Raw genomic sequence first — 70,812 nt, 5'->3', positions numbered from 1 at the left:
AGTCAGATCAGCAGATCCAGGAGCCAGCAGCAGCCAGGAGAAAACAGCGCTGGAGTGCGAGTCAGGGAAGCCAGAGGTCAGAGTCCAGGAAGTCAGATCAGCAGAGCCAGGAGCCAGCAGCAGCCAGGAGAAAACAGAGCTGGAGTGCGAGTCAGGGAAGCCAGAGGTCAGAGTCCAGGAAGTCAGATCAGCAGAGCCAGGAACCAGCAGCAGCCAGGAGAAAACAGCGCTGGAGTGCAAGTCAGGGAAGCCAGAGGTCAGAGTCCAGGAAGTCAGATAAGCAGAAGCAGGAGCCAGCAGCAGCCAGGAGAAAACATCACTGGAGTGCGAGTCAGGCAAGCCAGAGGTCAGAGTCCAGGAAGTCAGATCAGCAGAGCCAGGAGCCAGCAGCAGCCAGGAGAAAACAGAGCTGGAGTGCGAGTCAGGGAAGCCAGAGGTCAGAGTCCAGGAAGTCAGATCAGCAGAGCCAGGAGCCAGCAGCAGCCAGGAGAAAACAGCGCTGGAGTGCGAGTCAGGGAAGCCAGAGGTCAGAGTCCAGGAAGTCAGATCAGCAGAGCCAGGAACCAGAAGCAGCCAGGAGAAAACAGCGCTGGAGTGCGAGTCAGGGAAGCCAGAAGTCAGAGTCCAGGAAGTCAGATAAGCAGAAGCAGGAGCCAGCAGCAGCCAGGAGAAAACAGCACTGGAGTGCGAGTCAGGGAAGTCAGATCAGCAGAACCAGGAGCCAGCAGCAGCCAGGAGAAAACAGAGCTGGAGTGTGAGTCAGGGAAGCCAGAGGTCGGAGTCCAGGAAGTCAGATCAGCAGAACCAGGAGCCAGCAGTAGCCAGGAGAAAACAGAGCTGGAGTGCGAGTCAGGGAAGCCAGAGGTCGGAGTCCAGGAAGTCAGATAAGCAGAGCCAGGAGCCAACAGCAGCCAGGAGAAAACAGCGCTGGAGTGCGAGTCCGGCAAGCCAGAGGTCAGAGTCCAGGAAGTCAGATAAGCAGAGCCAGGAGCCAGCAGCAGCCAGGAGAAAACAAAGCTGGAGTGTGAGTCAGGCAAGCCAGAGGTCAGAGTCCAGGAAATCAGATCAGCATAGCCAGGAACCAGCAGCAGCCAGGAGAAAACAGCGCTGGAGTGCGAGTCAGGGAAGCCAGAGGTCAGAGTCCAGGAAGTCAGATAAGCAGAGCCAGGAGCCAGCAGCAGCCAGGAGAAAACAGTGCTGGAGTGCGAGTCAGGGAAGCCAGAGGTCAGAGTCCAGGAAGTCAGATCAGCAGATCCAGGAGCCAGCAGCAGCCAGGAGAAAACAGCGCTGGAGTGCGAGTCAGGGAAGCCAGAGGTCAGAGTCCAGGAAGTCAGATCAGCAGAGCCAGGAGCCAGCAGCAGCCAGGAGAAAACAGAGCTGGAGTGCGAGTTAGGGAAGCCAGAGGTCAGAGTCCAGGAAGTCAGATCAGCAGAGCCAGGAACCAGCAGCAGCCAGGAGAAAACAGCACTGGAGTGCAAGTCAGGGAAGCCAGAGGTCAGAGTCCAGGAAGTCAGATAAGCAGAAGCAGGAGCCTGCAGCAGCCAGGAGAAAACATCACTGGAGTGCGAGTCAGGCATGCCAGAGGTCAGAGTCCAGGAAGTCAGATCAGCAGAGCCAGGAGCCAGCAGCAGCCAGGAGAAAACAGAGCTGGAGTGCGAGTCAGGCAAGCCAGAGGTCGGAGTCCAGGAAGTCAGATCAGCAGAAGCAGGAGCCAGCAGCAGCCAGGAGAAAACAGCGCTGGAGTGCGAGTCAGGGAAGCCAGAGGTCAGAGTCGAGGAAGTCAGATCAGCAGAGCCAGGAACCAGCAGCAGCCAGGAGAAAACAGCGCTGGAGTGCGAGTCAGGGAAGCCAGAGGTCAGAGTCCAGGAAGTCAGATAAGCAGAAGCAGGAGCCAGCAGCAGCCAGGAGAAAACAGCACTGAAGTGCGAGTCAGGGAAGCCAGAGGTGGGAGTCAAGGAAGTCAGATCAGCAGAACCAGGAGCCAGCAGCAACCAGGAGAAAACAGAGCTGGAGTGCGAGTCAGGGAAGCCAGAGGTCGGAGTCCAGGAAGTCAGATCAGCAGAACCAGGAGCCAGCAGCAGCCAGGAGAAAACAGAGCTGGAGTGCGAGTCAGGGAAGCCAGAGGTCGGAGTCCAGGAAGTCAGATCAGCAGAAGCAGGAGCCAGCAGCAGCCAGGAGAAAACAGAGCTGGAGTGCGAGTCAGGGAAGCCAGAGGTCGGAGTCCAGGAAGTCAGATCAGCAGAGCCAGGAGCCAGCAGCAGCCAGGAGGAAACAGCGCTGGAGTGCAAGTCAGGGAAGCCAGAGGTCAGAGTCCAGGAAGTCAGATCAGCAGAGCCAGGAGCCAGCAGCAGCCAGGAGAAAACAGAGCTGGAGTGCGAGTCAGGCAAGCCAGAGGTCAGAGTCCAGGAAGTCAGATCAGCAGAGCCAGGAACCAGCAGCAGCCAGGAGAAAACAGCGCTGGAGTGCGAGTCAGGGAAGCCAGAGGTCAGAGTCCAGGAAGTCAGATCAGCAGAGCCAGGAGCCAGTAGCAGCCAGGAGAAAACAGCGCTGGAGTGCGAGTCAGGAAAGCCAGAGGTCAGAGTCCAGGAAGTCAGATCAGCAGATCCAGGAGCCAGCAGCAGCCAGGAGAAAACCGCGCAGGAGTGCGAGTCAGGGAAGCCAGAGGTCAGAGTCCAGGAAGTCAGATCAGCAGAGCCAGGAGCCAGCAGCAGCCAGGAGAAAACAGAGCTGGAGTGCGAGTCAGGGAAGCCAGAGGTCAGAGTCCAGGAAGTCAGATCAGCAGAGCCAGGAACCAGCAGCAGCCAGGAGAAAACAGCGCTGGAGTGCAAGTCAGGGAAGCCAGAGGTCAGAGTCCAGGAAGTCAGATAAGCAGAAGCAGGAGCCAGCAGCAGCCAGGAGAAAACATCACTGGAGTGCGAGTCAGGCAAGCCAGAGGTCAGAGTCCAGGAAGTCAGATCAGCAGAGCCAGGAGCCAGCAGCAGCCAGGAGAAAACAGAGCTGGAGTGCGAGTCAGGCAAGCCAGAGGTCAGAGTCCAGGAAGTCAGATCAGCATAGCCAGGAACCAGCAGCAGCCAGGAGAAAACAGTGCTGGAGTGCGAGTCAGGGAAGCCAGAGGTCAGAGTCCAGGAAGTCAGATAAGCAGAGCCAGGAGCCAGCAGCAGCCAGGAGAAAACAGCGCTGGAGTGCGAGTCAGGGAAGCCAGAGGTCAGAGTCCAGGAAGTCAGATCAGCAGAGCCAGGAGCCAGCAGCAGCCAGGAGAAAACAGCGCTGGAGTGCGAGTCAGGGAAGCCAGAGGTCAGAGTCCAGGAAGTCAGATCAGCAGAGCCAGGAACCAGAAGCAGCCAGGAGAAAACAGCGCTGGAGTGCGAGTCAGGGAAGCCAGAAGTCAGAGTCCAGGAAGTCAGATAAGCAGAAGCAGGAGCCAGCAGCAGCCAGGAGAAAACAGCACTGGAGTGCGAGTCAGGGAAGTCAGATCAGCAGAACCAGGAGCCAGCAGCAGCCAGGAGAAAACAGAGCTGGAGTGCGAGTCAGGGAAGCCAGAGGTCGGAGTCCAGGAAGTCAGATCAGCAGAACCAGGAGCCAGCAGTAGCCAGGAGAAAACAGAGCTGGAGTGCGAGTCAGGGAAGCCAGAGGTCGGAGTCCAGGAAGTCAGATAAGCAGAGCCAGGAGCCAACAGCAGCCAGGAGAAAACAGCGCTGGAGTGCGAGTCCGGCAAGCCAGAGGTCAGAGTCCAGGAAGTCAGATAAGCAGAGCCAGGAGCCAGCAGCAGCCAGGAGAAAACAAAGCTGGAGTGTGAGTCAGGCAAGCCAGAGGTCAGAGTCCAGGAAATCAGATCAGCATAGCCAGGAACCAGCAGCAGCCAGGAGAAAACAGCGCTGGAGTGCGAGTCAGGGAAGCCAGAGGTCAGAGTCCAGGAAGTCAGATAAGCAGAGCCAGGAGCCAGCAGCAGCCAGGAGAAAACAGTGCTGGAGTGCGAGTCAGGGAAGCCAGAGGTCAGAGTCCAGGAAGTCAGATCAGCAGATCCAGGAGCCAGCAGCAGCCAGGAGAAAACAGCGCTGGAGTGCGAGTCAGGGAAGCCAGAGGTCAGAGTCCAGGAAGTCAGATCAGCAGAGCCAGGAGCCAGCAGCAGCCAGGAGAAAACAGAGCTGGAGTGCGAGTTAGGGAAGCCAGAGGTCAGAGTCCAGGAAGTCAGATCAGCAGAGCCAGGAACCAGCAGCAGCCAGGAGAAAACAGCACTGGAGTGCAAGTCAGGGAAGCCAGAGGTCAGAGTCCAGGAAGTCAGATAAGCAGAAGCAGGAGCCTGCAGCAGCCAGGAGAAAACATCACTGGAGTGCGAGTCAGGCATGCCAGAGGTCAGAGTCCAGGAAGTCAGATCAGCAGAGCCAGGAGCCAGCAGCAGCCAGGAGAAAACAGAGCTGGAGTGCGAGTCAGGCAAGCCAGAGGTCGGAGTCCAGGAAGTCAGATCAGCAGAAGCAGGAGCCAGCAGCAGCCAGGAGAAAACAGCGCTGGAGTGCGAGTCAGGGAAGCCAGAGGTCAGAGTCGAGGAAGTCAGATCAGCAGAGCCAGGAACCAGCAGCAGCCAGGAGAAAACAGCGCTGGAGTGCGAGTCAGGGAAGCCAGAGGTCAGAGTCCAGGAAGTCAGATAAGCAGAAGCAGGAGCCAGCAGCAGCCAGGAGAAAACAGCACTGAAGTGCGAGTCAGGGAAGCCAGAGGTCAGAGTCCAGGAAGTCAGATAAGCAGAAGCAGGAGCCTGCAGCAGCCAGGAGAAAACATCACTGGAGTGCGAGTCAGGCATGCCAGAGGTCAGAGTCCAGGAAGTCAGATCAGCAGAGCCAGGAGCCAGCAGCAGCCAGGAGAAAACAGAGCTGGAGTGCGAGTCAGGCAAGCCAGAGGTCGGAGTCCAGGAAGTCAGATCAGCAGAAGCAGGAGCCAGCAGCAGCCAGGAGAAAACAGCGCTGGAGTGCGAGTCAGGGAAGCCAGAGGTCAGAGTCGAGGAAGTCAGATCAGCAGAGCCAGGAACCAGCAGCAGCCAGGAGAAAACAGCGCTGGAGTGCGAGTCAGGGAAGCCAGAGGTCAGAGTCCAGGAAGTCAGATAAGCAGAAGCAGGAGCCAGCAGCAGCCAGGAGAAAACAGCACTGAAGTGCGAGTCAGGGAAGCCAGAGGTGGGAGTCAAGGAAGTCAGATCAGCAGAACCAGGAGCCAGCAGCAACCAGGAGAAAACAGAGCTGGAGTGCGAGTCAGGGAAGCCAGAGGTCGGAGTCCAGGAAGTCAGATCAGCAGAACCAGGAGCCAGCAGCAGCCAGGAGAAAACAGAGCTGGAGTGCGAGTCAGGGAAGCCAGAGGTCGGAGTCCAGGAAGTCAGATCAGCAGAAGCAGGAGCCAGCAGCAGCCAGGAGAAAACAGAGCTGGAGTGCGAGTCAGGGAAGCCAGAGGTCGGAGTCCAGGAAGTCAGATCAGCAGAGCCAGGAGCCAGCAGCAGCCAGGAGGAAACAGCGCTGGAGTGCAAGTCAGGGAAGCCAGAGGTCAGAGTCCAGGAAGTCAGATCAGCAGAGCCAGGAGCCAGCAGCAGCCAGGAGAAAACAGAGCTGGAGTGCGAGTCAGGCAAGCCAGAGGTCAGAGTCCAGGAAGTCAGATCAGCAGAGCCAGGAACCAGCAGCAGCCAGGAGAAAACAGCGCTGGAGTGCGAGTCAGGGAAGCCAGAGGTCAGAGTCCAGGAAGTCAGATCAGCAGAGCCAGGAGCCAGTAGCAGCCAGGAGAAAACAGCGCTGGAGTGCGAGTCAGGAAAGCCAGAGGTCAGAGTCCAGGAAGTCAGATCAGCAGATCCAGGAGCCAGCAGCAGCCAGGAGAAAACCGCGCAGGAGTGCGAGTCAGGGAAGCCAGAGGTCAGAGTCCAGGAAGTCAGATCAGCAGAGCCAGGAGCCAGCAGCAGCCAGGAGAAAACAGAGCTGGAGTGCGAGTCAGGGAAGCCAGAGGTCAGAGTCCAGGAAGTCAGATCAGCAGAGCCAGGAACCAGCAGCAGCCAGGAGAAAACAGCGCTGGAGTGCAAGTCAGGGAAGCCAGAGGTCAGAGTCCAGGAAGTCAGATAAGCAGAAGCAGGAGCCAGCAGCAGCCAGGAGAAAACATCACTGGAGTGCGAGTCAGGCAAGCCAGAGGTCAGAGTCCAGGAAGTCAGATCAGCAGAGCCAGGAGCCAGCAGCAGCCAGGAGAAAACAGAGCTGGAGTGCGAGTCAGGCAAGCCAGAGGTCAGAGTCCAGGAAGTCAGATCAGCATAGCCAGGAACCAGCAGCAGCCAGGAGAAAACAGTGCTGGAGTGCGAGTCAGGGAAGCCAGAGGTCAGAGTCCAGGAAGTCAGATAAGCAGAGCCAGGAGCCAGCAGCAGCCAGGAGAAAACAGCGCTGGAGTGCGAGTCAGGGAAGCCAGAGGTCAGAGTCCAGGAAGTCAGATCAGCAGAGCCAGGAGCCAGCAGCAGCCAGGAGAAAACAGCGCTGGAGTGCGAGTCAGGGAAGCCAGAGGTCAGAGTCCAGGAAGTCAGATCAGCAGAGCCAGGAACCAGAAGCAGCCAGGAGAAAACAGCGCTGGAGTGCGAGTCAGGGAAGCCAGAAGTCAGAGTCCAGGAAGTCAGATAAGCAGAAGCAGGAGCCAGCAGCAGCCAGGAGAAAACAGCACTGGAGTGCGAGTCAGGGAAGTCAGATCAGCAGAACCAGGAGCCAGCAGCAGCCAGGAGAAAACAGAGCTGGAGTGCGAGTCAGGGAAGCCAGAGGTCGGAGTCCAGGAAGTCAGATCAGCAGAACCAGGAGCCAGCAGTAGCCAGGAGAAAACAGAGCTGGAGTGCGAGTCAGGGAAGCCAGAGGTCGGAGTCCAGGAAGTCAGATAAGCAGAGCCAGGAGCCAACAGCAGCCAGGAGAAAACAGCGCTGGAGTGCGAGTCCGGCAAGCCAGAGGTCAGAGTCCAGGAAGTCAGATAAGCAGAGCCAGGAGCCAGCAGCAGCCAGGAGAAAACAAAGCTGGAGTGTGAGTCAGGCAAGCCAGAGGTCAGAGTCCAGGAAATCAGATCAGCATAGCCAGGAACCAGCAGCAGCCAGGAGAAAACAGCGCTGGAGTGCGAGTCAGGGAAGCCAGAGGTCAGAGTCCAGGAAGTCAGATAAGCAGAGCCAGGAGCCAGCAGCAGCCAGGAGAAAACAGTGCTGGAGTGCGAGTCAGGGAAGCCAGAGGTCAGAGTCCAGGAAGTCAGATCAGCAGATCCAGGAGCCAGCAGCAGCCAGGAGAAAACAGCGCTGGAGTGCGAGTCAGGGAAGCCAGAGGTCAGAGTCCAGGAAGTCAGATCAGCAGAGCCAGGAGCCAGCAGCAGCCAGGAGAAAACAGAGCTGGAGTGCGAGTTAGGGAAGCCAGAGGTCAGAGTCCAGGAAGTCAGATCAGCAGAGCCAGGAACCAGCAGCAGCCAGGAGAAAACAGCACTGGAGTGCAAGTCAGGGAAGCCAGAGGTCAGAGTCCAGGAAGTCAGATAAGCAGAAGCAGGAGCCTGCAGCAGCCAGGAGAAAACATCACTGGAGTGCGAGTCAGGCATGCCAGAGGTCAGAGTCCAGGAAGTCAGATCAGCAGAGCCAGGAGCCAGCAGCAGCCAGGAGAAAACAGAGCTGGAGTGCGAGTCAGGCAAGCCAGAGGTCGGAGTCCAGGAAGTCAGATCAGCAGAAGCAGGAGCCAGCAGCAGCCAGGAGAAAACAGCGCTGGAGTGCGAGTCAGGGAAGCCAGAGGTCAGAGTCGAGGAAGTCAGATCAGCAGAGCCAGGAACCAGCAGCAGCCAGGAGAAAACAGCGCTGGAGTGCGAGTCAGGGAAGCCAGAGGTCAGAGTCCAGGAAGTCAGATAAGCAGAAGCAGGAGCCAGCAGCAGCCAGGAGAAAACAGCACTGAAGTGCGAGTCAGGGAAGCCAGAGGTGGGAGTCAAGGAAGTCAGATCAGCAGAACCAGGAGCCAGCAGCAACCAGGAGAAAACAGAGCTGGAGTGCGAGTCAGGGAAGCCAGAGGTCGGAGTCCAGGAAGTCAGATCAGCAGAACCAGGAGCCAGCAGCAGCCAGGAGAAAACAGAGCTGGAGTGCGAGTCAGGGAAGCCAGAGGTCGGAGTCCAGGAAGTCAGATCAGCAGAAGCAGGAGCCAGCAGCAGCCAGGAGAAAACAGAGCTGGAGTGCGAGTCAGGGAAGCCAGAGGTCGGAGTCCAGGAAGTCAGATCAGCAGAGCCAGGAGCCAGCAGCAGCCAGGAGGAAACAGCGCTGGAGTGCAAGTCAGGGAAGCCAGAGGTCAGAGTCCAGGAAGTCAGATCAGCAGAGCCAGGAGCCAGCAGCAGCCAGGAGAAAACAGAGCTGGAGTGCGAGTCAGGCAAGCCAGAGGTCAGAGTCCAGGAAGTCAGATCAGCAGAGCCAGGAACCAGCAGCAGCCAGGAGAAAACAGCGCTGGAGTGCGAGTCAGGGAAGCCAGAGGTCAGAGTCCAGGAAGTCAGATCAGCAGAGCCAGGAGCCAGTAGCAGCCAGGAGAAAACAGCGCTGGAGTGCGAGTCAGGAAAGCCAGAGGTCAGAGTCCAGGAAGTCAGATCAGCAGATCCAGGAGCCAGCAGCAGCCAGGAGAAAACCGCGCAGGAGTGCGAGTCAGGGAAGCCAGAGGTCAGAGTCCAGGAAGTCAGATCAGCAGAGCCAGGAGCCAGCAGCAGCCATGAGAAAACAGAGCTGGAGTGCGAGTTAGGGAAGCCAGAGGTCAGAGTCCAGGAAGTCAGATCAGCAGAGCCAGGAACCAGCAGCAGCCAGGAGAAAACAGCGCTGGAGTGCAAGTCAGGGAAGCCAGAGGTCAGAGTCCAGGAAGTCTGATAAGCAGAAGCAGGAGCCTGCAGCAGCCAGGAGAAAACATCACTGGAGTGCGAGTCAGGCATGCCAGAGGTCAGAGTCCAGGAAGTCAGATCAGCAGAGCCAGGAGCCAGCAGCAGCCAGGAGAAAACAGAGCTGGAGTGCGAGTCAGGCAAGCCAGAGGTCAGAGTCCAGGAAGTCAGATCAGCATAGCCAGGAACCAGCAGCAGCCAGGAGAAAACAGCGCTGGAGTGCGAGTCAGGGAAGCCAGAGGTCAGAGTCCAGGAAGTCAGATAAACAGAGCCAGGAGCCAGCAGCAGCCAGGAGAAAACAGCGCTGGAGTGCGAGTCAGGGAAGCCAGAGGTAAGAGTCCAGGAAGTCAGATCAGCAGAGCCAGGAGCCAGCAGCAGCCAGGAGAAAACAGTGCTGGAGTGCGAGTCAGGGAAGCCAGAGGTCAGAGTCCAGGAAGTCAGATCAGCAGAGCCAGGAACCAGCAGCAGCCAGGAGAAAACAGCGCTGGAGAGCGAGTCAGGGAAGCCAGAGGTCAGAGTCCAGGAAGTCAGATAAGCAGAAGCAGGAGCCAGCAGCAGCCAGGAGAAAACAGCACTGGAGTGCGAGTCAGGGAAGCCAGAGGTCAGAGTCAAGGAAGTCAGATCAGCAGAACCAGGAGCCAGCAGCAGCCAGGAGAAAACAGAGCTGAAGTGCGAGTCAGGGAAGCAAGAGGTGGGAGTCAAGGAAGTCAGATCAGCAGAACCAGGAGCCAGCAGCAACCAGGAGAAAACAGAGCTGGAGTGCGAGTCAGGGAAGCCAGAGGTCGGAGTCCAGGAAGTCAGATCAGCAGAACCAGGAGCCAGCAGCAGCCAGGAGAAAACAGAGCTGGAGTGCGAGTCAGGGAAGCCAGAGGTCGGAGTCCAGGAAGTCAGATCAGCAGAAGCAGGAGCCAGCAGCAGCCAGGAGAAAACAGAGCTGGAGTGCGAGTCAGGGAAGCCAGAGGTCGGAGTCCAGGAAGTCAGATCAGCAGAGCCAGGAGCCAGTAGCAGCCAGGAGGAAACAGCGCTGGTGTGCAAGTCAGGGAAGCCAGAGGTCAGAGTCCAGGAAGTCAGATCAGCAGAGCCAGGAGCCAGCAGCAGCCAGGAGAAAACAGAGCTGGAGTGCGAGTCAGGCAAGCCAGAGGTCAGAGTCCAGGAAGTCAGATCAGCAGAGCCAGGAACCAGCAGCAGCCAGGAGAAAACAGCGCTGGAGTGCGAGTCAGGGAAGCCAGAGGTCAGAGTCCAGGAAGTCAGATAAGCAGAGCCAGGAGCCAGTAGCAGCCAGGAGAAAACAGCGCTGGAGTGCGAGTCAGGAAAGCCAGAGGTCAGAGTCCAGGAAGTCAGATCAGCAGATCCAGGAGCCAGCAGCAGCCAGGAGAAAACAGCGCTGGAGTGCGAGTCAGGGAAGCCAGAGGTCAGAGTCCAGGAAGTCAGATCAGCAGAGCCAGGAGCCAGCAGCAGCCAGGAGAAAACAGCACTGGAGTGCGAGTCAGGGAAGCCAGAGGTCAGAGTCAAGGAAGTCAGATCAGCAGAACCAGGAGCCAGCAGCAGCCAGGAGAAAACAGAGCTGAAGTGCGAGTCAGGGAAGCCAGAGGTGGGAGTCTAGGAAGTCAGATCAGCAGAACCAGGAGCCAGCAGCAACCAGGAGAAAACAGAGCTGGAGTGCGAGTCAGGGAAGCCAGAGGTCGGAGTCCAGGAAGTCAGATCAGCAGAACCAGGAGCCAGCAGCAGCCAGGAGAAAACAGAGCTGGAGTGCGAGTCAGGGAAGCCAGAGGTCGGAGTCCAGGAAGTCAGATCAGCAGAAGCAGGAGCCAGCAGCAGCCAGGAGAAAACAGAGCTGGAGTGCGAGTCAGGGAAGCCAGAGGTTGGAGTCCAGGAAGTCAGATCAGCAGAGCCAGGAGCCAGCAGCAGCCAGGAGGAAACAGCGCTGGAGTGCAAGTCAGGGAAGCCAGAGGTCAGAGTCCAGGAAGTCAGATCAGCAGAGCCAGGAGCCAGAAGCAGCCAGGAGAAAACAGAGCTGGAGTGCGAGTCAGGCAAGCCAGAGGTCAGAGTCCAGGAAGTCAGATCAGCAGAGCCAGGAACCAGCAGCAGCCAGGAGAAAACAGCGCTGGAGTGCGAGTCAGGGAAGCCAGAGGTCAGAGTCCAGGAAGTCAGATCAGCAGAGCCAGGAGCCAGCAGCAGCCAGGAGAAAACAGCGCTGGAGTGCGAGTCAGGGAAGCCAGAGGTCAGAGTCCAGGAAGTCAGATCAGCAGAGCCAGGAACCAGCAGCAGCCAGGAGAAAACAGCGCTGGAGTGCGAGTCAGGGAGCCAGAGGTCAGAGTCCAGGAAGTCAGATAAGCAGAAGCAGGAGCCAGCAGCAGCCAGGAGAAAACAGCACTGGAGTGCGAGTCAGGGAAGCCAGAGGTCAGAGTCAAGGAAGTCAGATCAGCAGAACCAGGAGCCAGCAGCAGCCAGGAGAAAACAGAGCTGAAGTGCGAGTCAGGGAAGCCAGAGGTGGGAGTCAAGGAAGTCAGATCAGCAGAACCAGGAGCCAGCAGCAACCAGGAGAAAACAGAGCTGGAGTGCGAGTCAGGGAAGCCAGAGTTCGGAGTCCAGGAAGTCAGATCAGCAGAACCAGGAGCCAGCAGCAGCCAGGAGAAAACAGAGCTGGAGTGCGAGTCAGGGAAGCCAGAGGTCGGAGTCCAGGAAGTCAGATCAGCAGAAGCAGGAGCCAGCAGCAGCCAGGAGAAAACAGAGCTGGAGTGCGAGTCAGGGAAGCCAGAGGTCGGAGTCCAGGAAGTCAGATCAGCAGAGCCAGGAGCCAGCAGCAGCCAGGAGGAAACAGCGCTGGAGTGCAAGTCAGGGAAGCCAGAGGTCAGAGTCCAGGAAGTCAGATCAGCAGAGCCAGGAGCCAGCAGCAGCCAGGAGAAAACAGAGCTGGAGTGCGAGTCAGGCAAGCCAGAGGTCAGAGTCCAGGAAGTCAGATCAGCAGAGCCAGGAACCAGCAGCAGCCAGGAGAAAACAGAGCTGGAGTGCAAGTCAGGGAAGCCAGAGGTCAGAGTCAAGGAAGTCAGATAAGCAGAAGCAGGAGCCAGCAGCAGCCAGGAGAAAACAGCGCTGGAGTGCGAGTCAGGGAAGCCAGAGGTCAGAGTCCAGGAAGTCAGATAAGCAGAGCCAGGAGCCAGCAGCAGCCAGGAGAAAACAGAGCTGAAGTGCGAGTCAGGGAAGCCAGAGGTGGGAGTCAAGGAAGTCAGAACAGAAGAACCAGGAGCCAGCAGCAACCAGGAGAAAACAGAGCTGGAGTGCGAGTCAGGGAAGCCAGAGGTCAGAGTCCAGGAAGTCAGATCAGCAGAACCAGGAGCAAGCAGCAGCCAGGAGAAAACAGAGCTGGAGTGCGAGTCAGGGAAGCCAGAGGTCGGAGTCCAGGATGTCAGATAAGCAGAAGCAGGAGCCAGCAGCAGCCAGGAGAAAACAGCACTGGAGTGCGAGTCAGGGAAGCCAGAGGTCAGAGTCCAGGAAGTCAGATCAGCAGAGCCAGGAACCAGCAGCAGCCAGGAGAAAACAGCGCTGGAGTGCGAGTCAGGGAAGCCAGAGGTCAGAGTCCAGGAAGTCAGATCAGCAGAGCCAGGAACCAGCAGCAGCCAGGAGAAAACAGCGCTGGAGTGCGAGTCAGGGAAGCCAGAGGTCAGAGTCCAGGAAGTCAGATAAGCAGAGCCAGAAGCCAGCAGCAGCCAGGAGAAAACAGCGCTGGAGTGCGAGTCAGGGAAGCCAGAGGTCAGAGTCCAGGAAGTCAGATAAGCAGAGACAGGAGCCAGCAGCAGCCAGGAGAAAAAAGCACTGGAGTGCGAGAAAGGCAAGCCAGAGGTCAGAGTCCAGGAATTCAGATAAGCAGAGCCAGGAGCCAGCAGCAGCCAGGAGAAAACAGAGCTGGAGTGCGAGTCAGGCAAGCCAGAGGTCAGAGTCCAGGAAGTCAGATCAGCATAGCCAGGAACCAGCAGCAGCCAGGAGAAAACAGCGCTGGAGTGCGAGTCAGGGAAGCCAGAGGTCAGAGTCCAGGAAGTCAGATAAGCAGAGCCAGGAGCCAGCAGCAGCCAGGAAAAAACAGCGCTGGAGTGCGAGTCAGGAAAGCCAGAGGTCAGAGTCCAGGAAGTCAGATCAGCAGATCCAGGAGCCAGCAGCAGCCAGGAGAAAACAGCGCTGGAGTGCGAGTCAGGGAAGCCAGAGGTCAGAGTCCAGGAAGTCAGATCAGCAGAGCCAGGAGCCAGCAGCAGCCAGGAGAAAACAGAGCTGGAGTGCGAGTCAGGGAAGCCAGAGGTCAGAGTCCAGGAAGTCAGATCAGCAGAGCCAGGAACCAGCAGCAGCCAGGAGAAAACAGCGCTGGAGTGCAAGTCAGGGAAGCCAGAGGTCAGAGTCCAGGAAGTCAGATAAGCAGAAGCAGGAGCCAGCAGCAGCCAGGAGAAAACATCACTGGAGTGCGAGTCAGGCAAGCCAGAGGTCAGAGTCCAGGAAGTCAGATCAGCAGAGCCAGGAGCCAGCAGCAGCCAGGAGAAAACAGAGCTGGAGTGCGAGTCAGGCAAGCCAGAGGTCAGAGTCCAGGAAGTCAGATCAGCATAGCCAGGAACCAGCAGCAGCCAGGAGAAAACAGCGCTGGAGTGCGAGTCAGGCAAGCCAGAGGTCAGAGTCCAGGAAGTCAGATCAGCAGAGCCAGGAACCAGCAGCAGCCAGGAGAAAACAGAGCTGGAGTGCGAGTCAGGGAAGCCAGAGGTCAGAGTCAAGGAAGTCAGATAAGCAGAAGCAGGAGCCAGCAGCAGCCAGGAGAAAACAGCGCTGGAGTGCGAGTCAGGGAAGCCAGAGGTCAGAGTCCAGGAAGTCAGATAAGCAGAGCCAGGAGCCAGCAGCAGCCAGGAGAAAACAGAGCTGAAGTGCGAGTCAGGGAAGCCAGAGGTGGGAGTCAAGGAAGTCAGATCAGCAGAACCAGGAGCCAGCAGCAACCAGGAGAAACAGAGCTGGAGTGCGAGTCAGGGAAGCCAGAGGTCGGAGTCCAGGAAGTCAGATCAGCAGAACCAGGAGCCAGCAGCAGCCAGGAGAAAACAGAGCTGGAGTGCGAGTCAGGGAAGCCAGAGGTCGGAGTCCAGGAAGTCAGATCAGCAGAACCAGGAGCCAGCAGCAGCCAGGAGAAAACAGAGCTGGAGTGCGAGTCAGGGAAGCCAGAGGTCAGAGTCAAGGAAGTCAGATAAGCAGAGCCAGGAGCCAACAGCAGCCAGGAGAAAACAGCGCTGGAGTGCGAGTCAGGGAAGCCAGAGGTCAGAGTCCAGGAAGTCAGATCAGCATAGCCAGGAGCCAGCAGCAGCCAGGAGAAAACAGTGCTGGAGTGCGAGTCAGGGAAGCCAGAGGTCAGTCCAGGAAGTCAGATAAGCAGAGCCAGGAGCCAGCAGCAGCCAGGAGAAAACAGCACTGGAGTGCGAGTCAGGCAAGCCAGAGGTCAGTCCAGGAAGTCAGATAAGCAGAGCCAGGAGCCAGCAGCAGCCAGGAGAAAACAGCACTGGAGTGCGAGTCAGGCAAGCCAGAGGTCAGAGTCCAGGAAGTCAGATAAGCAGAAGCAGGAGCCAGCAGCAGCCAGGAGAAAACAGCACTGGAGTGCGAGTCAGGGAAGCCAGAGGTCAGAGTCCAGGAAGTCAGATAAGCAGAAGCAGGAGCCAGCAGCAGCCAGGAGAAAACAGCGCTGGAGTGCGAGTCAGGGAAGCCAGAGGTCAGAGTCCAGGAAGTCAGAACAGCAGAACCTGGAGCCAGCAGCGGCCAGGAGAAAACAGAGCTGGAGTGCGAGTCAGGCAAGCCAGAGGTCAGAGTCCAGGAAGTCAGATAAGCAGAGCAAGGAGCGAGCAGCAGCCAGGAGGAAACAGCGCTGGAGTGCGAGTCAGGGAAGCCAGAGGTCAGAGTCCAGGAAGTCAGATCAGCAGAGCCAGGAGCCAGCAGCAGCCAGGTTAGAGCATTGTGCACATTAATCAGGCAACACAGCTGCAGTTTCTCAGCCTTATATAGCCCCAGGTGGCAGGGGATTAACTGTGGCCCCAAAGTGGGTGGAGAACAGGCACATCCATGAAGGGTAAGTATTACAGACCAACAGTCTATATAAACAATGGCTGCTGTAGCTCAACCGGCAGGGCAGCTGGTCCACAAACCCAGGGATCAATACCAAAGGAGTACGTCGGCATTCATTCCTGTGGCAGCGTGATAATAACTCCATGAGAAAGGGTATAACTTTCCATTTTATATGGCATGTTACACTTTTTTAAGATAAACCTAGCTTATACAAGGCATAGTTAAATATTCAAATAATTTAATAATATAATCTGTAAGGTGCTTTCCTTAACTCCCTCCCCTTTAAAATTATTACACCCATTTTTTATAATAGTGTGTTTCACCCCTATACTTGGGTGTCCTGGGTAATGGTGTGTATGTAATGCTTCTCACCTTGTGGTTTTCTTAGCTTCAGTGCCTCCACCTGACGCAATGTGCTCCTCTGGGGAGAGTTCAGGGTCAGGACCCCAGGGGAGGATTCAGGGATATTCCGTGTCCGGTCTTTTGTTTAATATATTTTTTACTTGAGGACTACAGGTGCCAGTGGCCCTTAATGTCCAGGCATGCTAGCATAATTGGTTCAATAAGTGCCATCATTCTGGGGCAGGCATGCTGGGATCTGTAGTCCACCTGTAAAAAAACAACATTATTTTGCTAAGTCCTATTACCTCCATGATGGCGCTGGTTGTTCTTGAGAAGGGGGAACCCATTTTTGGGGGGAGGTCCCCACTTCCCTAGGGATTCCAGCCCTGGGATGACCAGTTTTGGGCTGGCTGACGTTATGGCAGGAAGATCCCACACTCTGTGTCCCCCTGCTACGGCATCATGGTTCAGCCTTGTGCTGGTTATTGGAAAGTAGGGGGTCCCAATGCCATTTGCAACCTCTATTTTCCAATACTAGCCTAGGCTTAGAGGTCTTTTTATTTTATTTTAACCGTCTATAAACGGTTCATCCAAATGAAGCCTGCACAGATCATAGTAACCTGTGCAGTGCTTCACATAAACTCACCTGCCATAGTCAGGTCTATTACCGTCTTTGGGTCGCTTTCAGTCAGCTTTGCAAGTAGATGCGGTTTGTATACTAGTCTATGTAAAATAATCCATAGTCGGTCCGATGTTCTAAAGTCTTCTAAAGTCGGCCATTTGGACGGTTTTCCATTGGTTTTTCCCTTAGTAAATGGGGGGGGGGTTTGTAAAACTGATGGAAAAACAACCAAAATAAGCAAAAACGACCTTTATTAAATATACCCACAGGAGCCTATGTACTGACCACATAGCACAAGGGGCTACAGGTATTAAATAAAACTAAAGTTCAATAAAATACATGTAGATATTTGTTTTTAGAAAAGTTACTTATTTTATTTATTTTATTTATTACTGGTTATTTATATGGCACACGCGCAGTGCTTTTTTGGAGTTTAATTATGTTTTTTTTACCATTAAATGTATAATTGTACATGCAGGAAATATTGTTAATCTTGAAATAAAAAGCAGTGTTCAAAATTAAGCTTAGTAAAAGGGCCATAAGAAAGATAAACCCTATTGTTATTATTATTATTATTATAAATTTACGCTATAAATATCGGAATAGCTGTCTAATCCTATCTTTTACCTGGTGTTTCATTGTTGCATAAAGTAATAGATTCCAATCCAGTATACTGTACTTAAGAATTTGTCATTTATTAATTAATTAAATAAATAGATCTAGCCCTTAACTGGGAGCACATATCCCCCAGGGTTATAATGCAAGAATAACAACAATAAACTTTGTTACAGAGTATTTTATACCTTCCTATTACAATCTTCATTTAATACGCTCCCTGTACACCCACTGACATCATCAGATAAACAAAGTTTGTTCTAGTTAGCCCTTCCTGTGCTTGGCAGTCAAAGAGAAGTAGATTCCTTTATGAGATGATCATTGTTCGGTATCTCTATATTTGGTTCGGAAGTTTCACTTGCCCAGAATTATACATAATTATACATAAATGGTCAAGCACTTGTACACTCTTTCAGATAAACACTTTCACAGGGAGTTGCTCTTACAGTAATCTCAACTCATTTCTTCGTTTAAATGTGTACAAAGCAAAATGGCTGTGCAATGGCCATATGAATTTGATGAGCTGTATTCACTATAAAGCATATATAAATATGGAATTATGTAAAATATAATGTTTCTTGTAAATTAGTTTTCCGCAATGTGTAAAACTCTGAATCAGGACTATATTTGCCACCGTAGGTTTAATGGATTACAGTAATGTACAGTGATACGGTGGATACCGTCAGTGGTTTGTCCTCAGTTATCCGGTGCCTGTCAGGAAGGAACGACTCCCACTTCATCAGGGTTCATCAATTTGAGCCAGAGAGTTAGTTCAGTCATTTTGCCAAATTGCTTGCAAAGTTTATTAAGGTTGGTGTTATAGAGGCTGTTGAGCACTTTCGGCAAAGTGGTCGGGTCCTTATCAGATTTAGGGGTAATGTTTTGTGACTTAATGATGTTCTTGACTTTATCTTTTAGTGATGTCCAAGATTTCTTAACTTAGACTTGAGGTCAGGGAGCTGTGACTCCTGGGTAGATGCAGAGATGGATAAGGGAAGTGGGGAGGGCACAGTGGCAAGTGCCCCAGACCCCCTCTCTCAGGGGAGCGCCTAATGTTTACTTACAGCAGCAGTGCAGGAGTGCACTGCGAGCTGTAGAGGTTGAAAAGCACAGGGAGGGTGGAGTCCAAGCAGGGAGGTGGGGCTACCCAGCAATGTACAGTCAGTTCCAGCAGAATTGGAGAGAGGAGGGGAGGAGCAGCTGCAGACAGTGTAGCAGAGTGTAAGGTAAGAGACGGGGGGCACTACATTTTCTGTCTCTCATATGTACAAGTGCGTGACTATATACGTGTGTGCATATATATGACACTAGGTATGTGAATGTATGTGTGACTGTATGTATGTGTATATGTGTGTGACGTGTATATATATATATATATATATATATATATATATGTGTGTATGTATGTTTGTGACTGTGTATGTATGCATACCCCCCAACCATCACAATTTTGGTGGGACAGTCTTATTTTTCAGGTACTGTCCCATGGAGGAAAGGTATTGAGGGCAGCCTAGCAGCTTGGGAAGTGATATTCACGCCCCCCAGTGTGAAATAAAATGGTGACGTGATGTGTGGTCACACCCCCTTTCTGAGTGCGGGCCCAAGGCTTGTGCATGAGGACCCGATCCTCATGTCCCAAATGTTGCCCTTAAGAGCTCCCAGTCCTAAGTACCCCAGACCCCACAAAGCTTTAACTCAGCTCTGGATAGATGGCTTGAGGATAGACACACACAGCTAAGCTGTCAAGACTAGAATCAACTAGTGAGTTCTTATGGAAATTATAAAGCAATATGGAATACAATTTAGAGATTCAAGTTACTACGAGGATCATACTGAATTTTACCACATTTTTCCCCAATTGCGTGGATGGCGTGGAGGCCAAGCTTTTCTTCAGTAATGTGACAGTTTTCTTACTTTATCATAAAATCATGGTAATAGTAGGGATTTTTCTGGGGTTTTTATTCTAACAAAGTTTTATGGAGGTCTCCCCTAAACTTAACAAGATTTTGGTAGATTATATCCGGGGGATGGGGTATGTAGGAGCATCCTGGTGAGTGCAACGTTCCCCCGTCGGTTCTCTGAGAGGTGGTTTTGTTACCTTTGTGTATAAGCATCACAATGGTCTCGTGGGATTATCATTATTACTGTCGCTGAGAATTCTATCCGGAATTGTAGCAGTTTGATTAAAAAAATTATATTTTTTAATGATAAATAATACAATTATCTTACATTTGATTATTTTTTTCTTTGCAGTCAAAAACAAAAGGTCTGTGTGATCAGGAGCCTTAATGAATAACTGGATTCGACAGGTCCAAATAGATGGATTACTCCCTCCGTGTAAAGATGGGGTCACTATTTATTGCTTGCTGTAATTTCAACAAAACTGATTACATCCAGTTGAGGAAGCTGAGCCCGCACCTGGCACAATAGGTGGTTAGTTGGCGACATTGTGTGAGCGGGCAGCTGTGGCCTCATAACTGGGTGCGGAAGCTCAGACCGCTCCCCTCCATTCTCGCCATTCTCCGTTCGTATTCCTCATCAAACAAAATATTCTGGGACACCAAAAAATGATTCTTCCAATCCCCGACTTCCCCTGATAAAAAGAATCCAAAAACATGGAATCAATAACACGCAAATACGGCATGTAGAACAAGGAAAATGCCCACGCTTAGTAATTGCCCCCGTATTGACGCTAAGGTTGGAATGTAATAGGTACTGGATTTGTGACTACTTGAAAGTCACCGCAAATTCTGGCAATTGTTTGGAGAGTTTTGCCTCAAAATTACTGTGTGTAATAGCCGGTGATTTGGAAGCTGAGAATCCAAGCTGCTGGCAAAGTGTGTCAGGTTTAGAACCCACACCCCACCAGGAGCTGGGCTTTTCCGGCCTGTTTGTGGTGGTTTATTTGATAAAGTAAATACATATAAAGAAAAATGTTTCCTCCCCTAGGTGTACCTAGAACTAGCGGTGAGAGTCTAGGCTGGTAACGGCAAAATCGGGGTGACAAAGAGCGTGAGGTTCTCCCTGTTAAAGTTGCTACCAGCACAAGGCTTTGCCAGACAGGGCTGGTGGCACTATATCTGGGAAATTCACAGCGGGCATTCTCCCTGGCATAACTCCGAACCAGCCCTAGGCCACTCACCATGTGGCTGTAGTCCCTAGAATGATTGAGCACACAGGATCGTGCTACATTGACTACAGGGGACCCCTGGTTTGGACACAGGTGAGCAATAAATGGGTGTAAGAGAGATTGTGCGGGGGATTATTATTTATTTAAATAAAAGAGGTTTTCACAGTATCTGTCTTTTTTATACAGTTTATTTATTTTTTCTTAATATAGGTGAACTATGGGTCCTGGATCATACTTGCTGACTTTCTAGCTGCTCTTTCCGGGAGGGAGCAGCCAGATCGGCAGGACGGGAAGGGGGAGGTGTGGCCAAAACAAGGGGGAGTGGCCAGGCATTTGTGGGCGTGACGGGGCCACGCGATTACGTCATTTTGGTCCCGCCTCCGCTACACAATGCCGATAATACAGGCATTGTGGAGCAGGGGATAGGGCCAAAATGACGTGATTCAGTGTGAATCTCCTCACCGGCCCCCTCCGCTGCGGGGATATAACTATTAATCGTGGGGGGGGGAGGTTGGGGGGATCGGCGGCTGCTGGGAGGCTTGCCTGCCTCTGCAGGGAGCCTGGAGCTGCACCCGATTTTCGGGAGGCTCCTGGCAAAATCGGGGGGGGTAGGCAAGCCCTACCCCCCCCGAGCATGCTGGCACTTATGGTTGCCCGGGCATGCTGGCACTTATGGTTATCAGAGGAGTGCCAGCATGCCCAGCAGTCATTACATTTGGGCATGACCGGGCTTGTTGAGACCTGTAGTTTGACAAGAAAAAAACATTAGCATGATATTATTGACACTTTTATTACCCCATACACAACGTCCTTGTGTTAACACCATGAAGCTGTTTTTTTATATGGGGTGAGTAATACCCCGCTATGAAAGGTATTATGCCTACCACTGTGCGGACAATTCCCAGCAGCCTCTGCAGCTGCTCAGGAGGGCAGAAGCAGGTCACATGACCAGTGTCAGGCAGCTGCCAGTTGGAAGGGAGCAGCCATTGGCAGTTGCAGTTACGGATGGCCATCGGTATGGTTACCATCGATGGTTACCACCAACCGATGGTCATCCCTACTCTATGACTGACTGGACCGTGGGCCAATCAGAACCAGGGGCATGGCTTCGCATGTGTCAAGGGGCGGTGCTATGTTTTGAGTTCTGATTCCATGTAAAAGAAATAAAAAAATCTATTCGTTTATGCTCTTCCATCAGTGGAGGGAAACCATCTGGTTTTCCCCCATCGCCTTGAAAAACATTCTACATCAGCCATAAACCATCGAGGATTCGGAATCATCGATGGCTGTTGGCCATCCCTAGTTGCAGTCCTGAGGTAACAGAGAGGAGCACCTGACCAGTGTATCTACCTGGCAACAGACAGGTGCGGGCAGCAGCCAGAGATGCGATAACCTGAAACAGAGCTGGTGATAAGGGAAGTCTGGATGAGCTGAGAGAGGCGGTGCTTACTGCTGACGTCCTCGCTATAATCGGTGAAACCAGTTAGGCAGAGAGTGGGAGTGAAGTCCGGGCAGAGGGCCTGATTCTGACCCGGTCGCAAGCGCTGTGTGCTCGCAACCGGGTTGATGATGGGCCAGTGCGCATGCGCGAGACCCGGATAGCGATGGGCACTCCATCGCTCCGGGTCTCGCAACAAAGGGGGTCAGCTGTCGATGTTGAGTGACAGCTCGCCCCTTTGGTGGGCGGGCCGGGGGGGTGGCTGCCCAAACAGAGGCGTTCCCATGAGAACGCCTGCCATTTGGGGGCGGCTCCACTGACATCACGAGTGATGTCAGTGGGAGAGATTTCATCTCTGTTAGAGCCGAAATCTCTTTGGGGCTTGCGGCAATGAGACCCTACCACAAGGGTCTCGTCGCAAGCCCGATGGTCGCGATGGTCTTGACCATCGCGACCATCTTCCTGGTTGCTCGCTATAGCTGTGGGTGGTCACCAACAACTATGCGAGCGGCCAGGAGGCTATTCTAAAAAAACAAAAAACGGCCCTGATTCATAGCGAGCGCTCTGTCAGAGCGTCCGGCTCTGAATCAGGGCCAGGGTTCATAGTGGACCAGCCTGTTCTACAGTGTGACATGCCGAAGGGGGCGTGACCACACCTTCCACAGTTAGGCCATGCCCCCTATTAGCACCCAGGCCGGCTCGACCAGCATGCAGTTGATGGTTGTTCAGTGTGTATGAATGACCATCATCTGCAGATATGATATATCGCTATAGTGTGTACCGACCTTTAGTCTCTATTTAACTCTTTTTCAACAGTCTGATCCCAGGTTCCAGAGTTACAGTATAATAAAACTTACGGATCCCATAGTAACTTTCTTGCTTATCATGTGTGTAATCAATTGTGTCTTTAATTACCTAATTGTATCCATTGTTGTGAAAACTTTTTTCTGCCGGGTATTCATAGGCAAAACTTTTTCACCTATTACATTGCATTGATTTTCCACGTATGCGAAATTGAATATGGCGGAAAGTTTCCGCCTGGCAAAATGACATCATCTGCTATACTTTTTCGCAGATTACGGCTTTTCACCGCTAATTGAATATGGCCCTATAATGGGAGGAATACACACTGGGGGAGATGTATGAAGCTCAGAAGCGGTATCAGCGCACGTTATGTGTGCTGATTCCGCTTCTCCCCGATGTATGATCAAGTATATGCTCCCCTGTCATTATCAGTACTGCTAAATCTACAAGATAGCAGCACCGATAGCCTGGGTTATGTATGAACGGTCAGATTGCCTGACCGTTCGGCCCGCTGTAGCTGTCTCTATCAACAGCTACAGCCTGGCGCTGCCCTATCCCCACAGCAGGGACAGCGCTGTCCCTGCTGCAGGGGCTGCTGGCTCCAGGCTGCACGCGGGGATCTCACGATACTTGCAAGATCCCGCGCATGCTCAGTGGAGCCAACCGGGACTGCGACACAGCGCGGCAGCACTAGGCTGATGCCCTGCAGTCTCTAGAGGGTAGCGCTGGAGGGGGGAGTTAATGCTCCCCCTCTCCGGACGGTGAGATGTTCATACATCTCATCGGTAGTGCTTCCTGCTTCACCTCGGTAAAGGGGCGAAGCAGGAAGCGTTATAGCGGCACGTTAAGTGCTGCTATAATACATCTACCCCACTGTGTGGTATCCCTGCTATAGCGCCAACAGCCCTGGCTGGCAACCTACTGCTGGCAGTGACTTTTTCTGTGGAACTCCATGCTCTTTGTCCTCCTGATTTTAACAGCCAGCATGAACATAGAGGGCCTGGATTCAGAGCCGCTCGTAAGCGGCCGCTCGTTCGCTCCGAGCGATGTTCGCTCAACTGCGCATGCGTATGGGTCGTAATACGCATGCGCGAACCAGTCATTGCGGTCGGAAATTGTGTGCTTGCAAAATAGCGAATGCCTACTAATTTGAGTGACAGGATGAGGCGTTTGTGGGTGGTAACAGGGGAAGGTGCTTGAAAACGGGGAGTGGAGATCCGAACGCAGGCGTGCCAAACGGTCAAAACGGGCGTTTTAAGGGTGTGCATAATTAACAAAGCAGCGCCATCGACCACGTCACTTGGTTGTCTTTTAGCCTGAACTGCTCGCATGATTGCGGTAGGAAAATGCTACCACAAGCACTGCGAGTAGTTCATACGCCTTTCGATGTACTCGATTAATCTAATAAATAGCGGAGATGATGTAGGATGTGAGCGGCCAGGGGGCGTTTTTTAAAATATAGCGAGCACATGTTTCGTTCTCTCGTTCAGACATAGAGGCGTCAACAGACCGCAAAGAGCGAGCGCTCTATTTAAATATCCGGCCCCTTTTTCTGAACGAGCGAGCGCAAATAGCGTCTGGCTCTGAATCAGGCCCAGACTTCCAGTGTTACTGTTAGTTACACCTGGGGCCGAAATCTATGCACTTTTATTTATTTTTTTTAAAACAGAGTGCCAGTTGGTCAGTGGCACCTCTATTGTATCAAAAACATTTTTAAGGTGCAATTTTGTAGACTTAAAAAAATGCAGCCTGTTGCATCTGGTGACTTTTACCATCGGCATTAAAAAAATCGAGATGGCGAGTTGCATTGATGCATTTTTTTAAAATGGAAATTATGTGGCTATTATGTGGCTATTTGCACTCTACTCTTTTACATACAGAAATGAACCTGAGACTATTGCAGAGTAAGAGGCTATTATATCCTGTCCTAAACTCTAATTGATTTGTAGAAACAACAGAATTCTACCTTTCCTCATGAAGGGAGAGATGGATTGGTCTAATACAACGGATGGTATGGCACTGTAGTTGGCCATTGGGTTTTTCTTCAATGCCTGGAACGTCGTGTGATGCAGGATCTTCTCCAGAACCTCATCTGACAGGTCCTTCTCTAAGAACTTCATTACCTTTCTGATCTCTCGCTTTGGGTCCTGTCAACAACAGAGTTTTGGTAACAATATCAGAACCTGAACTATCTGAGAATATACAGTATATACTTTGTGCTCTGTCTGTCCTTCTCACCTCCACCATATCCTCATAGAAGACGTACAGAATCCGATGTTTATCTTTTGCTTTCCACCAGCCGATTACATGGTCAAACCAACTTCCCCAACACACTGCAAAGAAAAAATTTTTATATTTTTTTAACAATAGTAGCCTATGGTCATAAACAAATACAGGAGTTGTTTCCAGCTCTCCGTATACCCCCACTCCTTGCCCATGGCTCCAATCATGACCACAATGGCTGTAATATATAATACAATATTACTAGAGCAGTGGCCACAACATGCAATATAAGGGAAGGAATTGTGCTGCTGCACATGCCCAGTGGCTCTGAGTGCTCAATCAGCGCATTGGACCAGAATGACCAGAGAGCAAGAAGAGACAGGTATCTTACCAGTAAACACAGTAAAGCATCCTGAAACCATTCATGTGTGGGGTTGCTTCTCAGCCAAGGGAGTGAGCTCACTCACAATTTTGCCTAAGAACACAGCCATGAACAAAGAATGGTACCAAAACATCCTCCAAGAGCAACTTCTCCCAACCATCCAAGAACAGCTTGGTGATGAACAATGCCTTTTCCAGCATGATGGAGCACCTTGCCATAAGACAAGTGGTAACTAAGTGGCTCGGGGAACAAAACATCAAAATTTTGGGTCCATGGCCAGGAAACTTCCCAGACCTAAATCCCATTAAGAACATGTAGTCAATCGTCAAGAGGCGGGTGGACAAACAAAAAAATTCTGACAAACTCCAAGCATTGATTAGGCAAGAATGGGCGGCCATCAGTCAGTATGTGGCCCAGAAGTTGATTGATAGCATGCCAGGGCGAATTGCAGAGGTCTTGAAAAAGACGGGTCAGCACTGCAAATAGTGACTCTTTGCATAAACGTCATGTAATTGACAATAAAAGCCTTTGACACCTATGAAATGCTTGTAATGTTACTTCAGTATACCATAGTAACATCTGACAAAAAGTCTAAATTCACCGAAGCAGCAAACTTTGTGAAAACCAATACTTGTGTCATTCTCAAAAGTTTTGGCCATGGCTGTAGAGACTCCTCCATCCAGGTGGCTGCTAGGAATATAGGTAGCGAGAGTCTATTTATTCCCCCTTATTCTGCCATTGCTGTAGAAGGTCTTAGTGATGGAGCTTGTATTACCTATATGGGTACCCTAGAGACGCTTCCCCTATAATGTAGAGGTAATATGGAGAGCAGTGCCCAAAGCCTCATCTCCATTACCTCATAGTAACAACAGTGACTGATGCCCTATGTTCTACTTCACACTACTCCATCTGCTGGAACCCAATGAGGCCAGACCAACTAATGCCATATAATGTTGGCAAGGACCCTGAAGATGCCCCTTGTGAGCTGCATAGAGAGCTTCACAATCTACTGGTGGGGCCTGATTTAGAGTTGCACGCTACTCCATTTGCAGCGGATCTTGCAATTTCCAGACAACTGCACGTGCATGGGTATACGTAATTACGGGCCAATCGAAGTCACATGGATCTCTGTTGTATTTCCACTTGCTGATTAGTGGGTATAACTGGGCATTTGATTTGCACATAGGATAAGTGTGCTGAGGAAATGTCATAGGCATGTAGATGGAATTGTGGGCTGAACAGTTAGGGGCTCAATACCAATTATAGCTATTTCTTTATCTCACCATCTCCTGCCAAGAACATCGAGAAGTATTCATCCCAGGTGCCAGGCTCCGGCATGAACTGATTCATCCTTTGGAAGTGATAGTATGACACCATGCAATCCTTTGCATTCCTAGCAACATATACAACCTGCCGGGGAGAGGAAAAGCACACGTAAAAATAATACCCCGACTGATACAAGCATTATTACACATTCCACAAAGCCTTACACCAATGCCAGGAACCCAGGAGATGTTGGTCAGGAGAAATGATGTCTCAGCAATTTATTATTGGCTACGGCGCAGAACGTATGGGGTATCTGTTATTCCCCTGAGGCCAAGCTCAGCTTTCTATCAGCAATTGGGACAGTTTATGATTTCTGACAGCCTCTATCATTCTCAGCAACATCTGGCCAAGTGGTGGAACTAGGACACCGACCCTACCGATATATATGTACCACATTACATTGGAACCTATGGGTAGTACTATGTGAGTATGGGGGAGATGAAATCTTGGAGAGAGATAATTTGGAGAAGTTGCGCAAAGCTACCAATCAGCTCATAACTGTCATTTATCTGGCACGGTCTTCGACATTAGAAGCTTTGAGTAACTTCTCCCCTTTATCTCTCTCCCTCCGAGGCCTCCCAAATAGGTCACTAAAAAGTCCTGGGGGGTCTATTATCTAAGCAGTGTTAGGCCAATGAGCTCCCAACTGTCGTGTCACAGGCTTTGTTTGAAAAATGACAGTTGGGAGCTGATTGGCTGGCACCTAATCACTTTCTTATCACTTTTCACTCTGGCCCTGATTCAGAGCCGCTCGCTCTGACAGAGTGCTCGCTCTGAATCAGGGCCGGGCTATTTTTTTTTTGAACGGCCTCCTGGCCGCTCGCATAGCTGTGGGTGACCACCCACAGCTATAGCGAGTGGCCAGGAAGATGGTCGCGATGGTCAAGACCATCGCGACCATCGGGCTTGCGACGAGACCCTTGTGGTAGGGTCTCGTTGCCGCAAGCCCCAGAAAGATTTCGGCTCTAACAGGGTCGAAATCTCTCCACTGACATCACTCGTGATGTCAGTGGGGCCGCCCCCAAACGGAGGCGTTCACTTGGGAATGCCTCAGTTTGGGCAGCCACTCCCCCCGGCCCGCCCACCAAAGGGGGTGTGCTGTCACTCAACTCGTCCCCTTTGTTGCGAGAACCGGATCGACGGATTGCCCGTCGTTATCCGGGTCTCGCGCATACGCACTGGCCCACCATTGACCCGGTTGCGAGCGCACAGCGCTTGCGACCGGGTCTGAATCAGGCCCTCTGTCTCCTAACACTGCTTAGTAAATAGACCCCACAGAATGACTGGCCAGTATGGCTTCAGCAAGTAGATTACTGACAAATCAGCTGGTGTCTAAATGATGACAGGACTGATTGTTACACATAAGTAACCTTAAACAGTTACAAAAATAGTTTTGGGTGGACGCCAGTTCATCAGTTAAATAATAATTTAAAAAAAAAGACCAGTGACCTCTCACACTCCCTTTCCTGGGTCCATCATGGTCCCCTATATGGTTTCTATACACTGTATTTATTTAATATTTTTTCTTTAGGAAAATAATAATTGTGTAAAAGCCTAAAGTAAAATGTAACAAACCTTCAAAAGAGAGGAGAAGTGGACAAGCGGAACAACCAATCAGCATTGAGGTAGCATTTATCAGGTGCATTATATAAAATGGTAGGTAGAAGCTTATTGGTCAGTATGGGTAACTTCTACACTTGTCCGCTTCTACCCTCTTTTAAAGGTTTAATACATTTCATACATAAACTCCACTCTGCAACTTTTTATTTCTGCTTTATCTATAGTATGTTATCAGTGCCAGGATAATACTTGTGGGGTCCCCGGGGCAACTAAGTTGTGGGGGCCCCAACCAATAACATTGACGTTGACCTCCTGCTGCCACTCCTATGCCCCTGCATGATACTATGACACATGACAGGTGGCATTTGTAAGGAACATTGGGGGCAATAGAGCCGGCAGGGAGGGAAGTCTCTGGGCAGCCAGGTGCCATCTAGCAATGTTAGGTTGCCAGCTGGAGCCTCCCATCACAGTCGCTGTCATTGCAATGGGCAGGGGAGGGCAGACGCACACACATGAGGAGATTGCCAGGACCGGGCACCGGTGCATTACCTGTCAGGACCCCAGTGACCGTCACTGGTATGGATCATGCCCCCAGCTGACATCTTCCTTTTGCAGGAGGGTGGAGGTGCTGTCACTGGCCCAGCTTTCAACAAGGAGCAGCATCAGCAGCCTGGGCTAATATAGCGGGGAGCCAGGCAAGAGAGCAGAGCGCCGATGAGCACATCCTCTCCAACTGAGGATAAACTGGACACAGTGAGTAGAGGGAGGGCATGGCTTTGCAGTTGGAGAGTCTGCTATGTCTGGATGCTGGACATGCAAGGGAGGTGGCAGATTGGTCTGAGTAGGAGCAATGTGTGGGGGGCCCCACTGTGTGGGGGCCCTGGGCAACTGCCCCATTCACCCTGCCTATAATCCGGCCCTGTATGTTATTATGTAACACATACTCCTGCTTAGCTGGGGTGCTCTGATCTAGCGGGGAACCCTGAAAGACCCAACGACCCTGTGGACCTTCTCTACATGGGGTACATGTATGAAACTTCTTCCTGAGTTTTTGCCCACCAAAAAAGGAGTTATTACCAGGGGCATAGCTAGACCTATGGGGGCTCTATAGCAAAATGTTCACAGGACTGTCACCCGCCCCTACCGCCCATGACTCAGGGTGGGTCAAGTGCCCACATTCCTGAGCCCCATGGACGGCTTTTCATTTCTTAGCAGCGTGAGGCTTGCAGGGCAGAACATCTGCTGCTCCAAGCAGCTCCCAACATCAGTGAAGAGATGAAACTGCCCTGCAAGCAGCACACTGCTAAGAAAGGAGAAGCCACCAATGGGGCTTAGGAACATAAGGGCCCATCTGCTGGCAGCGTAACAGGGTGCAGAGGGAGGGCCCATAGCAGCTGCACCCCATACACTTACTATTGCTAAACCCTTGGTTATTACTACTTCTCCAAAATGTATTGCACGACAACCATAACCCTATGTGTTCCCTGTCGGAAATATGTGTACAGGTGTTGGTTTTAGCAGAGTTAAATGTACAGACCAGCGGATTGAAAGATGTCCCAAGAACCAGTCCAGTGTAGATTAACCAGGCAGTGGTGTTTATTATGTAAGTGGTAGTACAGCCGTACTCACTGTTACACTGGTAGAGGAGGAGCATGAAGCGGATCTTGTAGTGGAGCTTGCAGCGGGGCACGATTAAGGCAGATCACCAGCCGGTGACTGTCTCAGGTATGTGGTAGCAGTACAGATGCGGGTGAAAGGTTGCAGATCTCGAGCTAACGGGGAAATGTTCTTCTCCCACTATGCCGCTCATACACAGTAAGGAAGATGGTGCAGCGCATGTGCAGTAGTAGTACTGGTGGCCAACTTGGAAAGGGAATGAAGCATCATCCCTGGAGGAGCCATATTGGAGGGTGTGCCATTGCGCTCTCCACTTCCAACATTCCCTATGTGTAGGAGGCCGCATGTATACCGAGGAGTGCTGGGGAAGAGATTTCCATCCATACTGCCTGACAGTGTGAGATTTTGTCATCAGTCACAAGGCAGCCAACATATGAAGGTCATTGTCTGCAAATCTTCTTAGAAAGTAGGGTATAGTACTAACACATAAATACATAAATAATAATTTGGGGCAGAAACAGAAGATTCTCACTTCTCACTCACCTTCACGTCCTTGTCCCAGAAAGATGGCGGCACCAGCTGTATTGGGAAATGAGTCTTGAGGAAACGAGGAGACTCCATCGAGTTGGCGGCATCCACACCTTAAATATACGGAAGGACTCAGACATTAGTCCTAGGGTTCTGCATAGCTGTCACTATAACTAACATTCACATCCACCTGCTTCTCTGTCTGTGCTAAGCTGGGGAGGAGTGACAGGGGCACATGGAGGATCTCTGTGATAAAAAGTGGAGGCAGATGGTGTATCTTCAAGAAGGTGGGAGGGGGAAAATAAGGTTTCTCTGTGAAGGAGACAGGTTATCAGTGGGTAGGATGGAGGGGGTAGATGGTGTATCACTGGGAAGGAGAGACAAGGCAGATGGGGTAACTTGATGAAAGAATGGGGGGGTTCAGATGAGGTATCTGTGAGAAAAAAAGGCATAGAGATATGATAGCTCCGTGAAGGATGGTGGAGGCAGATGGGATATCTGTGGGCAGGAGAGATGGAGCAGGTCTTTGGGAAGGCAGGAGGGGACAGGCTTTGTATCTCTGGGAAGAGGGAAGAGGGTATTTCTGGAAAGGCAGTAGAGGGCAGATGAGGTATCTATGAGAAGGAAAGATGGGGCAAATGGGATATCTTTGGGATGATGGGAGGTGGCAGATGGGGTATCTGTGGGAAGGAGGTTGAGGACAGATGTGATATCTTTGATTCCAGGGCAGATGGGTTATCTTTGAGAAGGAGAGATGGGGAAAAGGTAATTACTGTGAGTAGGAGAGTGTTATGAGTGCCTACTGTGATCCTGAGCCTGTAGAACTCACTCTCTGTGTGCTTCACCCAGAACAGCCCCCTTTGATAGAACTACTGTCATTCATTGGTACTCAGCTGACACCAGGACTTTAAGTAGTGCAGACTCAAGATTACAGAAACATATATTCCAAGGGAACTGGATAGTCAAAATGACTAAATGGCATAAGAAACGAAACACACTAGTTAAATATACATTTTAACTAGATGGCATCAGGAACTTAGTGAACTAGATAAATATTCCAACTAAATGGGAATAACTAGATGATACAAAAACAGCCAACTAAGGGCCTGATTCAGAGCCACTCGTAAGCGGCAGCTCGTTCGCTCCGAGCGATGTTTGCCCAACTGCGCATGCGTACGGATCGTTATACGCATGCGCGAACCAGTCAGTGCGGTCAAAATTCATGTGCTCGCAAAATAGCGAATGCCTGAAAATTTGAGTGACAGAATGAGGCGTATGTGGGTGGTAACAGGGGAAGGTGCTTGAAAACGGGGAGTGGAAATCCGATCGCAGGCGTGCTTAAAGGTCAAAACGGGCGTTTTAAGGGAGTGCATAATTAATCCAGCAGCGTCATTGACAACGTCACTTGGTTGTTTTATAGTCAGAACTGCTCGCAAAATAGTGGTTGAGAAAACCAACCACAAGAATAGCGAGCAGTTCATACGCTGGTCGATGTACTCGATTAATCTAATAAATAGCGGACATGACGTATGGTGCGAGCGGCCAGGGGGCGTATTTTTCAATTTACGTTCGCATGTTTTGCTCGCTCGTTCAGACTTAGAGGCGTGAACAGACCGCAAAGTGCGAACGGTTCATTTGAATAGCCACCCCTTTTTAGAAAACGAACGACCGCAGATAGCGAGCGGCTCTGAATGAGGGCCTAAATATTTAGAATATTTAGAATGGCACTGGTAATTACACTGAAGAATATGCTAGCAGATTTTCTGAATAGCACATATAATTGCACTGCGGGAGAATGCTAGGCAGATCTTTCCAAATAACACAAATAAATTCAATAGTGGAGAAATGCTAATAGATAACAAGTTTTCTGCATAGCAAAGATAATTGCACTGTAGGGAAATGCTGGCCAGAACTTCAAAATAGAACAGGTAATTTGCACAGTAGAGAAATGCTGGCAGGTAGCAGATTTTCAATATTACACAGATAATTACACTGTAGAGAAATGGCCAGATCTTCCAAATAATATAGATGATTTACACAGTAAAGAGACACTGGGCAGATCTTCTTAATATCCCAAATTAGTTGCACTGTAGAAGCACACTAACAGGGCTCCTGACTCCTAAATAGTGCAGATGATTAAACTGTAGAGAGATACTGGACATATCTTCTGAATAACCCAGATTGATTGCATGGCTGACTGTTTCTTCAAAAAATATTATCTGTATATCCCAGTGGCGTAACTACAAAATTTAGGCGTATTGCCTATTACCAAAGTGCCACTTACATATTTGCCCCCTGACACCATTTTATGCCCCACAGTAAGGCTTCTAATTACTTTTAAATTACCTGCTCATTGTCAGGGGCTTATACAGTGCCCCCAGTAGTGCCTCTTATACAGTGCCCCCAGTAGTACCTCTTATACAGTGCCCCCAGTAGTGGTCCCCCTATGCAGTGCCCTAGGTAGTGGTCCCCCTATGCAGTGCCCCTTACATAATACCCCCAGTAGTAGTCCCCCTTATATAGTGCCCCCAGTCCTAACCCCCCAGCAGTGCCCTTAGTAGTCCTCCCCCCCAGCAGTGCCCTTAGTAGTAGTCGTCCCCCCTGTGCCCTTAGTAGTAGTCCTTCCTCCCCCCCAGCAGTGCCCTTAGTGGTAGTAGACCCCCCCCAGTGCCCTTAGTAGTCCCCCCCAGCAGTGCCCTTATTAGTAGTAGTAGTCCCCCCCCCCAGTGCCCTTAGTAGTAGTCTGTCCTCCCCCCAGCAGTGCCCTTAGTAGTCCTCCCCCCAGCAGTGCCCTTAGTAGTCCTCCCCCCAGCAGTGCCCTTATTAGTAGTAGTAGTAGTCCCCCCCAGTGCCCTTAGTAGTAGTCTGTCCTCCCCCCAGCAGTGCCCTTAGTGGTAGTCCCCCCAGCAGTGTCCCCCCGGCCAGACACACACACAAACACAAAGAAAAGAAAACTCAGCTTACCTTGATACCCGCTCCGGCATGCTCCTCCGTGTAGCGTCCTCCCAGGCCGGCCCACTCTGCATGATGGGAGAGACATCATGATGTCTCTCCCATCACTCACTGCAGGAGCCAGAAGCCCGGCTCCCGCAGTGGGCACAGCAGCCGATGAGAGTCTGACAGACTCTCATCGGCTGCTAAAAAAAACATACAGCTGCCGGCACCGTCTACACTACTGCCCTGCCTGGGTGACTAACAGATGCTAGAGGTCCAGTAGGACCTCTAGCATATGATTCCTCCTAGGCGGCAGCCATTTTGGGAGGGCTGTTTTCTGCAGATTTCATGCGGACGGCTAGTCCGCATGGAATCTGCAGCCACCTCGCCCCACAAACCTCCGCGCCCCCAAGCCACCGCGGGGGCTGCGGGGGCAGTAGTTACGTCACTGGTATATCCTTTGTGAAGATGCATCTAAATTGATTGTTAGAGGCTTAAGGTGGCCACACACATAGCGATATTTTACCCGATCTGGCCGATTCTGACACATTGGAATGACAGATCGTGTAAAATATGGCCAAATTGAGAGTAAATCGTGAGTCCCCACTCACGATCACGATGCTGTGCGCGTCCCCGCTGGTCGCACATCGCATCTTCAGATCTGCCATGCAGTAGGGCAGATCTGACAATCTAGGACCCAATGCACTGGGAAAGTCTAGATGCAGAAGATATTGTTTGAAAATTGGACACCAAATCATGTGCAGATCGTATGGAGATCGTGTGCAGAGCTGCCGGGGAGAGTTTCAAGGGAAATCGTACACATCGGCTCATCTTGTGCACATCGCTATGTGTGTGGGCACCTTTACACATAATAGCCCATGATTGCAGAAAAGAGATCTAAGTGGGTAATTTTCCAAAGTATGTCCAAATTTTCAGTTACAGTCTGTCAGATTAGAACGTGGGGTCACCCAAAATGGGCATAGACTGGGTTTGGATGAGTGGTCTATTTTATCCAAATTGATGCGATCAGAGGTAATGTGCATATAAAATTCAAATATGGTGGGGGCAGCCATCTTGTATTCAGTCTATAAATTAGTGAGATCACTGAGGCCTGCAGTGCATTAGTGATGCACGGATATTCTTAAAACCTGGGGGCCTATTCATCAAACGATAAATGGGCCGGTAACCATGCGGAAACACCAGTATACACATGTATTAGTTACCAGGCCATTCATCATCTCGGGTCCGATAGGACCCCCTTATAGTCAGCAAACTGCGAAAACTGAAAGTTTTTGGAGTTTGCTCACGATAACAAGCGCCATCTTCAGACGGCGCTTGCTCTTGCAGCCCTGCTCCTTCCTATGGGAAGGAGTTCCGGGGATGCATAGAGGGATCCGAGCTTGGATCCCTCCGCCGCCTTCTCACGGACTCCCCGGCAGCTGTGCGCATGTGTGACCTTGGGCCAATGGGGTGGAGGTAAGTAACACACTTACATCTGTAGCTGCAACACTAACCGAGGGGACAGCTGCTTTTCGGAGTAGGTGTCCCCTCACCGGAGCAATGATGAATTGCTCCGGTGTAATCTATCCCCCGCTGCCAGTTGGATACTTAAGTATTCCTCGCAGCAATACCTAATCATCGGAGGCCCTATGGCTCACTGGCAGGGGTGTATCTATAATGGGTGCAGGGTGTGCGGGGCACATGGGCCCCAGGGTCCAGGGGGGCCCCGCACCGCATACCCTGCACCCATAATGTACTTACCTCTCCGGAGTCCCACGTCGGCCGCTGTAAAAACATCTGGAAAATGGCCGCAGTGGCCATTTTCCCATCATTTGCGCATGCGCAGTACAGGGAAAATGGCCGCCGCGGCCATTTTCCCAGTGACCTGCGCATGCGCTATAGACTCTGGGCGCACTCTATTGCCCAGAGTCTATAACTCCGGCGCTGGCCGCGCACAGCTCAGTGCGCTACCGGCTGCCGAACGGAGAGGAGGGGGCCCGTGACGGAGACTGCACACGGGCCCCCTCCTCACTAGAAACGCCCCTGCCCCCTGGACTGTTAAGGTGCCTTGAGGACTAAGTTTGGGGAACCCTAGTCTCACTACTTCCCAATTTAGCAGCAGATATGCAGATGTACCCAGATCCTGGGGTTAGGGCAATTCAAAATTACATTTACATCACTTTTTCATATATGCTGTGAAAATACCATGAAACAATACATTAAACCAGGCTTCTCAACTTCAGTCCTCAAGGGCCACAAAAAGGCCATGTCTAATCATGCACAGCACAGGTGAGTTATCTCCTTTTTGTAGTAATCGTGGGAAGTTTATTTATTGTATACACTGTATTATGTGCAGGAAGGACATGATGTCTGTTACCTGTGGGAATAGGCTTTACATTCATGTCAATAAATGGCACCTTGACGAAGCAGGGGGCTCGCATGCTCCTCTCCACATCCCCCTCTAGGAGAATCAGGTCCACAATCTCCTGCATCCACGTGGTACCTGGAAGAAGATGAGACAACCTGAGATGCAGCCTGGACTTCCCTCCCTGCCTCCTGCCCCGGTTACTATATTTTATACTTATATACAATTGTATTCATTGGATGAGAGACAGTACATAAAGGACCAATGCAGGATCCACGATAACAGCAATATATGACAAAAACAGTGTATCACGAACAAAACATGGTTAGATAAATGAATGCTGGTCTTTCCAAGACATGGAGTAAAGCAGCAGGGACCTTAAAAAAGTGAATATCGACAACTCATAGCAGAGACCTGTAGAGAAGGAAATGAAACAGAGGCGGTCGCGTTTAAATCTGCACCTGCGTCCGAGACGCACTGTGCATTCATCCCGATGGTTATCGCCGTTAGAGGCAGATCGGAATTACATGGAGATCAATGGCATTCTGATAGACGTCACTGGCAGGGGCAGAATTATGGGAGACAATGGAGGCGCCTGCCGCCATGTCAAACCGTAACACAGGTGTCCTAAGGCGAGCTCAGGGAGGAAAAATCTCCCGTACCCTTCTGCTCCACGAGAGGTTTCTGTCCTCCCTGAGCTCACCTTAGGACACCTGCGTTACGGTTTTACAGGTGTACCGCCGTAGTCAAACTCCCCACCTGCCACTATCCCCGGAGCAGGTTGCCCTTCTGTTCCACGGGAAGTTTCTGTCCTCCCTGAGCTCGCTCCAGTTCTGAAGGGTCACCTCCTCCATTGTCCACAACATATTTACTCCACTTAGTCCCGTCAAGAGTCTGATGACCGGCGTCAAAATCCAGACGCCTGTCATTAAATCTACGCCGGGATCCCGACACCCGGCCTACTGATCGAAGGTAAGCCGGGCACCAGGCGCGAACAGCCACGGGGGCAGGGGAGGGTTAGGTTAGGGGCTCCTGGGGGGGACTTAGGGTTAGGCACCCCCCGGGAGGTTAGGGTTAGGCTAGGGGAAGAGGGGTTAGGGTTAGGCACTCCCCCGGGAGACTTTGCGTTAGGCTGCGGGGAAGGGGGGTTAGGTTTAGGCACTTAGAGGGGGAGTTAGAGTTAGGCACTTGGGGGGGAGGTTAGGGCTAGGTTAGTAAATAGAAAAAAATACTTACCTGTCGGGATCTCACTGCCGGGCTCCGCTATCGGGATTTGAATCGCAAGCCATGCGGTAAATCATACTGATACTGTCAGCGGCTGTGATGGGGGGGCAACAAATTATAACTTGCCTCCGGGTGTCTGGGATGAACTTACGCCACTGGTTACTGGGCAGTGACTGCAGGGTGGGATTCGTCGTCAGGCGTGTCTGGGGTGTGCCTGTATCAGAGACTGCAGCAGAAGACGTAGTTTCACCGGCACTGGTGGCCATGTACCGTTGGACATTCTGAGCAATCATAGGGTCGCTCTAATGTCCGATGGTGCAGCCGTTGTCCCCTTGATGACGTGACTATTTGCGCAGCCGCAGCCAGTAGTCATCTCAGTAGATAGCTCATCGGTCGCGGCATTAACATATATTGGCAGTAGCGAACGCATTGGCGCCCACCTATGAACCAGGCCCAAAGAGTTGGAGCGGCCATCTTGGGGGGTTATAAATATGAGGGAGAGGGGTTGGCCCAACTGGACCCGTCTGGGTCTGCTGACACCCGGTGTGCACTCTGACTATCCCTGCGGACCAGTGTCGAAAAAAGGAGGTGTGGTCTAAAATAAATGGGTGTGGCCTTGCTGGGGATCTCGAAGACTTCACTCCGGGTGCAGAGACTGGGCTGTCAGCACTGTCTGCTCCTCTTCTATGACAGGAGCCGGGTACTGCAGGAGAATGTCACACTGCAGCACCCGGCATCGTGTCACTGCAGGGGAGCCAGCATTTTGGTGTCACCCCCCTGCGAGTGTGACACACGGGTGCGGCCTGCCCCCTCGCAACCACCACATGACTCCGCTGATAAACGCCAGCAGATCGGCGGAGGGCGGGGTTCTCCTGAAGCTCTATTCTCAATCTCCGTAGGAGCTGGCCTGGTAGCGGTGGTGGCTGATGGATGCCGCCCTGTTTGAACGGCACGACCTGCTCCGCATCCGGGGTAATATACCTACAAAAGCCATCTCTGCAATAAAGGGGGCGAATGAGTAAACAGCCAAAATAGAATAAATAGCCCTGATTATGCTGAGACCTTGTCACATATTTGCTTCTAGAGTAAATGCACTGCCATCTTTTAGTGGGGTGTAACGCAGATTTAAGCAACGCGGGCGCTAGTTATAATAAATGTAAGGTAACCTGAGGATCATTGTACAAGAAAGCACAGCCAATGATTTTTACTGATCATTTACAGAAATGGAAAGTAAAGTTAAACCCAATCTCCTAACATGTTGTATTGTCTCGCCTGTAACAAGAGCACCACTGGCCTTGTGTTACCTTCACTAAGGTCAGCATTGCCAACTTATTATTCAGAGATTTTAGATGTGCTGACTCAGTGTTGCAATTACCTTTATTACCCCAAATCCTGCCAGGTGCGCCGGGTTGTGTAATATGGCATATTAAGCTCTCATACTATCACATTATGTCCTATTCCTGTGGTTACATTTTAACTTATAATTTAAATATAAAATATCAGGCACCTGAGAGGCTCAGCCGGGGTCATCCAACACTGCTGGGAAATCTGCTGCTTATCATGGGATCATGTTTGGTTAAAGGGGAACTGACTAGGGCCCTGATTCAGAGCCGGACGCTCTGACCAGAGCGCTCGCTCTGAATCAGGGCCCTCCTCCATTAAAATGGAGCGTCCTCCTGGACGCTCGTATAGCTGTGGGTCACCACCCACAGCATATACGAGCGTCCAAAAAGATGGTCGCGATGGACTTGACCATCGCGACCATCGGACTTGCGACGGAAACCCTGCGGTAGGGTTTCCCAGCCACAAACCCTGGAGTGATTTTGGCTCTATCAGAGCCAAAATCACTCCCACTGACATCACTAGTGATGTCAGTGGGGCCGGCTTCAGACGGTAGGCGTTCCCATGGGAACGCCTCCGTCTGGCAGGCACGCTCCCGGCATGCCCACCAAAGGGGGCGTGCTGTCAATCAACATCGACAGCACGCCCCCTTTGGTGCGAGACCCGGAGCGACAGCTTGGCTGTCGCAGTCCGGGTCTCGCGCATGCGCACGACGGAGCTCCCTCCGTCGTGCGCATGCGCAGTGGGGAACATTGACCCACTTGAGAGCGTACTGCCGCTTGCGAGTGGGTCTGAATGACCCCCTAGGTCAGTGGTTCTTAAACTCAGGGCCTGATTCAGAGGCCTGTTTGCGAGCGCTCGCTCTAAATCAAGGCGTTCTTTTTTTTTTTATCCGGCCACCCACAGCTTGTGTGAGCAGCCTGGCAATGGTCGCGATTATCGTGACCATCAGCTTTGCGAGGAGACCCTAAGGTAGGGTCTCAGCACTCGCAATGCCGAGTGGACTTCCTGCTCTAATAGAGTGCTATGCGCTCGCGAACGGGTCTGAATCAGGCCCTCAGTCCCCCGCACAGGTCACGTATCCAGGTCCCCCAGCACAGATGTATTCTTTGCTCACTGACACACTTTACTTGTGATTCTGTGAGGAGACCTAGAAAACATGCACTGTTTGGGGTCCTGAGGGCCGTGTTTGAGAACCTGTGGTCTAGGTCATTTTTTTAAAATGTTCTTTGCTTTTGAATATGAATAACAGATTAATTCAGAATGGTGCGTTGGATTCATCGGTGTCTACAGAGCTGCTCTGTCAATATAAGTAAAAACTACAATAATCGCCAGAGTTGCCTGGATTGCAGACTCAGGACCTGATTCATCATGGATCGCAATTGAAACCGCGCAGGCAGATCCGTCGATAGTGCGTACTGCGTATGCATTGCAGTGTGCATGTGTGAGTTAGCTGCGATCACCGGCGTAGATACAAAGCCATCGCAGAGTTAGTGACGTCAGGGCAGCGTTTGGGGGTGGTGACGGGGGAGTGGTCGGAGAAACGCAGGCGTGCCTGTCCGTGTGAATGCTGTTGCTTGGGCGTGCATAAATTAGCCACTGCGACGGCATACGCAGCTTGCGTACTCATTGCGTGCGACGAGGTTAGCAATTCCAGAGTAAAGTCAGACCTGCTGTAATTGTGCGTGAGGGGCCGATGTTACTTGATGTTCCACATGTATAGGCAGGACTGCAAGGTGTTACGGATGTGCGAAAGTGGTAGTGGGCGTCTCTGTGCTGGCTTTGGGATTGTAGTCATTAGCATATTTTCGCAGCAGACCTGCGTGCGTAATCGCAGACACTATTGCAATAGGGATCCGTAGTGAATCAGGCCCTCAGTTCCACTTCAATTTTAAAAGGGGTTCAGATAAGACACTAATTGGGAAGCACCCCTTGTTCCCTCCATCCAGGCTGGTCACTGGAATCCATTCCGCCCTCGCTGCTCACCTCTTCCTCATATCATTCCTTTATGTTCATCCCAGCTCTGCGATCCTCCCTGCCCTTCGTGTATCGGCCTCACTCATTGGATGCAGGAGTCATGAATCAGAGGTGACGCAGTTGCAGCCTCTAACCCGTCTTTTTATGCAGCCGCTAGTGCAGCTCGGACGCATGCACAGACTGAGGACACTGGCCGCTGGCGTCAGATGCCGTCCCTGTCTCCACCTCTGAATCAGGCCGCAGATTACAGATGCAACCAGTGGGCTTCTCTGTACACATTATAGCGGCTGCAGCATTAGCATATTTTGGCAGGACTGCTGCGTACAAAGACGCAGAGGAGATGGGATTTGCCCCCCACCTCTGAATGAGGCCCTTGGTCCATCTCTGATTGAGTTTATAAATCTGCGGCAGTTGTGAGGATTTAGTGGACATACAGCACACATATTGCTCAGGGTGTCATTAGCTGTTAGCCTTGCCTATGGCCAGGGCCGTTGAGTCGTGTTTGGGGCCCGTGTCATACTAAGGGGGCGTGGCCAAATCAGGGAGGCATGGGCACATCCCCTCCCAAAGGAAAAGCATGTAAACTATGTGTGATGCAAATCAGTGGCTCGACCAGGCCCCTCCAACAGGCCTTAATAATTAGTACCCGCTCCCCATCCCCCTTTCGGCTCCCCTGTCAATCATTGATGTGTCGGCCACCAGCAGCGGCCTCAGCAGATCTGCAGATAGATTACAGCGGTGTGGAGTGTGGCGTGGGCATAAGAGTGTCTACAAAAGTCTGGTTTTAATTTGTTTCTAATGTGCGATAAGTAATTATGGGCCAAATGTAGACATTCATTATTCTGCTGTAATAAACCATGATGACCCAGAAGTAATGTAATAAAAAGCTAATTGCATCATTGATTGAAATGAGTGGTTGGAAAATTAGGTTCTCTAGGTCCAGCTCCATAGTTTAAGGTTTCACTGCTCTGCATTCAAAACTTGAACTTAATTAATTGCTGCATTCATATAGCTTATATGTTCCCCTAAGTGCTTCCATCAGTGCAGATAGATAGAAAGCATAAGCTCATGTATAAGGTCTATGCGGTGGGCAGATTTATCTGGAGTACAAGAAGTTAATGTCGCCCAGTTTGGCGTCACTCACCAGCTTTAGGGAATGTAGCGATAAGGAGGTCATCTTCCCGGGCCTGGAAATTATATAGTTTGTCCCAGATGTCACAGGTGGTCTGAGGAAGCGGGATCCCGTCCACCTGCCCCAATTTAATCCTCTGGAACTGCTTTAACTCAGATAGGTTACTCATTAACTCTGGATCCATTCTGGAATAAGACATTGTCTCATGAGAACAGGAAAATAGTAATGATGACCACATTGTCTTCTTACCATTTTATTCTAAAACACAAGTTTCTATAATCAGGACTGTGCTACCAGTCCTCACACTTCTAATGCCGGAGAGACCCTGGATCCAGCTTCATTTAATTTTTCGTCCTTTCGTCATTGTCATCATTGTATATTTATAGACTGTGAGCTCTCACGAGCAGGGCCCTCTTCCCTCATGTGCTATTCCTTCCCTCACCATCATCTCCTCCCAGCTGCCTACAAAGACACCGAACCTTTGGGTTCTGCCGCCGCTAATTATTTGGGTAAATTATGACCTCTATAAGCCATCTCCATGTCCTGCAATGTCCTGTACTGTAAGTCACTGTTTTCTTGTTTTGTTCATACTGTTTCTGTACTTTGTAAGGCGCTGTGGACCCCTTGTGGCGCCATATAAATTAATGATAATAATAATACACTGCCACAAAACTATATAGCTACGGATGGTCAATATAATAAATCATACAAAGAAACTAATCCTACATTAACACAGGATAAGGACATGGAAAGGTTGGTGAAAAAGATACAGACAGGAGACAGAGGGTAGGTAGGGCCCTGCCCTCAAGAGCTCACAATGTAGAGGTCCTAGAGGTGTTACAGTGCAGTACTCACAATGTTTTAATGCAGACTTGCCTACCCTCCCGATTTGGCCGGGAGCCTCCCCAAAATCGGGTTCTGCTCCCGGCCCTCCGGAAAGGCAGGCAAGCCTCCCGGCGACCCATCCGGCACCCAAATACCCACCCCCCTGCTGTTACAATATTACAGTATAAACCCCGGTGCTGAATCGTGTCATTGTGACCCCACTCCCTGCTTCACAATGGTGTAAATCTCGGCATTGTGAAGAGGGGGCGGGGCCATGATGATGCAATTGCCCTGTCACGCCCCATGCTCCACCTCCAATAATACGTCATTGCCGTGACACAACCCCTTGCCGTGGTAGCCCGAAAGCTCCCTCCCGGGAGGAGGGAGCTGAATGTCAGCAAGTATGTTTTAATGTGAGGCAAAGTGAGGCATTGTGAGGCACAAGGCAGAGTATGTAGCCGAATGAACAGAGAATTGCACACATAGGGCCTCATTCGGAGATGTACGCCTCCCAAGTGCAGAATGGGTCCTGCATCATTGCATGGGATGTAGTCAGGATGCCGGCGGTCGAAATGCCGAACGCCAGTATCCCGACACTGAAAGCCCGGCATGGGACTAAAGATAGGCGTCTAAATATCGACGCCTATCATTAGCCCCACACAGAAATCCCGACGCCCGGCATACCGAACGTAGGTTAGCCGGGCGTCGCAAAGTGTTAGCTGCGGGGGGTGGAGGGTTAGGTGTAGGCACCCGCAGGGGGGACTTAGAGTTAAGCACCCGCCTGGGAGAGTTAGGTTTAGGTTAGGGGAAGGGGGGATTAGGGTTAGGTACCACTGGGAGGAGGTTAGGGTTAGGCACCCCCCTGGGAGGGTTAGGTTTAGGGTGCGGGGAGGGGGGGTTAGGGTTAGGCACCACCCCCGAGTCTTAGGGTTAGGCACCCATAAGGGAGGGTTGGGGGGGAGAGGGGAGGGTTAAATAGACTTACCAGCCGGCATCAGAATTTTGATCTGTCGGGCTTCCAGGGCCAGGGTTTAAACTGGCGGCTTTTAAGCTGTCAGTGTTTCATACCCAACCCAATTGCTGATCGATAGGCTGCGGTCACTTGGGTCGGGGTGGGGGCGGTGTCGACCTCCATTCCGGAGAACATCCTTGTGACAAACCCGTTTTCTGTGAGAGCAGAGAACAGGGTCTGGGTCTTCCAATGCAGATTTCCAGCCTCAGCAACAGAGCTGCTTGGGACAATCCGAGTTACTCAGATGGCCGATGGTGTCGCAGAAGATCAGATGCTGCGTCTTAGGAGCCAGCACTCGGATCTGCGATGCTGTTAGGAGTTGTCTATTCTCCTCAGACGCCTCCCGCTGCATTAGCTTTAGTTAGCACCAGCGTCCAAAGATGCCGCAGCGCAGCTAACAGCGACCAAGAAATAAAAGTTGACCAAAGGATTAATCTTGTACTACTGATAACAGGATGATGGCCCAGATTTATAGCCTAAAAGTTTCCTGCAGCAAATCAGTTGTGCTAAGAAGAGAATGTATTACATCCCCCATTGAACTACAGACACACCTTACACTCCTCCCACACCTTACAGACTGTGGGCCTGATTCAGACCCGGACGCTATTTGCGGACGCTCGTTCTTAAAAAGGGGCCGAATATTTAAATTGAGCGCTCACTCTTTGCGGTGTGTTGACGCCTCTATGTCAGAGCGAGCGTCCGAAAAATGCGCTCGCTATTTTGTAATATGCCCCTTTGCCGTTCGCATTACACGTCATCTCCGCTATTTAATAGATTAATCGGGAACATCGAAAGGCATCTGAACTGCTCGCAGTGCTTGTGGTAGGATTAACTTCCCGCTATCACTGCGAGCAGTTCAGGCTACAAAACAACCAAGTGACGTGGTCGATGACACTGCTTTGTTAATTATGCACACCCATTAAACGCCGTTTTGACCATTTGGCACGGCTGCGTTCGGATCTCCACTCCCCCGTTTTCAAGCACCTTCCCCTGTTACCACCCACAAACGCCTCATTCTGTCACTCAAATTAGCAGCCCCTCGCTGTTTTACGAGCGCACGATTTCCGACCGCAATGACTGGTTTGCGCATGCGCATTATGACCCATACGCATGCGCAGTTGTGCGAACATCGCTCAGAGCGAACGAGCGGCCACTTACGAGCGGCTCTGAATCAGGCCCTGTGTGCCTGGAAGAAGGAGAAGCACCACCCAAATAATGCTTCTAGATTACTGTATGACCCTGCAGGCTGGATAAATATGTGCAACTAATGACTTATAACTACAGCTGCATACTGTACCTCCCAAACTGTAACCAAGAAAAATTGGGACAACACAATCCACAGCCCCAAACCGTACAAGACACGGACCAACCTAGCCATCCACGGCCATTTCTGATTAAACCACTCCTGTTTTTTCCTTAAACCCATCCATGGCAGGATTTAGGACCACTGGGAGGTGCACAAGCAGTTGCTGGTCATTTTAAAATGAACAATAACAATATCACCATCATTCACAATCATTTAAATAAGGAAGTGCAGAACTTTTAAGAACCAAGGGGAGATAAAACACCAGCCAGTCAACTCCTAACTGTCATTTTTCAAACACAGACTGTGACATGGCAGTTAGGAGCTGATTGGCTTGACTTTATCTCCATCCAAGGCTTAGTAAATAGACCCCCATGTGTTTTATTATATGATTGATGATTTGGTACAATTATAACCCGATGAAAAGTCCCCTAACATATATTCAATAAAATTTCCATTGGTTTATTGCCCACTAACCATTGAATACATCTTAACATAACTTAAACTAAATAAAGATTTAATTTAATTAATTAATGAATTAACCTGAAATGAGGTGGCCAGGAGACGCTGCACTCTCAGTTCTAGCTTTCCAAGATGTAAGATACCAGGGGATGACTAAAACGTCCCCTCTAAAGATGCACTTACGAGGCGAAGGTCTCGCTTCCCTCATGTGCATTGTCCGGACACTTCCTCACAGGAAAGGCCCAGGTCCCCCTGCACAAAGCAGGACAAACTCGCCATGTAAATAGAGAGCAAGCGCCCCCACAACTCTTTCTTGCGCCACATAAAGCCACTGAGCAGGGGCGTGTCAAGAGAGGAGGGGGCCCATGTGCAGTCTCTGTCCGGGGCCCCCTCCTCTCTTTCTCTGGCGACCGGCAGCGCACTGAGTGCAGTGCCGCATCGGTAGACTCTGGGCACTAGTCTGTGCCCAGAGTATACAGGGCATGAGCTACAGCCATTTTCCGGGTGTTTCCCTACTGCGCATGCGCAAAACATCGGGAAAATGACCGCAGTGGCCATTTTCCAGGCGATTTTGACAGCGCTGATACGTGGCTGACATGGGACTCCGGAGGCGGAGTGGAAAGTATCAAAAATATGGGTGCAGGGTGTGCGGTGTGTGCCCGTGTGCCCCTCACACCCTCCACCCATATAGATACGCCCCTGCCACTGAGATGCAGCTCTCTTCCGACAGTGCTGTGCCTCCAGTAGGAGGAAAAAGAAAAGTTAGCAACAACAAACACAGGAAGGTTTTGGGTGGGACGGTGGGCTCCAACTGCAAAAGAGGCTGTCCTAAACACTTAGACCTAAACTATGTACAGCCAGCCAGGTAAAGACCACCCCTGAATAGCACCTATTGGTCTAAACCACCCAGCTGACCCAGGACCATTAAACTAAAACCCAGTAACAAGGCTGTCACATTCAGCCAATCAGCAAAAAACCCAGGAATATTATTTATTGTCAAGCCTAGTCTGCTTTCGCCTGCTATTACATCTGTTACATCGTGAACACTTAATACAGGGCTTTTAATACCAGTTCATCTTGAATTAATCACAGAACATTGCAGCACTTTTATTTCATACAGTATTTATTTAATTGCTGTTTAATTCTAATGAATATGTACATATAAGTTAGCTATAGTACTATACAATGACTTCAACCACAGTGCCCCAATATCTGAGGAAGAATAGCAAAACGTGTTGTGTCAACACTAGCAGCCAGGCTTACCAGCTACTCATTACTGTAGATAACAGAAACTAATCAATGTCTGATTATTAAACTGTAAGTGCATATTTAATTATTTTTATTATTTTTATGACTTCACTCTCCGCACTACATGGATGAAAAACTGGGAAGATGGATAAGGAGGAAGCATGCTACAAGAAAATGGCCACTGCCAGTGCTTAAAGTGGTCCTAGAGAAGTGGTGAAACTCCCCCCTTCCCCACCTCAGCACTTTTTCACTACAGGGACAAAAAAGAGGCATTGTCTCAAAATTAAGGGCTGTGGTCACAATCTTAACCACATTATACCGCACATAAGCCCTGATTCAGAGTTGGGAATAGAGAGAGAGATAGCACTTAACTGTGTACCTGGGCAAACCATGTTGCGATGCAAGGGGTGTAAATACATACATTTTTGTTTTGCATGTAGTGTAAATACTGGCTGATTTTACATGTAGCCCACAAATACTGCACAGCTTTATTATTACTCTACAATTTAGATGTCAGTTTGGATACCTCCCTCCCAAATCTAAATCTCTCTGCACATTTTAAATCTGCCCCACCTGCAGTGCAGCATCGTGTCACCAAGATGATCAGCTGAGAGAGAAATTTCTCTCTATTCCCAACTCTGAATCAGGCCCATAGTGCCCCTGATTCACATTGCACCACATAGTAGTGTCCCTTATTCATATTATGGCACACAGTAGTGCCCCTTTTACACAATGCCCACAGTAGAGCCCCTTATACACACTGCCCATAGTAGTAATGCCCCTAATACAATGCCCGCAGCAGTAGTGCCCCTCATGCAATGCCCCCAGTAGTGGTGCCCCTTATGCAGTGCCCCCAGTAGTGGTAGTGCCCCTTACGCAGTGCCCCTAGTAGTGGTGCCCCTTATGCAGTGCCCCCAGTAGTGGCAGAGCCCTTTATGCAGTGGTAGTGCTCCTTATGCAGAGCCCACAGTAGTGGTGCCCCTTATGCAGTGCCCGCAGGAGTGGTACTCCTTATACAGTGCCCACAGTGGTAGTGCCCCTTATTCAGTGCCACCAGGAGTGGTGCCCCTTATACAGTGCCCCCAGTAGTAGTACCTCTTATGCAGTGCCCACAGTGGTAGTGCCCCTTATGCAGTGCCCCGCATGAGTGGTGCCCCTTATGCAGCGCCCCTTATGCAATGTTCCCCCTGTAGTAGTGCCCCCAGTAGCAATGCCACCTGTAGTAGTGCCCCAATAGTAATGCCCACAACATTAATGCTACCTGTAGTAGTGCCCCCAATAGTAATACCCCCTGTAGTAGTGCTCCAATAGTAATGCCCACAATAGTAATGCCCCCAGTAGTAGTGCCCCCTGTAGTAGTGCCCCCAATAGCAATGCCCCCAATAGTAATTCTCCCTATAGTAATGACCCCAATATTAATTCCCCCTGTAGTATTGCCCCAATACTAATGCCCACAATAGTAATGCCCCCTGTAGTAGTGCCCCCAATATTAATGCCCACAATAGTAATGCTCCCTGTAGTAGTGCCCCCAATAGTAATTCCCCCTGTAGTAGTGCCCCCAATAGTAATGCCCCAGCAGTAGTGCCCCCTGAAGTAATGCCCCAATAGTAATGCCCCCAATAGTAATGCCCCAATAGTAATGCCCCCTGTAGTAGTGCCCCCAAAATTAATTCCCCCTGTAGTATTGCCCCCAATAGTAATGCCCCCTGTAGTAGTGCCCCCAATATTAATGCCCACAATAGTAATGCTCCCTGTAGTAGTGCCCCCAATAGTAATTCCCCCTGTAGTAATGCCCCCTGTAGTAGTGCCCTCAATAGTAATGCCCCCAGCAGTAGTGACCCCTGTAGTAGTGCCCCCAATAGTAATGCCCCCTTTAGCAGTGCCTCTGATAGCAATGCCCCCTATATTAGTGCCCCAAATAGTAATGCCCCCTGAAGTAATTCCCCCAATAGTAATGCCCCCTGTAGTAGTGCCCCCAATAATAATGCCCCCTGTAGTAGTGCCCCCAATGGTAATGTCCCCCTGTAGCAGTGCCACTTATACACACAAAAATCACAATACTTACCTTAAGCCCCGCTCCTGCATCTGCAGCCGTCTGGCTGGCCGCTCCTCAGAACTATGGGAGAGACATCATGACATCTCACCCATAGTGCACACTGGCGGAGCCAGAAGGAGTAGCTCAGGAGTGAACTTCAGCCTCTGGCTGCTGCTGGTGCTGTGGGGAAGGAGCCTGGCACCCGCTGGTAACAGAATCTCAGCGGGCGCCCGGCAAATGGAGACTCCCGGAGGAGGCGGAACTGGTTCTATCTCCAAATAAAAGTGACAGAACCTAGTTTCGCCCCGTTCCAGCCTGCTTTAACCCTTGGCCACCGCTCTTCAGCACACTGATGGCTACGTGAGCAGCTGTGTGCCCAAGGATTCGTGCTGCATTACAGGGGATTTATAACGGATTGCATGAGCCTGGTGGAAGAGTGACTTAGAAGGGGTCATTTAAGTTGCTGGAAAATAGTACAGTCAGACTGGCCCAAGGAGGTACAGGGAAAATCCCCTGGGGGCTCCACCCCCTCCTCTAATATCAGGTTTCAGATCGTTCATTTGAATTATAATTTGTTACTCTATAGGAGGGGTAGTTACCTGGTAGAGCAGGAACAGGGATGAACATGGGTGCTTGGCTTGTTTCTATAGATGCTACACCAAGTTTTGCCCTCCTGCCAATCAAAATTAGTGCTTGACTTAACAGATCTAATGTTTTCTTATGTGAAAATAACATTTAAATATAGCATATTGCAAACTAAGGGTCCCTATTTAACAAGAAAAAAAATGGGTGCAATATGGCGAAGTACCTTGCCGTGAAGTGATCGGTAGAGTTATTTTACCAGTCAGCATTTTTTTTCCTGCCCTCCGGCCACCAATGAGTGAAGTTTTCAGTGGAGAGAGAGGGAGGGGTCGGAGAGTGGGTGGGAGGGGGTGGAGAGAGGGGTGGAGTAGGTGGACAGTAGGAGGGAGGGGCGGAGAGTAGGAGGGAGGGGTCGGACAGTGGGAGGGAGGGGGCGGAGAGAGGGAGGGAGTAGGTGGAGAGCTGGGCCAGGAGACGGAGCTGCAGCACTGCATTTTGGGTAATGTGCTAGATGTCGGCTACCCGCTGGGACATTACCACTGGCCGGCACAGATGGACGCCAGGATTACCTGTAGTGGGTTGCATACAAAGTCCATACAGTTTGCATGGGTGGGAGGAAGCAGCCGAGCCCTGCTCTAGAATAGGACAGACTGCAGAATATGCCCAATAGATACCACCTGAAAAGAGCTTAAGCACCTTTACCATTAGAAATGAGCGATAAAACGCTTATCACTGGTTCTTACATGGGGCCCAAAGTATGAAGATGGAAAAAATAAAATCGCAACCAACACTAAAGTCATCCCAGTAGTGATAACTTAGATAATAGAACCTTTTACTGGCCATCATGTGCTTTATTATTATACATATGTTACATTATACTGCATTCCCAGTACTATGGTGTATTCTCTACAGTACATTATTATGCATGCACTATCAGTATATACAATATATTTATATTTATAAAGGAGCCCAGTCCATGTATTGTATCCATGCTGTCTGCAGGCTGTGTCTTCTCTAATCGTTGTCCCCTCTGTGTGATACTGTAGCTGTCAGAACTATGTCACCTTGGAGGAGATGTATCAATTATTCCAAAGAGGACAAGTGCAGAAGTTGCCCAATCAGCTGCTCATAATCTAGCTATATAGCACAGTCTATAAAATGACAGCTAGAATCTGGTTGCTATGGACGACTTCTCCATTTGTCCTCCTTAGAAGCTTTGATCCACCTCCCCTAAATTACAGTTTGACGCAAGTCAGTTTTGTGACAGGTCTGTCAGATGGCAATACGGTACTCGTCCTCCTCAGCATTAGATAAAGGTGTCGTTGTCACAGTCTCCCTGAAATGCTTTATCAGACGTACGCAAGTTTGACCTGAGGACGGGTAAGTTTGTATCAGGACAATTATAGCAGCAGGTCCATAGTATCAGCTATTCAGTGGTTCTCAAACACGGTCCTCAGGACCCCACACAGGTCACGTTTTCCAGGTCACCCAGCAGGTGTACAGGTGTATTCATTACTCACTGACACATTTTAAAAGATCCACAGGTGGAGCTAATGATTTCACTTGTGATTCTGTGAGGAGACCTGGAAAACATGCGCTGTTTGGGGTCCTGAGGACCGAGTTTGAGAACTTGTGAGCTATTTGCATAACCCACGTACACGATGTGCAATTACCTGAGTGTCCTGGTCTTCTCCTTTCTGTCACTGTTTTCTCTCTTTGACTCGGATTTTGTAAATGTTTTTTCTGTTTTGTAGCTTCTACCGTCTCGCTGTCTTCATCTAATTCTCCTGTATTTATTCATAGCTCATTGTTACTACTTCTGTGAATTCCTCGTATTTGTAGTATCCCTCCTCCTCCTTTATTCCCCAATCCCACGCCCATAACATGCACACTCACTATCCTCATGTTGTTGAGGTTGTTGGGGGACACTGGGAAAGGTGAGACAAGCCCAATACTCCCCCCCCCCCCCCCCGCCGCCCATGCCGCTCCTGCTTACAGCCTACTAGCACAGGGCTGTCCAGAGTCTTGGCACTAAGCTCTTCTGCAAATATTACTTTCATTCTTTGGTGACAGAATTCTGGAAGCGGGATGAAGTGACAGTGTTGTAATTCTGTACTACAAAGTACAACAGTGACTGGTGAAAAGCTGACGGGACAGAAGTGCAATGCAACAATGCTATAGGTATTACTCAAAATCTTTTACAAATACTCAGTGGCAAACGCAGGATTTCTAGAAGGGGGTTTCCAAATGCTTGATTTTAGAGCGAGTGTGGCCTGTCCATGAAGAGGGCACAATAAGCTCTTAACAAGCTTCAATATGCGTCATACAGAGTATATTGTTTTGCATAATTCCAGCATATACAGGACCAGTGATCACAGTATAGCCATTAGATGTGGCAGTAGGGCCATCCTGCCTGAGCATTGGAGCAAGTCCGGGAGTCTGGGGGAGCGGCAGAAGAATCTAGCACTGCCCTGGACATATATGTACATATTGGTCTCCTTATGCAGTGGATAGAGTATTATTATACAGTATTAATAATTAACCCTATTGATGGTCTATAACAGTGCACCCCTAACAGTGCATGTTTTCTACATATCCTAGTTGGTGCACAGGTATATTTATTACTAGCTGACACATTTTAAAAGATCCACAAGTGGTGCTAATCATTTAATTTGTGATACTGAGAAGAACATGCAGCACTAGTAACATTCTATTATATTACTATTCTATTATGGTCATGGTGTGTGCTGGGGAGGGGGGTTTCCAGGCAGATGGAAACCCCCCCTGCGTTTGCCTATGATACTGTTCAGGCACTTGCAGTATCCTGCGGCCGGACTTACTGAATTTTGATTGCATAGGGCTGCCTACAAAAATATGCGAGTCTGGGACACGAGGGTGCGGATTACGGTGCCGTTACCAGTGTTTCTACTCCGTTGCAACAGCAACTTGCACCTTTGCACCTAATTGAATTGAGCCCTATAGCTAAACTCTAACTGAAAGCAGACTAATACCCCTGTAGGCAATTAATCCTCCAAAGGACGAAGCAAGATGCAGATATATATTCTATAACCATAACTGGAATAATTTTACTTAATCACAATGTTATAACAAATTTATGAGAAAGCAGTTTAGTACAATACAGTGAGAAAAGCAATTTATAACAAGAGTAAAGTACTAACTACTGTAGGAAGAAAGCCTATTTCCTGCGCAATTTCTGTTGTCTGCGCTTACATGATGATATGAGACAATTTGTGAGTGACTGCTCCTATTTGTATGGTTAAGCGCATGGCATAGCGAGGCGAGTTGGTGGCAGATGTGGGATTTAATACTTTACTCCTTCTGATGGTGGCACTGGGTGAAGATGCTGGTTTTTACCGAATGCCGGCTATTTCCTATAATGCATCTCACATTGTGAAATGAGCACGCTATTGGTTGGCATTGAGAAGCCTTTTACACTCCATTATTTTCATCAAACGTTTTGATTTATTTTTCATCATGATTTCCACCTCCCAAACATTTATTGCCCCAGGTTCCCCCAGGCAAAACAAAATGCCAATCCAAGTCTATTTGCCGTATTATCTCAGCTGCTATCTGTCAATTATCGGGTGATTTGAAGTCTCAAACTCCTCCTTCTACTGCAATGGTGGTCAATTGATTATGGTAATCCTACAGTATGGAAGGGTTGGGTACAGAGTGCCAGTGCTAGGGATCCTGGCGGTCAGAATCCCAACAGGGTTAGGATACCGACACCTGTCGGTCAGTATCCTAACCTTCCCCCTCTCCCTACTCCTAACCCTCCCTCCCCACTGCCTAAACCTAACCTCCCCCTTAGTGCCTAAATCTAACCTCCCCAACACTGAAAACTAACCCTCCCTCTTAGTGCCTAACCCTAACCCTCCCCCTAGAGCCTACCCCTAACGCTCCCCCTAACCCCAGTACTTACCGTCAGCATGCCGGCTGTCTGGATGCCGACGCTGGGATTCTGACACCAACATTCTAAGCACCAGCATCCCGACTGTCGGTATTATGACCGGATCCCTTAGAGCACACGTGCTTCTAAGAATCTAACATACAAAAATCTTAAACTATTCTCGACGTTATTTTATTTATACATTTTATTTTTCCTGTATCAAACAATCACACAAATCCCAGGTCTTAAATAATGACTTTGTTGAGATATTAGTAATTGAAGTAATGTATTCTGACCATCGGGATCCTGAGCGCGGCAGCCCGTACCCATCCCTGATCTAATTATGCCACAATATTCTAAAGATGTGGCAATGGGAGGTCTCAAGAGTCATCCTACCATGAAAACTTTTGTGCTGTAACTGAAAAATGTATCTGATCATTTGCATTAAAACATGAAACATTGGTGAATAGAAGGCCAAAAGGCTGCTGTTAGTGTGTCTGTTATTCCCCATCAAACAGCTGCAGCATCACTAGCTTTGTCCCACTGACGCTATAAGATATAATTTATCTAGCTTCTATGTTATGCAATATGCACCCACCAAACTGGTGGAGTTGGGCAACTTAATGGCTAAAGCTGGCCACACACTAGACCAACTTTCATCCAACTAGTTGGCTGGTTGGAATGAAAATCTGGTAACATATGGGAGTAACTGATGATCAGCAATTTGCTCCTAAATGCCTGAAAACAGATGAAAATGGTCGGTCAGACAAGTTTGTTAAATGTTTGAGCTAAACAATTTGTTCAAACAACAGTTTTTGACCATTTTCCGGCGTTTGGGAGCAAATTACTGATTGTCATTTGCTTTCATACCTTACCAGATTTTCATTCCAACCAATCAACTAGTTGGCTGGTTGGACAGATAATCTTTAGATGTGTTTACCCAGCTTAAGTACTGTACCCTCACCTCCTGGGATCTTCTGTCAGGTCGATTGTGGGCCATATTATAACCCGTAGACAGACAGGCAGGTACTGGGTCCTCCATAATAACACAGGTTAAAAAAAAACTAAGGAAAAACAACAATGACAGCTGGTGGTTGCAGCTCCACTACGTTATATTTTCAAAAAACTTTTTTTATTGGAGTTGTTCATCCAATCAGTATAGATGTTTATACAACCTTGCCAGTGTCGAATCATCAGATAACTACAACAGTCCGAAGACCTTGGGCATGGTTCCGAGTCAGATGCAGCCGCAATTTGATTTTGTTTGTACAGAGTCGCAGTACATATTCCACGTGCAGGGTCTCAGAAGTATATAGGAAGTATATGGGGCGCTCCTGGCCGGTGACTGGGAGGTAACTGGGGGGAGGGCTCATCAGACGCACTGAGATGTTGCATCTTATGGGAGTGTTGCAGGCGTGTGGTTGACAGCAATTGTATACAGAGACGCGGAACCGATCACATAAGAGGCCATACTCACACTGCGAATCTGCACCTGCCGTAGGGCTGGTCAAGTTTTGATGGTGCGACCGATGCTGGCAGCGGGCGCTTCAGTCCTTGCACATTGGGACGCACGCATGTACTCCACGGATGGGCTTTGTAGCGGCATTAGCATAAAGTCACAGACGCGTCTACGGCAGCAGACGCCAGGACAGCTGCACCCGACTCTCGATCAGGTCCTTTACGTGGGAAAATTAACAAACAGTGGACGGCACATCCAATAGATCACAGAGTCCGCTCTCATCATGGGGCCGAGCCAGGGACACAAGCTTGGTGATAAGTAGGCAAAATGGGAAGCATTCATCACTGTGCATTAATATATGTAATAGTACATGTATTATTATCTATCCCTCGGCAACACGAAGAGGCCACGATGGACATTCTCAGTAAGGTGACTGCACTGTAAGCAATGATGTAAGGTTGTTGCTCAGCTGCATTCCTGTGTAATCACTGCTGTAATAGATATTACGCGTTATTATTATACCCTATTGTACCGGGCAGTGATGGGAGAGAATATCTTCTAGCTACTATTACATAACAGGTGCACTATGAAGAGGTATTATACTAACATTACACCTGTGCCTCACACCCATATACCGTACACATTGTACACCTTCGTTGCTGGGACGTACACCATGATTAGCTCCTTAGGGGGCCTATTCATTATCACTTCATTTTCACAAAAGCAGGTGAAAAAATGCACATTTTCACCTGCAATTGTGAAAATTAAGTGTTCGGGCCATTCATGAAGAAGGTAAAGCAGGAGATATCACAGATATCTCCTACTTACCTTCCTCTGGCGGAATGGCCCGCTGTACCCATACTCTAGTATCACAGATATCTCCTACTTACCTTCCTCTGGCGGAATGGCCCGCTGTACCCATACACTAGTATCACAGAAATCTCCTACTTACCTTCCTCTCCCGGAATGGCCCGCTGTCCCCATACACTAGTATCACAGATGTCTCTTACCTCCTCTCCCGGAATGGCCCGCTGTCCCAATACATTAGTATCACAGATATCTCCTGCTTACCATTCTCTCCCGGAATGGCCCACTTTCCCAATACACTAGTATCACAGATATCTCCTACTTACCTCCCTCTCCCAGAATGGCCCGCTGTCCCCATACACTAGTATCACAGATATCTCTTACCTCCTCTCCCGGAATGGCCCGCTGTCCCAATACACTAGTATCACAGATATCTCCGGCTTACCATTCTCTCCCGGAATGGCCCACTGTCCCAATACACTAGTATCACAGATATCTCCTACTTACCTCCCTCTCCCAGAATGGCCCGCTGTCCCCATACACTAGTATCACAGATATCTCCTACTTACCTCCCTCACCCGGAATGGCCCGCTGTCCCAATACACTAGTATCACAGATATCTCCTGCTTACCTTTCTCTCCCGTAATGGACCGCTGCTCCCATACACTAGTATCACAGATATCCCCTACTTACCTTTCTCTCCCGGAATGGCCGCTGTCCCCATACACTAGTATCACAGATATCTCCTACTTACCTTCCTCTCCCGGAATGGCCCCCTGTCCCCATACACTAGTATCACAGATATCTCCTGCATACCTTTCTCTCCCGTAATGGACCGCTGCTCCCATACACTAGTATCACAGATATCCCCTACTTACCTTTCTCTCCCGGAATGGCCGCTGTCCCCATACACTGGTATCACAGATATCTCCTACTTAGCTTCCTCTGGCGGAATGGCCTGCTGTCCCCATACACTAGTATCACAGATATCTCCTGCTTACCTTCCTATCCTGGAATGGCCCGCTGTCCCCATACACATTTATCACAGATACCTCCTGCTTACCTTTCTCTAGCAGAATGGCCCGCTGTCCCCATACAATAGTATCACAGATACTTCCTGCTTACCTTCCTCTTGTGGAATGGCCGCTGTCCCCATACACTAGTATCACAGATATCTCCTACTTAGCTTCCTCTGGCGGAATGGCCTGCTGTCCCCATACACTAGTATCACAGATATCCCCTGCTTACCTTCCTCTCCTGGAATGGCCGCTGTCCCCATACACTAGTATCACAGATATCTCCTGCTGACCTTTCTCTCCTGGAATGGCCCGCTGTCCCCATACACTAGTATCACAGATATCTCCTGCTTACCTTTCTCTCCTGGAATGGCCCGCTGTCCCCATACACTAGTATCACAGACATCTCCTGCTTACCTTCCTCTCCTGGAATGGCCCGCTGTCCCCATACACTAGTATCACAGATATCTCCTGCTTACCTTCCTCTCCTGGAATGGCCCGCTGTCCCCATACACTAGTATCACAGATATCTCCTGCTTACCTTCCTCTCCCGGAATGGCCCGCTGTCCCCATACACTAGTATCACAGATATCTCCTACTTATCTTCCTCTCCCGGAATGTCCCACTGTCCCCATACACTAGTATCACAGACATCTCCTGCTTACCTTCCTCTCCTGGAATGGCCCGCTGTCCCCATACACTAGTATCACAGATATCTCCTGCTTACCTTTCTCTCCTGGAATGGCCCGCTGTCCCCATACACTAGTATCACAGATATCTCCTGCTTACCTTTCTCTCCTGGAATGGCCCGCTGTCCCCATACACTAGTATCACAGACATCTCCTGCTTACCTTCCTCTCCTGGAATGGCCCGCTGTCCCCATACACTAGTATCACAGATATCTCCTGCTTACCTTCCTCTCCTGGAATGGCCCGCTGTCCCCATACACTAGTATGGGGACAGTGTTCATCAAGCTTTGAAAATATAATATTTTCGGAGCTTGACTGCGGGAACATTCGCCATCTTCAGATGGCGAATGCTTCTGCTCCGGCATCGCAACCCGCTCCTTCCCTATGGGAAGAAGGTCTGGGTTGTGAAGAGGGATCCTTTTGGATCCCTCCGCCCCTGTCCGGCTCCTTCCGCCGGTCATCAGGGCTCTTGTGCGCATGCGTGACCTGTAGGTAGTGCATGCGCACTCCCGTCACTGCTGCGAAAAGGAGCAGCGAAGCCGCTCGTGGAGACAGCTGATTTCGCATTAGCTGTCACCGCACCGGAGCAATGATGAATTGCTCCGGTAGCCGCGGCGAGTTAGAATGTTAATTATCGGGGTCCGTTTAGACCCCGATAATTAGCATGATGGATAGGCCCCTAGGTAATGCTAGATAATTATATATTTGCCGAGGTGAATGACACTGGGTCTCATTCAGACCCGCTCGTGAGCGCAGGATGCTCGCAAGCGGGTCGATGGTACCCAAATGCGCATGCGCACGACGGAGGGAGCTCCAGTCGTGTGCATGCGCGAGACCCGAAGGGGACGTTCTGTCCATGTTGAGTGACAGCACGCCCCCTTTGGTGGGCATGCCGGGGGCGTGGCTGCCAGACGGAGGCGTTCCCATGGGAACGCCTTCCGTCTGGAGCCGGCCCCACTGACATCACTAGTGATGTCAGTGGGAGTGCTTTTGGCTCTGATAGAGCCAAAATCACTCCAGGCCTTGCGGCAGCGAGACCCTACCGCAGGGACTCGTCGCAAGCCCAATGGTCGCGATGGTCAAGACCATCGCGACCATCATCATGGACGCTCGCATAAGCTATGTGAGCGTTCAAGAGGCCGCTCCAAAAACAGGTAGGAGGGCCCTGATTCAGAGCGAGCGCTCTGGTCAGAGCGTCCGGCTCTGAATCAGGCCTACTGTCCCATGGATGGTAGGGCTATATAAATAATAATAATACAAAATAGTGGTTGCCCATATCAGCTTAATGGTCTTTCACGTGCTTGTAAATGGAGGGATTTACTCTGGACCGCAGAAAAAAAAGAAAAAAAGTTTCCCTCCAGCACACAAAAAAACAGCAAAAAGGCTGGAATACCTCATGATAATAGAAGTCTATTGATAATAGAGGTCTATGTTGCACATATTTGAAAATATATGGTAAAGCACCAGGCCACTTCAAGGCTCCTCTGTACCGGCGTCCCTAATGCTACACGATAATAGCAGTGGGTCATATAATTGCATACTGTTGTGCCACATGATAACAGCACATACACAAATATATTTAAGTTGAGAGCCAACTCACCTAGGAGGTATCACAGAAGCCTCTGAATAGCACTTCAGGAACCAGCACACCCTCCCAATGCAGGAGTGCAATAGAGGGAAATCTTTTTTCGTTTTTTTTTGTAGTCCAGACTCCAGAGTAAACCCCCCCCCTTTCCAAGCACCTGTGAAAAACCGTTAAGCTGATATGAGCAACCACTATTTTGTATTGCTGTTCTGAGAGGCCTGGAAGCAGTGCCGTAGCTAGACAGCAGTGCGCCCAGTGCAGCACTGCCGCCCCTCTCACTCCCTCTCCGCCCCCCCTGAGCGCTTACCCTACCTTCCGGCAGCAGGAGGGCGGGCGGGATCTTCTGGCGATTTTTCAATGTCCGGCGCGCACCAGCCGGAGGTCTCTATCTGCAGACCTCCGGCACAGAATAGTGTGTGGCCGGTGCCGCTGCAGAATGGCGCCCGGTGCACATGACCCCTCAGCTCCCCCCTAGTTGCGGCCCTGCTGGAAGGGACCAGCATTGGGAGGGTGTGCTGCTTTATGTAGGATTCTCAGATAATTAATCTTTTATCTTCTGCCATAGTTATGATACTGCCATGATCATGATGCTGTAGCATGAGTTACAGAAGTACTTGCCTGGCTTGGGTACAGGATGCCGGCGCTTGGGATCCTGGCGGTCAAAATCCCGATTTGTGATATCTTCTTAGAACGCACAGTTCTTCGCTGTGCTTTTGCCAGCTTAACTCGTTTGATTTTTTTAGCGGGAGGAGGGCTTCCATAGTCATGTGAAGCTGAACCACTAGTCATGAACATTGGGAAAGACCTTAGCCGTTCCTTGCCACTCCGTGTCGTAAATGGCATATTGGCAAGTTTACGTTTCTCTTCAGATGATTTAAATGTTTTTTTCAAGGTCATTTTCCTGAACTTTGTCATTTGGGATTGTATGTGCCCTCTACTATGACATTGGGCATCGGCCTTGGCAGACGACGTTGATGGCATGTTATCGTCTATGTCATGACTAATGGCAGCAGCCTCAGCACTAGGAGGAAGTGGTTCTTGATCTTTCCCTATTTTATTTTTATCGGAGAAAGTTTGGTCCTCCATTTATGTTATATTGATATATACGTGCGGCTAAGGCGCACACAAACACAGAAAATATTTTTTTATTTTTGTTGGAGACTAGTGCACTTTGTGGGTTACACCACCCTTTAAGAAATGAGCCAGCCGGCCCTTTACTTATGGGACACAGGCGCACGCTTGGCACTACTTTGTTGATGCACGTGTGGCTACTGCGCACACAATTCACAAACACAGAAAATATTTTTTTATTTGGTTTGGACTGGAGTGTACTTTGGGGGTTACAGCACCCTTTAACGGTCAAGCCAGGCGGCCCTTTACTTATTACAAAGGCGCACGCATGGCACTACTTTGTTGATGCACGTGCGGCTACTGCGCACACAATTCACAAATACAGAAAATATTTTTTATTTGGTTTGGAGTGTACTTTGGGGGTTACAGCACCCTTTAACGGTCAAGACAGCCGGCCCTTTACTTATGACACAGGCACACGCTTAGCACTACTTTGATGATGCACGTGCGGCTACTGCGCACACAATTCACAAACACAGAAAACATTTTTTTATTTGGTTTGGAGTGAACTTTGGGGGTTACAGCACCCTTTAACGGTCAAGACAGCCGGCCCTTTACTTATGACACAGGCGCACGCTTGGCACTACTTTGATGATGCACGTGCGGCTACTGCGCACACAATTCACAAACACAGAAAAAAAAAATTTATTTGGTTTGGAGTGTACTTTGGGGGTTACAGCACCCTTTAACGGTCAAGCCATCCGGCCCTTTACTTATGACACAGGCGCACGCTTGGCACTACTTTGATGATGCACGTGCGGATACTGCGCACACAATTCACAAACACAGAAAATATTTTTGTATTTGGTTTGGAGTGGAGTGTACTTTGGGGGTTACAGCACCCTTTAACGGTCAAGCCAGCCGGCCCTTTACTTATAACACAGGCGCACGCTTGGCACTACTTTGTTGATGCACGTGCGGCTACTGCGCACACAATTCACAAACACAGAAAAAAAATTTTTATTTGGTTTGGAGTGTACTTTGGGGGTTACAGCACCCTTTAACGGTCAAGCCAGCCGGCCCTTTACTTATGACACAGGCGCACGCTTGGCACTACTTTGTTGATGCACGTGCGGCTACTGCGCACACAATTCACAAACACAGAGAAAAAAATTTTTTTTAGCACTTGGGGGGAGCACCCCTGATGGACAGAGCACCCCATGGACAACACTACAGCACCCCTTTAGGACTGGGACACTGCACAGGACTTTGGAGTGGACACAGCCCCTATGGACAACTGACTGCACAACACAGTCCAGCCAGCCCCTATGGACTTTGAAGTAGTGGACACAGCCCCTATTAACAACAGCAGCACAGCACAACACAGCCAGCCCCTATGGACTTTGAAGTAGTGGACACAGCCCCTATGGACAACAGCAGCACAGCACAGCACAGCACAACACTACTCTGCACTACACTACACTACACTACACAGCCCAGCCAGCCCTAACTCCCACCCTCCCTCTTCACTGTCCACAGCCGAGTGAGAAAATGGCGCCGACGCGGGTACCTTATATAGGATCCAAAACCCGCGAGACTCGGAAGGCGGGATGATGACGTTTTGCCTCGATTTCAGAATCCGAGTCAGGCGGGAAAAGTCGAGCCTGACTCGAATCGGACTCGGATCGGGGGGGCTCGGGGGGGTTCGGATTTCAGAAATCCGAACCCGCTCACCCCTACTCCTAACCCTTCTTCCCCACACCCAAAACCTAAACTCCCCCTTAGTGCTTAAACCTAACCCTCCCCCATGTGCCTAACCCTAACCCTCTACCTATTGACTAACCCTAACCCTCCCCCTATTGCCTGACCCTAAATCTCCCCCTAGTGCCTTAGCCTACCCCTCCCCCTAGTGCCTAAACCTAACCCTTCCCCTAATGCCTTACACTAACCTTCCCCCTAGTGCCTAGTCCTAACTCTCCCTAGTGCCTAACCCTAACCCTCCCTCTAGTACCTAAACCTCCCCCTAGTACCTAACCCTCCCCTTAGTGCCTAACCCTAACTCTCCCCCTAGTGCCTAACCCTAACCCTCCCCCTAGTGCCTAACTCTAACCCTCCCCCTAGTGCCTACCCCAACCCTCCCCTAGTACCTAGCCCTAACCCTCCCCCTACTGCCTAACCCTCTTCCTAGTGCCTAACCCAAACTCTCCCCCTAGCGCCTAACCCTCCCCTAATGCCTAACCCTAACCCTCCCCCTAGTGCCTAACCCTAACCATACCCCAAGTGCCATACCCTAACCCTCCCCCTAGTGCCTAACCCTCCCCCTATTGCCTAACCCTAACCCTCCTCCTATGTCCTAACCCTAACCCTCCAAAATCGATCCACTTGCGAGCGCTCAGCGCTTGTGAGCGGGTCTGAATAAGGCCCAATAGCCCCTATGAGTCTACATAAATAGAGTGCCTGGTGCATCCTTTTGTAATTTTTTGTAATTCTTGTATGTGAATTGAATTAAGGACTATGGGCCTGATTCAGACCCGCTCGTGAGCGCATAGCGCTCGCAAGCGGGTCGATGGTCTGCCAGTGTGCACGCGCGGAGTGCGCGAGCCGCGGAGCGAGAACTACTCGCTTCGGGGCTTGCTACAAAATGGGGCGGCTGTCGATGTTGATCGACAGCTTGCCCCATTTTGTAAGCGGGGAGCGGGAGTGGCTGGACAAATGGAGACGTTCCTGAAGGAACGCCTGCCGTTTGTGGGCGGCCCTACTGACATCATTTGTGATGTTAGAAGTGAACTTCCTGCTCTATTAGAGCAGGAAGTTCACTCGGGCTTGCGGGAACCGAGACCCTACCACCAGAGCTGGATTTAGACCTCAGGGGGCCCTAGGCAAGACACCGGTTTGGGCCCCCCTCCCTTAAACAATCCTGTGTATATATTACAATAGGTTTCGCTGGAGCAAGATACACACATTATATTATATACACACATCTTCATATATATATTTGTGTATCTTGCTCCAGCGACACCTACTGTAATATATGCACAATTACAGTAGTTGTTACTAGATCGCATTATATATTGCAATGTACTAGGGGGACAAACAGGGAGACAGGAGGAAAGGGGGAGATATAGGGCAAGAAGGGAAGAAAGGGGGACGGACAGAGCAAGATGGGAGGAAATGGGGACGGACAGAGGGAATGGGAAAAAATTGGGAGGAACAGAGGGGACGGCAGCAAAAAGGGGAGGAACAGAGGGGACGGCAGGAAAGGGGAGGAACAGAGGGGACGGCAGGAAAGGGGAGGGACAGAGGGGACGGCAGGAAAAGGGGAGGAACAGAGGGGACGGCAGGAAAAGGGGAGGGACAGAGGGGACGGCAGCAAAAGGGGAGGGACAGAGGTGATGGCAGGAAAAGGGGAAGAATATTGTAAGACAGAAGGAAAGAGGGAGACAAGAGAAGGTGGAGGAACAGACAAGAAAATAAACACATACACAATAGCTAGTGACATATATATATATATATATATATATATATATATATTAGTTTTACACACATACAGTAATGAACAGGCATGTTATTTAACTTTATAAAAAAAAAAAATGAAGTTAAACTTACCCAGTCTAGAGTGGCATGCTGTCTTCATAGGCAGAACACCAGTGTCCAGTGCAATCATCCCATGGAGCTCACTTGGGGGGTGATATCAGTCCGTCAGGGGAGTGAAAATTTCCTGCGGTTCCCAGTAGAGGCTGGCTGCAATGCACACTGCGGAGAGGGGGGCTGCACTGTGATATGGGGGGGGAGGGCTGCACTCACTGTGACTGCGGGGGGGGCCTGCCTAGATCTGCGCATGCTGCTGGCTACGCTGCGGAGGGGGGGGTCTTGTCAGGGTGGATCTGCGGCTGCTATCAATGTGACTACGGGGGAGGAGGGCACTGGCTATAGCTGCGGGGGAGGTTGGTTGGACGGGGCTGTGCATGCTGCTGGGGACGGAGCTTGCTACACTGTGGGAGGCTGCACTGCGGGGGGCGGCAGCTGCTGCTACTATCGCTGTGACTTGGAGGGGGGGTTGGCTGGCTACAGCAGCGTTTGTTAGATGAGCAGCACATGCTGCGGGTAGGGGGCTGGCTACATTGCAGGGGAAGGGGAACAGAGGAGCCTGGCTGCATTCGCTGTGACTGCAGCACTGCAGCGCGCACATCATGGGGGCGGAGCTGATTGACATGAGGAGCAGGAAATGGAGCCGTGCTGCTGCTGCTGCCTGTGTGTCTAGCAGCAGTTCAACCAGTGCAGCAGGTCCTCTCCGGGGCCGGATCGGGGGCCTGGTCACGTGCCCCTTGGGACTCTTCGGGCCCTAGGCGGACGCCTAGGATGCATAATGGTAAATCCGGCCCTGCCTACCACAAGGGTACTCGTCGCAAGCCCGATGGTCGCGATAATTGCGACCATCGACAGGCCGCTCGCAAAAGCTGTGGGTGGTTACCCACAGCTATGTGAGCGGCCTGGAGGCGGATTTTTTTTTTTTTAAAAAAAATCTGCCCTGATTCAGAGCGAGCGCTCGCAAATAACGAGCGCCTCTGAATCAGGCCCAATGTATTCTTAAGTATTCGCACATTTATTTTCAGCTTGACTTCCTCAAAGTGATTCTTTTATTATAAGCAGTATATGTGCTTGTTTGATATCCCTATGTTTCAATGGCAGAACTAGAGAGTGGTGGGCCCAGGTGCAAGAATATGCTTTGGTCCCCCCCCCGCCCATTCCTGATACCTCACACCCCAACATTTTTTTCACCACCCCTCACTGCCCCCCCAGTCATTAAATCCATTATGTCCAGCCCCAGCATGTCAGCCTCATTCTCTCCCCAGCCCCAGCATGTGTCCCAGCCCCAGCATGTCAGCCTCATTCTCCCCCCCAGCCCCAGCATGTCAGCCTCATTCTCCCCCCCAGCCCCAGCGTGTCAGCCTCATTCTCCCCCCCCAGCCCCAGTGTGTCAGCCTCATTCTCCCCCCCAACCCAAGCATGTGTCCAAGCCCCAGTGTGTCAGCCTCATTCCCCCCCCAAGCCCCAGTGTGTCAGCCTCATTCTCCCCCCCAGCCCCAGCATGTCAGCCTCATTCTCCCCCCCCAGCCCCAGTGTGTCAGCCTCATTCTCCCCCCCAGCCCCAGTGTGTCAGCCTCATTCTTCCCCCCAACCCCAGCATGTATCCCAGCCCCAGTGTGTCAGCCTCATTATCCTCCCCAGCCGCAGCATGTCAGCCTCATTCTCCCCCCCCAGCCCCAGTGTGTCAGCCTCATTCTCCCCCCCAGCTGCAGCATGTCAGCCTCATTCTCCCCCCCCCAGCCCCAGTGTGTCAGCCTCATTCTGCCCCCCAGCCCCAGCATGTCAGCCTCATTCTCCCCCCCAGCCCCAGCATGTCAGCCTCATTCTCCCCCCCAGCGTGTGTCCCAGCCCCAGTGTGTCAGCCTCATTCTCCCCCCACAGCCCCAGCGTGTCAGCCTCATTCTCCCCCCCAGCCCCAGTGTGTCAGCCTCATTCCCCCCCCAGCCCCAGTGTGTCAGCCTCATTCTCCCCCCCAACCCCAGCATGTATCCCAGCCCCAGTGTGTCAGCCTCATTCTCCTCCCCAGCCGCAGCATGTCAGCCTCATTCCCCCCCCCAGCCCCAGTGTGTCAGCCTCATTCTCCCCCCCAGCTGCAGCATGTCAGCCTCATTCTCCCCCCCAGCCCCAGTGTGTCAGCCTCATTCTCCCCCCCAGCCCCAGCGTGTCAGCCTCATTCTCCCCCCCAGCCCCAGCATGTCAGCCTCATTCTCCCCCCCAGCGTGTGTCCCAGCCCCAGTGTGTCAGCCTCATTCTCCCCCCACAGCCCCAGCATGTCAGCATCATTCTCCCCCCCAGCCCCAGTGTGTCAGCCTCATTCTCCCCCCCAGCCCCAGCCCTAGCATGTCAGCCTCATTCTCCCCCCCAGCGTGTGTCCCAGCCCCAGTGTGTCAGCCTCATTCTCCCCCCCAGCCCCAGCGTGTCAGCATCATTCTCCCCCCCAGCCCCAGCATGTCAGCCTCATTCTCCCCCCCAGCGTGTGTCCCAGCCCCAGTGTGTCAGCCTCATTCTCCCCCCACAGCCCCAGCGTGTCAGCCTCATTCTCCCCCCCAGCCCCAGCCCTAGCATGTCAGCCTCATTCTCCCCCCCAGCCCCAGTGTGTCAGCCTCATTCTCCCCCCCCCAGCCCCAGCATGTCAGCCTCATTCTCCCCCCCCAGCCCCAGTGTGTCAGACTCATTCTCCCCCCAGCCCCAACATATGTCCCAGCCCCAGTGTGTCAGCCTCGTTCTCCCCCCCAGCCCCAGAATGTCAGCCTCATTCTCCCCCCCCAGCCCCAGCATGTCAGCCTCATTCCCCCCCAGCCCCAGCGTGTCAGACTCATTCCCCCCGCCCAGCCCTAGCGTATCAGCCTCATTCTCCCCCCCAGCCCCAGCGTGTCAGCCTCATTCTCCCCCCCAGCCCCAGCGTGTGCCCCAGCATGTAAGCCTCATCCCCTCCCCCAGCCCCAGCATGTCAGCCTCATTCTCCCCCCCAGCCCCAGCGTGTCAGCCTCATTCTCCCCCCCAGCCCCAGTGTGTCAGCCTCATTCTCCCCCCCAACCCCAGCATGTGTCCCAGCCCCAGTGTGTCAGCCTCATTTTCCCCCCCAGCCCCAGCATGTCAGCCTCATTCTCCCCCCCAGCACCAGTGTGTCAGCCTCATTCTCCCCACAGCCCCAGTGTGTCAGCCTCATTCTCCCCCCCAGCCCCAGTGTGTCAGCCTCATTCTCCCCCCCAGCCCCAGCATGTATCCCAGCCCCAGTGTGTCAGCCTCATTCTCCCCCCCAGCCCCAGTATGTCAGACTCATTCTCCCCCCAGCCCCAGCATATGTCCCAGCCCCAGTGTGTCAGCCTCGTTCTCCCCCCCCAGCCCCAGCGTGTCAGACTCATTCCACCCGCCCATCCCAAGCATATTAGCCTCATTCTCCCCCCCAGCCCCAACATGTCCCAGCCCCAGCGTGTCAGCCTCATTCTCCGTCCCAGCCCCAGTGTGTCAGCCTCATCCCCCCCAGCATATCAGCCTCATTCTCCCCCCCCAGCCCCAGTGTGTCAACCTCATTCTCCCCCCCCAGCCCCAGCATGTCAGACTCATTCTCCCCCCCAGCCCCAGCATATGTCCCAGCCCCAGTGTGTCAGCCTCATTCTCCCGCCACAGCCCCAGCATGTGAGCCTCATTCTCCCCCCCAGCCCCAGTGTGTCAGCCTCATTCTCCCCCCCAGCCCCAGCATGTCAGCCTCATTCTCCCCCCCCCCAGCCCCAGTGTGTCAGCCTCATTCTCCCCCCCAGCCCCAGTGTGTCAGCCTCATTCTCCCCCCCAACCCCAGCATGTATCCCAGCCCCAGTGTGTCAGCCTCATTCTCCTCCCCAGCCGCAGCATGTCAGCCTCATTCCCCCCCCAGCCCCAGTGTGTCAGCCTCATTCTCCCCCCCAGCTGCAGCATGTCAGCCTCATTCTCCCCCCCCAGCCCCAGTGTGTCAGCCTCATTCTCCCCCCCAGCCCCAGCGTGTCAGCCTCATTCTCCCCCCCAGCCCCAGCATGTCAGCCTCATTCTCCCCCCCAGCGTGTGTCCCAGCCCCAGTGTGTCAGCCTCATTCTCCCCCCACAGCCCCAGCATGTCAGCATCATTCTCCCCCCCAGCCCCAGTGTGTCAGCCTCATTCTCCCCCCCAGCCCCAGCCCTAGCATGTCAGCCTCATTTTCCCCCCCAGCGTGTGTCCCAGCCCCAGTGTGTCAGCCTCATTCTCCCCCCCAGCCCCAGCGTGTCAGCATCATTCTCCCCCCCAGCCCCAGCATGTCAGCCTCATTCTCCCCCCCAGCGTGTGTCCCAGCCCCAGTGTGTCAGCCTCATTCTCCCCCCACAGCCCCAGCGTGTCAGCCTCATTCTTCCCCCCAGCCCCAGCCCTAGCATGTCAGCCTCATTCTCCCCCCCAGCCCCAGTGTGTCAGCCTCATTCTCCCCCCCCAGCCCCAGCATGTCAGCCTCATTCTCCCCCCCCAGCCCCAGTGTGTCAGACTCATTCTCCCCCCAGCCCCAACATATGTCCCAGCCCCAGTGTGTCAGCCTCGTTCTCCCCCCCAGCCCCAGAATGTCAGCCTCATTCTCCCCCCCCAGCCCCAGCATGTCAGCCTCATTCCCCCCCAGCCCCAGCGTGTCAGACTCATTCCCCCCGCCCAGCCCTAGCGTATCAGCCTCATTCTCCCCCCCAGCCCCAGCATGTCAGCCTCATTCTCCCCCCCAGCCCCAGCATGTCAGCCTCATTCTCCCCCCCAGCCCCAGTGTGTCAGCCTCATTCTCCCCCCCAGCCCCAGCATGTCAGCCTCATTCTCCCCCCCCCCAGCCCCAGTGTGTCAGCCTCATTCTCCCCCCCAGCCCCAGTGTGTCAGCCTCATTCTCCCCCCCAACCCCAGCATGTATCCCAGCCCCAGTGTGTCAGCCTCATTCTCCCCCCCAGCCGCAGCATGTCAGCCTCATTCTCCCCCCCCAGCCCCAGTGTGTCAGCCTCATTCTCCCCCCCAGCTGCAGCATGTCAGCCTCATTCTCCCCCCCAGCTCCAGTGTGTCAGCTTCATTCTCCCCCCCTGCCCCAGCATGTCAGCCTCATTCTCCCCCCCAGCCCCAGCATGTCAGCCTCATTCTCCCCCCCAGCGTGTGTCCCAGCCCCAGTGTGTCAGCCTCATTCTCCCCCCACAGCCCCAGCGTGTCAGCCTCATTCTCCCCCCCAGCCCCAGTGTGTCAGCCTCATTCTCCCCCCCCAGCCCCAGCCCTAGCATGTCAGCCTCATTCTCCCCCCAGCGTGTGTCCCAGCCCCAGTGTGTCAGCCTCATTCTCCCCCCCAGCCCCAGCATGTCAGCCTCATTCTCCCCCCCAGCCCCAGCATGTCAGCCTCATTCTCCCCCCCAACCCCAGCATGTGTCCCAGCCCCAGTGTGTCAGCCTCATTTTCCCCCCCAGCCCCAGCATGTCAGCCTCATTCTCCCCCCCCAGCACCAGTGTGTCAGCCTCATTCTCCCCCCCAGCCCCAGTGTGTCAGTCTCATTCTCCCCCCCAGCCCCAGTGTGTCAGCCTCATTCTCCCCCCAGCCCCAGCATGTATCCCAGCCCCAGTGTGTCAGCCTCATTCTCCCCCCCAGCCCCAGCATGTCAGACTCATTCTCCCCCCAGCCCCAGCATATGTCCCAGCCCCAGTGTGTCAGCCTCGTTCTCCCGCCCCAGCCCCAGCGTGTCAGCCTCATTCTCCCCCCCCAGCCCCAGCGTGTCAGACTCATTCCCCCCGCCCATCCCAAGCATATTAGCCTCATTCTCCCCCCCAGCCCCAACGTGTCCCAGCCCCAGCGTGTCAGCCTCATTCTCCCCCCCAGCCCCAGTGTGTCAGCCTCATCCCCCCCCCAGCATATCAGCCTCATTCTCCCCCCCCAGCCCCAGTGTGTCAACCTCATTCTCCCCTCCCAGCCCCAGTGTGTCAGACTCATTCTCCCCCCCAGCCCCAGCATATGTCCCAGCCCCAGTGTGTCAGCCTCATTCTCCCCCCCAGCATGTCAGCCTCATTCTCCCCCCCCCCAGCGCCAGTGTGTCAGCCTCATTCTCCCCCTCCTAGCCCCAGCATGTCAGACTCATTCCCCCCGCCCAGCCCAAGTGTATCAGCCTCATTCTCCCCCCCAGCCCCAGTGTGTGTCCCAGCCCCAGCGTGTCAGCCTCATTCTCCCCCCCCCAGTCTCAGCATTTCTACCTCATTCTCCCCCCCAGCCCAAGCGTGTCTGCCTAGTTCTCCCCCCCAGTGTGTGTCTCAGCCTTCCCCCCCCCAATACCACCACAGTCACCGTCGCCACATACTTACCTTGTTTTCTTGGCTGCTTCTTCCTCGCTGCTCCTCTCTCGATACGCGGCTCCTCTTGATCCTTTCCCTACAGCAGCCCGGCCCCTTGTTATGACATGGCGCGCATGACGTCATGCGCGCCGTGTCATAACAAGGGGCCGGCCCGCGGCGGGTGTAGGTCACGTTGGAGCCGGAGCGGCCGAAGCGGGCGCACTCCAGCTCCAACCATTTACTTAATGGGGACTGGGTCGGCGGGCAGCGGCGCTGTCGGATGCAGGTGCCCATGGGCCCCTGCACCACAGTGGGTCCCGGTGCAAGGCACTGGCTGCACCTCCGCTAGTTCCGCCCCTGCTATGTTTTTTGTCCAGCATTCGATGTGCCCGAGTGATGTTATTGTTTTCATGCTTAGTATACCTAAAACAATGATGCACTTTACACTTCTGCGCCCTTTTGTATTTCTTATACGCACTGCTTACTCTTCTTCTCCCCGGTACGCCCAGGAGCCGTGCGTCTCTGATTGCTCGGCAACCGGATGACGCCATCTAACACCGCCGATGTGTTTTTTTCCTGTAGGGGCCAATGGAGTGGGTGACCAGAATGGGAGAGAGCAGTAAGCAGACAGGGGATCAGGGTGGGACAGAGTGGGCGAGTGGAGCAAAGGAAAGAGAGAGGACAGTTTTGAGCACCAGGCAGACACTAAAGTTGGGTACACATCTTATGACGGTGCAACCCAGATTTGTGGCGAGCGATGTAACTATATGTCACGCGCATCATACACGCTGAACGGTCCGATGTACGACGGTGCGATGTATCGTCACATGCTATACAGAAGATGGGAAGATTCAATGAATGACGGCCGGGAATGACGGAACGGGCGTACCCACTATACGATGCGTACAATATATTGTTTCAATCCATGTCGGAACGATATATCATACGATACATCGTAGTGTGTACCCAGTTTAGGTGACTGGGTAAATTCCGGCCCCCTTTACCAGTACTTACACAATGTGTTTGTCAAAGTCAAACAAATGGATATGATCGCTTGCAATTATTATCTGACGATCAAATCGTCTATGGTCTGACGATGTGTTACCACGACGCTACTTTGCGTTGGCACAACCCAATGTGCACAAATGCGATTCCACAACACACACATACTTATGCACATAACGCACACACACATGTGTATATATATATATATATATATATATACATACATACAGATAGACGCTCGTATGTGTATCCACATACGTACACATAGACGCTCATATGCGTATTCACATACATACGAACATTTCCTATACCAATACACGGACGCACATATGCGAACGCATATGTATAAAATGGTTCCCACATACTATAGTTAATAACCAGAGTTATTAGAGATTTTGGCCCTCATTCAGAGCCGTTCGCTATTTGCGGTCGTTCGTTTAAAAACAAGGGGTGGCTATTCAAATGATCCGTACGCACATTGTAGTCTGTTCACGCCTCTAAGTCTGAACGAGCGAGCAGAACATACGCTCGTTTATTTGTTAAAAACGCCCCCTGGCCGCTCGCATCCTACGTCATGTCCGCTATTTATTAGATTAATCGAGTACATCGACCAGCGTATGAACTGCTCGCTATTCTTGTGGTTGGTGTTTGCTACCACAAATTTGCGAGCAGTTCTGGCTCTAAAATAACCCAGTGACGTGGTCAATGACGCTGCTGTTTTAAATATACACACCCATAAAACGCCCGTTTTGACCTTTAAGCACGCCTGCGTTCGGATCTCCACTCCCCATTTTCAAGCACCTTCCCCTGTTACCACCCACATACGCCTCATTCTGTCACTCAAAATAGCAGGCACTCGCTATATAGCGTACAAACGATTTTCGGCCGCACTGACTGGTTCGCGCATGCGTACTAAAAACCGTACGCATGCGCAGATGTGCAAACATCGCTCGGAACGAGCGTACTGCCGCTAACGAGCGGCTCTGAATGAGGGCCTTTGTTTGTTAATAATTATGATGTAATAGGTGCTTAAACAAGATCTAAGGTTTAGAATACAGTGGACATGTCATGTTTGGTATCATACTAAACCCCTGTTTATTTGCAGACATCCGTATCTATCGGCAAAGAAGTCGCATCATGCGCCCGCTAGTTATGGATGATAGGGAGTTATTGGATAGAAATGTTATAACATGTATGCAGGGTTGTAGACAGTATTAACCAGTTGTTCGGCAGGAAACTACACAAAGAGACTGTTGGAGAACTGAGCCATACCCCTGATGACACCGTATGAACTGACCAATGACCAGATTATCCACAGGCAAGAACCAATGGAAACTTGTCAACTAGTACCTTTGTTAACTCTGAACTCTGTAAGGTATATAAGCTGTGTCCTGATCCCAGTGTAAAGGTATCTTCTTGCGACCACAGACGTCTGGATTGATGACT

The 70,812-nt window shown here is 51.4% G+C and overlaps 1 protein-coding gene across 2 annotated transcripts; it reads right to left on the bottom strand.

The window, feature by feature from the left end:
• Window positions 1–16,626: 16,626 nt before the first annotated feature.
• LOC148476866 (sulfotransferase 1C4-like) lies at window positions 16,627–62,188 on the bottom strand. 2 transcript variants are annotated; one of them, XM_088457471.1, is made up of 8 exons: window positions 62,105–62,188; window positions 40,507–40,679; window positions 34,833–34,958; window positions 29,537–29,634; window positions 25,774–25,900; window positions 24,124–24,218; window positions 23,852–24,032; window positions 16,627–19,106 (listed from the first exon to the last, which is right to left on the bottom strand). In XM_088457471.1, the coding sequence occupies exons 2-8, from the start codon at window positions 40,676–40,678 to the stop codon at window positions 18,985–18,987; spliced, it is 921 nt and encodes a 306-aa protein (XP_088313597.1). In that variant the 5' UTR covers window position 40,679; window positions 62,105–62,188; the 3' UTR covers window positions 16,627–18,984. The 2 variants fall into 2 exon arrangements, with proteins under 2 accessions (XP_088313597.1, XP_088313596.1); XM_088457470.1 differs by lacking the exon at window positions 62,105–62,188 and adding an exon at window positions 49,635–49,754.
• Between the last annotated feature and the right edge of the window lie 8,624 nt (window positions 62,189–70,812).

Source organism: Taudactylus pleione, unplaced genomic scaffold (assembly GCF_031769625.1).
Source record: "Taudactylus pleione unplaced genomic scaffold, aTauple2 ptg000762l, whole genome shotgun sequence".
Taxonomy (NCBI): Eukaryota; Metazoa; Chordata; class Amphibia; order Anura; family Myobatrachidae; genus Taudactylus; species Taudactylus pleione.
The sequence above is the reverse complement of the archived record's forward strand: the minus strand, read 5'-3'. Positions and strand labels throughout refer to the sequence as shown.

Bases quoted from the DNA above. Each gene is read 5' to 3' on its own strand.
- LOC148476866 (XM_088457471.1), bottom strand. From the start codon at position 40,678: ATGGATCCAGAGTTAATGAGTAACCTATCTGAGTTAAAGCAGTTCCAG. The intron at 29,635-34,832 runs GTAACAGACATC...CGTATATTTAAG, and splicing joins TGTAAAGCCTATTCCCACAG to GTGTGGATGCCGCCAACTCG. The intron at 25,901-29,536 runs GTGAGTGAGAAG...TCTCCCCGGCAG, and splicing joins TCTGGGACAAGGACGTGAAG to GTTGTATATGTTGCTAGGAA.